General features: G+C 41.2%; 1 protein-coding gene and 1 long non-coding RNA gene across 3 annotated transcripts; one reads left to right on the forward strand and one right to left on the reverse strand.

The window, feature by feature from the left end:
* Window positions 1-21,620: 21,620 nt before the first annotated feature.
* BNIP3L (BCL2 interacting protein 3 like) lies at window positions 21,621-43,907 on the reverse strand. Of its 2 annotated transcripts, none has more exons than XM_040490234.1 (6): window positions 43,717-43,907; window positions 36,326-36,509; window positions 31,704-31,776; window positions 26,574-26,677; window positions 26,293-26,442; window positions 21,621-24,404 (listed from the first exon to the last, which is right to left on the reverse strand). In XM_040490234.1, the coding sequence occupies exons 1-6, from the start codon at window positions 43,814-43,816 to the stop codon at window positions 24,356-24,358; spliced, it is 660 nt and encodes a 219-aa protein (XP_040346168.1). In that variant the 5' UTR covers window positions 43,817-43,907; the 3' UTR covers window positions 21,621-24,355. The 2 variants fall into 2 exon arrangements, with proteins under 2 accessions (XP_040346168.1, XP_040346169.1); XM_040490235.1 differs by lacking the exon at window positions 43,717-43,907 and adding an exon at window positions 37,264-37,360.
* Window positions 43,908-45,657: 1,750 nt separating this feature from the next.
* Window positions 45,658-54,501, forward strand: LOC121039830 (uncharacterized). Its single transcript, XR_005795016.1, has 3 exons — window positions 45,658-45,850; window positions 49,780-49,865; window positions 54,465-54,501. It is a non-coding gene; the product is annotated as an uncharacterized LOC121039830 (long non-coding RNA).
* The last annotated feature ends 6,447 nt before the right edge of the window (window positions 54,502-60,948 follow it).

Here is a 60,948-nt window from a genome sequence, read left to right on the forward strand (position 1 = left end):
TATTCGTTCCATACCTGGAAGCCTGTATCTCCCCCTGCCCTTCGCCCATTTTGCCCATCCCCCTTCCTCCCTTTCCCTCTGGCAACCACCAGTTGGTTCTCTAAGTTTATGGGTCTGTTTCTCCTTTTGTGTGTGTATTTCAAACCTCAACTCTACTTGAGACTAGATCCTTGCTGGGCTCCCCCCTTGCCCCTCTGTGCCTTACAGGGCCTTCCTACCGAGCATCACTTTTAATAGATCACTTTCCCAAGAGTAGCTGTCTCAAGTCCTGCTTCTAGGGACTTGATCCAAGACCGTGTGTTTTTAATAAATAAAAGTAAAATGCCATTGATGAGTAAAACATGGCAAAACACGTATGACAGTATGGGAAATCAACTCCCAGATTCACTTTTTAAAAAGAAACAAGAGGTGCTCCTGGGTGGCTCAGTCGGTTAAGCGGCCGACTTCGGCTCAGGTCGTGATCTTGCGGTTCACGAGTTTGAGCCCCACGTTGGGCTCTGTGCTGACAGCTCGGAGCCTGGAGCCTGCTTCTGATTCTGTGTCTGCCTCTCTCTCTGCCCCTCCCCTGCTTGCTCTCTGTCTCTCTCTTTCAAAAAAAAAATAAAAAAAAATAATAATAATAATAAAATAAACATTAAAAAAAATAAAAATAAATAACTAAAAAGGAAACAAGAGGGGTACCTGGGTGGCTCATTTGGTCAAGCTTCTGACTCTTGATTTTGGCTCAGGTCATGATCTCATCATGGTTCGTGGGATCGAGCCCCAAGTCAGGCTCTGTGTCGACAGCATGGGGTCTGCTTGGGATTCTCTCTCTCCTTCTTCTCTGTCCCTCTTCCATTTGCATGTGTTCTCTCTCTCAAAATAAACATTTTTCAAAGAGAAAAGAAAAAAAGAAAAATCTGCAATGAGTCTGTGGGGGAAGGGAACAAAGACCAGTTTCCTGTTTGCCCTTGGAAGGCAGTAAATGGAGTAGTTTCCTGGGATGGAAACCCCATTTTGCCTGATTCTTTTCCAAGGCATCACGGGGCAGCTGAGAGTTTGCAAGGTCAGGATCACCCATCAATGACTTACCTGACTCACGCCAGTAACTATATCCTCTTTTGAATGTACCTCTTTCAAGGCCACAGTACAAGAGGCAGGAGCCCCCTTTAATGAAACTGCAATAGTGAATGTGGTGCTTTACCTTTTAGAACCCAGACTGATCTGTTTTTGTTTTGTTTTTTTTTTTTAATTTTTTTTTTCAACGTTTATTTATTTTTGGGACAGAGAGAGACAGAGCATGAACGGGGAGGGGCAGAGAGAGAGGGAGACACAGAATCGGAAACAGGCTCCAGGCTCTGAGCCATCAGCCCAGAGCCTGACGCGGGGCTCGAACTCCCGGACCGCGAGATCGTGACCTGGCTGAAGTCGGACGCTTAACCGACTGCACCACCCAGGCGCCCCCAGACTGATCTGTTAAGAGTCCAATTCAAAAAGGCTACAGAGGCCCAAACTAGCCAAACTCCCCCACTGTGGGGTGCCCACAGCGGCCACTCATGTTCCAACTGAGGTGACCTGGTGAAAATCTCTCCTGGGCCCCTGCCCTGCGCTCAGGCACATCCTTCAGATTTTCTAGCATGGTGCTTGTGAACAGCACGGGCTCTGGAACCAACATGCCTGAGTTTGATTCCTGGCTCTGCCCCTTGGTGGCAATGTGGCCATGCCTCAGGGTCCGCATCTGTCAGCTCAGGGGTTCATGTGTTACTGAATGCAGCTGAGAACAGTTGTCTGGCGCATGGTGACGTTTGATACGTGTTAACTCACTATTGTCATAATAAGTCATTGCTCACTCATTTGAGGGCACTTGGGTCTCCTCCGCTAAGTCACTCTATGTATGTGAGCAAAAACATTTAAGCGCTTGAACTCTTAAACACAAGGTTTGGTAGGATGCCCTCTGAAGTCCTTTCTGGACCTAAAATTCTATGAGTCCAGGAACTCCTGATGTCAACTTTGAACTCAGTTCCAGGTCCTGAACTGTCATTGTAACCAGGATGTTTTCCTCGTTTATCCATGAGACTTGCCATGCTGATAATTTTATTTGTCAACTTGACTGGGCCAAGGGTGCCCCGATATTCGGTTAAATGTGATTCTGGGTATGTCTGCATGGGTGCTCCAGGAGGAGATTAACATGTGACTCAGTAGACTGAGTAAAGCAGGTTGCCCTCCCCAGTGTGGGTGCGCTTCATCCAATCTGTTGGAGGCCTGAGTACAGGAAGAAGGGAGAATTTACTGTCTCTGCTTATTTTCAAGCCGGTACATTGGTCTTCTGTACTCCGGTTGGAACTTCACCATCTTATTTACAGTAAGACCAAAATATAATAAGATACAACATAAAATAAATGTATTTGTGTATCACCCCAGTGCCCAGGACACTGCTGTATTAGTTTGATAGGGTTGCCACGGGGAAAAAAAAAGAAAAAGAAAAAGCACAGACTGGGTGACTTAAAGAAGAGAAATTTATTTTTCTCACAGTCTGGGGGCTGGAAGTCCATGATCAAGGTGTCAGCAAGGTTGGTTTCTTCTTCCTTTCCCCTTGCTTGTAGATGGCTTTCCTCTCCTGTGTCTTCACATCGTCTCCCCTCTGTGTGTGTCTGCGTCCTGACCTACTCCTCTTATAAGGACATCAGTCATATTGGATAGCACCCCACTGACCTCATTTTATCTTCATCACCTCTTTAAAGGGTCTATCTAGGGGCGCCTGGGTGGCTCAGTCAGTTAAGCGTCCGACTTCAGCTCAGGTCATGATCTCGCGGTCCGTGAGTTCGAGCCCCTCGTCGGGCTCTGTGCTGACAGCTCAGAGCCTGGAGTCTGTTTCGGATTCTGTGTCTCCCTCTCTCTCTGACCCTCCCCCATTCATGCTGTCTCTCCCTGTCTCAAAAATAAATAAACATTAAAAAAAATTAAAAAAAAATAAAGGGTCTATCTCCACATTCAGTCACTTTCTGAGGTGCTGGGGTTAGGGCTTCAATCCTAACCATGTTCAATTCAATATGAATTTTGGGAAAACATACTGCAGCCCATAGCAACTACATAATATATAGTAGGCACACAACGAGCATGCTGTTGGACAAATGAGAAAGCTACGAGCATATCAAGAGGAAAATAAATGAAGGAAATAAACTGGAAAATCACAAAAGGAAAACTCAAATGGACAGTAAACCCATAAAAATGTCAGTCTCACTGGAATCAAAGAAGCACAAATTAAGACGACACTGAGATACTACCATTGTGCTCATCAAAATGGCCAAAATGAGAAAGAATGGACAATAGCCACTCATAGGACTACAGACATGGGGAAACCAGCCCTTTGCTACCTTTCTGGGGGGAGTGTATTGGAACATACCACGGGCAAGGCAGCTCAGCATCACTTTTCAAAGTATAGCATTCCAGCAGGTGAGCACACAACCTTAAAGAAGTGACCTGAAGGGTAGGTCTTAAGTCAAGTGAAGGAGGAGAGAGGAGAAAATAAGGCAGAGATAACAGTTTGTGTGAAGGCTTGAAAGCTAGAAAGCATAGTGCCTTCAAAGCGGTGGGAAAGTAAGGAGGGGAGGGGCCCCATCATGATGCCCCTCTGAGACCAAGGTCAACATGAATGTCATTTTCCTCCCCAAATCCCACCTGCCTCAACATCTACATTCACCTCTAGTGCATCACCGTGTTTGATTTTGATGGCAACTTATCATTATCTGAATGGCCTTTATTTATGCAATTTACTTAAATATCTGTCCATATATTTGTTTCTTCCTCCACTCAACAAGAAAAAAAGTAGGTCTTTTTACCAATGGCAGTTGTAAGCCACTGAATGGATTTGAGCAGGTGATATGATCAGATTTGCATTTTATTACTATTTTTTGTGAGAGACAGAGGTCGTGAGTGAGAGACAGAGGTGGGGGGCGGGGAGAGAGAGAGAGAAATGGGGTTCATCCAAAGCAGGGCTCGTGGTTTACCTGAAGCGGGGCTCAAGCTCACCCAATGTGGGACTCGAATTCACGAACCATGAGATCATGACCTGAGCCAAAGTCAGATGCTTAATGACTGGGCCACCTAGGCGCCCCAGATTTGCATTTTAGAAAGATTCCCCCTGCCCGCTGTGTGCAAAATCTTCTGATGAGTGGAGGCAGGGAGGCCATCAGGAGGCTGCTTCATAACCTGACCAAAGATTATAGTGACCAAACCAGTGGAGGAAGAGTAGGGAGAGAGAAAGAAGTAGATGGACACTGGAAAAATATCAGAGTCAGCGTCAATAGACTTACAATACATTTGACCTTGGGAGCGGGGGCAGAGAACAAAGTATGGGTGCCATCTAGTTTTGGGCTGGAGGAGTTGAATGGTTGTAATACATTCCAAGGGAGATCAAGGAGGAAGCATCTGAGGGGAAGAGGTCAATTTCCATCTTAAACACACTTGAATTAAAAGTACTATGAGACATCCTCACGGAGAAGTCCCAGGAGGCAACACATATATAGATATTATCTACATAGGCCAAAACTGGAAACCAAAATATAGTTGGGATGAAACTCCCCAAACAGGGTGTTAAGGCTACCTGGGACCTGTTTACCCAGCCTCAACCACTAGGGTCCTAAACAGCACAAATCAAGACGGGTCTCATGTGGCCTGCCAGGACACAGGAGATGTTACAGATGCCAACACCATGGAAGGGAGCACTGTCCCTACATAAGGCTGATTCTGAAAGATTTCACAAAGATCTTATGAAGTCCCAGAATTATAATACAGTATCTTTTATAAAGGGTTAAGACCCCCCGCATCTTCCCTTCCCCAAACGGTAACCACTTACATTCAAATTGGAGGGGTGGGGGGTGGTGTCTGAAAGAAGAGGCAATTTTTTTCTTTGTCGTATGTGTTGAGAAACCTTTTCTCAGCTCGTTGTTTCTCTTTTGACTTTGTGAATGGTTTGCTGTTGTTGTTTGTTGTGGCAGTATAATGGACAGATCACATTTTACTAGGTTCAGGTGTACAACATAATGATTTGATATTTGTATATATTGCAAAATGATCACGCAAGAAATCTAGTTAACAGCCGTCACCACACAAAGTTACAGAACTCTTTTCTCTTATGAGGAGAATGCTTAAGATCGACTCTCAGCAACTTTTGAATATACGATGCAGTGTTACAACTGTGGTCGCCATGAGGTACGTTATGTCCCCATGACTCACTTATTTTTTTAATTGGAAGTTTGTGCCTTACGATTCTTTTCACCCATAGCCCCCGCCCCACCATACAACTCTGACCACCACCAATTTGTTCTCTTTACCTATGAGCTTGCGTTTTTTTGTTGTTGTTGTTTAATTCCACATATAAATGAGATTATATGGTATGTGTCTTTGTCTGTCTCACTTATTTCCCTCAGCACGATGCCTTCATGATCCATCCATGCTGTCACAAATGGCAAAATTGCGTTCTTTTTAATGGTTGAATAATACTCCATTGCATATATACCACCTTTCCTTTGTCCGTTCATCCATCTATGGACACTTAGTTGCTTCCCTATCTTGGCCATTGTAAACAATGCAGCAATTAACATGGGGGTGCATCCATCTTTTCGAAGTAGTGTGTTCACTTTCTTTGGATAAATACTCAGGAATGGAATTACTGGATCATATGGTGGTTCTATTTTTAACTATTTGAGGAATCTCCATACCATCTTCCACAGTGGCTGCATCAATTTACTTCCCACCAACAGGGCACGAGGGTTCCCTTTTCTCCACCGTTTATGGTATGTTTCCTACATAAGTATAAATTCTTTCAGTAACCAAAAATAAGTCATCAAGTATTTTCAATAGGATTTTGGAGGCTAAGCCTGGGGCTCCAGGTAGTCAATAAAATCCCCTTTTTGTTAGTTCTTTATGCGTCAATTCTTAAGATTACTAAAAAACAAAACAAAACAACAGAAAAACGAAATGAGAACTCACAAGGGCAAGATACAACCGGCAGTATCTCAGGCAAAGAACTCCGTTTCTACACAAGCCAGGCTATGGTTCACTGCCCCATTGAATTTAAAAATTCAGTATTGTATTTATTCTAGAGTTAACTGTCGAGGATGCAGGTATTTCTAGGACACTGTGTCCTTTTTTTTTTTTTTTAAACGTTTTATTTATTTTTGATACAGGGAGAGACAGAGCATGAACGGGGGAGGGGCAGAGAGAGAGGGAGACACAGAATCAGAAGCAGGCTCCAGGCTCTGAGCCATCAGCCCAGAGCCCGACGCGGGGCTCGAACTCACGGACCGCGAGATCGTGACCTGAGCCGAAGTCGGACGCCCAACCGACTGAGCCACCCAGGCGCCCCTTTAAATACCTCCCAGGAAAAAAATCTTTCAGGCATCACTCATCAGAACTGTGCAGTTGGTTTAAGTTTTTGGACCATGTGAATGTTGCATTGGATTACGTTTCTCCCACTGAACTGGATACTAGGATGTTCAGATCCAATTTTTTTTGATGCTTCCTTTAACAAAAAGTATATCTTTCCAAAGCATGAGTTTGGAGAATTCACATTTGCTCTGCTTTAAAGTTTTCTTTTATTTTTTTTATTTGCCTTCCTCCAATTTATCTTTTAATTTTACGCTTGTCTTTAATATGGCATATCAAATCCTTATTGAAAGGGGTGGGAAAGATAAGAATGGGGGCAAAAAGAGAAAGGCACACATGCACATACACACACAGAGGTAAGGAGCTAATTCTCCCAATACATGCACTCAGCCATCACATTCATCATTTACGTTAGCAAATTACATTTAACTTCACCATGGGGTTCCTTCATGGACAATTCCCTGAAAACGGTTACATTTTCATTTGCCTTATTTAAAAAGTTTCCCACAGGCTCGGTATCTCTTCAACACGCCTGCTGTGGAAAGTGACTTTTATCTGTATTTCATAGGGCAACATCGATTCTGGAAGAACTCAATTCCGTGCAGAACTCGAGCCTCCTTGGTATTTTCTGCTGGTTTGCCCTAGCTGGCTGTGTTGTGAAGTGTCCGACCGTGTCAGCCTGCTCTCTTACACACGTTCCTTTCCATCCTCACTACGAAGAGACAGGTGCTGAGATTACATGATCACTCACCAACCCGAAGTGTCAGGACCAAAGCAGAGAATTCCCGTCTCCGCTCCCTAGGCTTTTGCCACCACATCACAGTGCATCCTTCTCTCCCAAATCGTTCTGATTCTAGTCTCACTGCTATTTAGCATAAATATACAGTGTATACCTATGTAGTGCTCTATGTCTCTCACCCATGCACACAGACACAACTTTTAACTATGATGCGATGTATAGCTTACTTGGGATACATCATTTCCAGGTCAAAATTAAAAATATGAATCCTGGTCTCCTCACACCCATTGTGATGGCCACTGCAAAAACAAAAACAAAACCCCAAAAAACAAACCAAAAAAAAGCAGGGGGAAAACAGAAAATAACAGGTATTGGCAAGGGTGTGTAGAAATTGGAATACGTCTGCACCATTGGTGGGAATGTAGATTGGTACAGCTGCAATGGAAAATGATATGGAAGTTCCTCAAAAAATTCAAAGTAGAATTACTGTATGATCCAGCAATCCCACTTCTAGATCTATACCCAAAAGAACTGACGGCAAGTTCTCAAAGAAATTTGCACACCTATGTTCATTTCAGCACTAATCACAATATAGCCTAGAGGTGGTAACAAGCTAAGTGTCCATAACCATTTGAATGGATAAAGAAAACGTGCTGTGTGGATAAAGAAGGCATGGTGTATATACACACACAAAATGGACTATTATTCAGTCTTAAAAAAAAAAAGGGGGGGAGCGCCTGGGTGGCTCAGTCGGTTAAGCGTCTGACTTCGTTCGGCTCAGGTCACGATCTCGCGGTATGTGAGTTCGAGCCCCACGTCGGGCTCTGTGCTGACTGCTCAGAGCCTGGAGCCGGTTTCAGATTCTGTGTCTCCCTCTCTCTCTGACCCTCCCCCGTTCATGCTCTGTCTCTCTCTGTCTCAAAAATAAATAAACATTAAAAAAAAAATAAAAAAAAAAAAGGGAAACTGTAATATGCTACAACATGGATGAACCTTGAGGACATTACATTCAGGGAAATAAGCCAGTCACAAAAAGATAATTCCTATATGATTCCACTATTATGAAGTCTCTAGAATAGTCAAATTCATAGAGACAATACAACACATAGAGAAAATACAATAGCAGTTGTAGGAACTGGGGGTGGGGGGAGATGGAGAGACCTTGTTCAATGGGTGTAGAGTTTCAGTTTTGCAAGATGGCAGATCTCTGGAGATCTGTTGCACAACTATGTGCATGTAGTTAAGGCCACTGAGCCGCACACTTAGAAAAGGTAAGAGGACTCAAAATGGATCACAGACCTAAAATGCAAAACTGTAAAACTCACAGAAGATAACATAAGAGAATATCTAGATGACTTTGGGTTTGGTGATGACTTTTTAGATATGACACCAAGGGCATGATCCTTGCAAGGACGGATTAATAAGCTGGACTTCATTAAAATTAAAATTTTCTGCTCCCTGAAAGATAATGTCAACAGAATGAAAAGACGAGCCACAGACCTGAAAAAAAAAAAAAATTTGCAAAAGACACATCTGATAAAGGACGGTTATCTAAAACACACAAAGAACTCTTGAAACTCAACCACAAGAAAACAACTCCATTTAAAAAATGGGCCAGAGGCCTTAACAAACACCTCACTCGGCAAAGAAGACGGCAAGTAAGTATATGCAAAGGTGATCCACATCATATGTCGTCAGAGAAATACACATTTAAAGAACAGGAAGTACTTCTACACAATTATTTAAATGGCTGAAATCCACAACCCTGCCAATCCCAAATGCTGAGAACCATGTGGAGCCGCAGAAACCCTCGCTCACTGCTGGTGGGAATGCACAATGGCGCAGCCACCTGGGGGGCAGTTTGTCAGTTCCACACCAAATGAAACATATTCTTTCCATAGGATCCAGCAGTCACAATGCTCAGTGTTTATCAAAAGGAGCTGGAAACTTACACCCACCCAAAAACCTGCACACAGATGTCTCTGCGATTTTGTTCGTAAATGCCAAAACGTGGAAGCAACCAAGATGTCCTTCAGGAGATGAAGAGAGAAACTGTGGTACATTCGGGCAATGGAATATTATTCAGCGACTTTAAAAATGAATTAGGAAGCCACGAAAAGAAGTGAAGGAAACTTGAATGCGCATTACTCAGTGAAAGCAACCCATCCGAAAAGGCTACATACTATGTGAGTCCAACCAGATCACATTCCGGAAAAGGCAAAACTAGGGGGATGGTAAAAAGGTGGGTGGGTGCCAGGGGTTGGGAGAGGCAGCGGTGAGTGGGAGGAGCACAGAGGATTTTAAGGCAAGGAAGCTGCTCTCTATGATACTGTAATAATGGTTACATGTCTGTATACATTTGTCCAAACCCACAGAAGGTACAACACTGGATGATAACGACGTGGCAGGACAGGTTTATCAGTTGTAACACGTGGCAGGACAGGTTTATCAGTTGTAACAAATGAACCCCTCTGAAGGGGGACGCTGATAATGGGGGAAGTAATGCATAGGTAGGCAGGGGGTATATGGGAGTGCTGTACCTTCTACTCAGTTTTGCCATCAGCCTGAAACTGCTAAAAAATATACTAAAAAAAAAATAATTGAAAAAGTGGTTAAGATGGTAAATTTTATGTTATATGTTTTGCTACAATTAAAGCACAACACTCCTTTGGTCTCTAAGGGACTAATCAACCCACATCACTTTGAGACACTGAAAATTTGACCCTCATGAGAAAAGATACATTTATGTTTGCTGAGGTGCCTGGCTGGCTCACTAAGTCCAGCGTGCTACTCTTAATCTTGGGGTTGTGCGTTTGAGCCCCATGTTGGGGGCTGAGTTTACTTTTAAAACATTAATTAAAGGGGTGCCTGGGTGGCTCAGCCAGTTAAGCATCTGACTTCTTGATTTCAGCTCAGGTCAGGATCTTACGGTTCATGGGTTTGACCTCTGAGCTGGGCTCCAAACTGACAGCACGGAGCCTGCTTGGGATCCTCGCTCTCTCTCTCTCTCTGCCCCTCCCCTGCTTGCATGCACCCGTGCTCACTCTATCTCTTTCAAAATAAACATTAAAAGGGGCGCCTGGGTGGCTCAGTCGGTTGGGCGTCCGACTTCAGCCCAGGTCATGATCTCACACTCTGTGAGTTCGAGCCCCGCATCGGGCTCTGTGCTGACGGCTCAGAACCTGGAGTCTGCTTCTAATTCTGTGTCTCCATCTCTCTCTGTCCCTTCCCTGCTCATGCTCTGTCTCTGTCTCAAAAATAAATAAAAACATTAAGAAAAAAATATTAAAAAAACCAAAATAAACATTAAAAAATTTAAAAAATATGTTTGTGTTTTCAAATGTAATTAATATCAATAAAACCACATAGTGCAGTAAAAACATCCTGATTAATTATATGCTAATTCAAAAAGCTGAAAAGGCCTTTATTCAGTAGCATTATCAGTTTGTCTAGGACATGAAGCTCTGTTAATTTGTCCTGTGCATCTCCCGCCAGTCTTTCTGGAGAAGTGTCTTTCTTCTGTGTAGGAGAAGCGTCTTTCTCTGCCCTCCCCTGTCCTCCTTGACCCGCCGCATCGCTGATGCACACTCCTCACACCGAGCTGAGTTCCGTGAAACTCCTTGCAGACATAGGGAGACCAGACCACAAGGAGACTTCATCTTGGGACTTACGGATCTCAGCAAGTGCACTGAAAGCAGGAGTGCACTTCTCAGCTTGAAGCAGAGCCAGAATCAGGAGTGGGTCAGCTGGACACTGCTGGGGCTTGGGTCCGTGGGAGTATAGAGTCACCGCTGTTAGTGTAAGGAGACCGCAAATTCCTAGTTCCCTTGGCATTCTGTTTCCACAACTGTGCTGAAATCTGCCTGCTGATACCCCCATTCTCTTTATAAGGATCAATTTATACCTAAGTTCCTTTCCCATAATTTTGGAAGGCTCTCATGAGGGACAGGAGATGAATATTTGTAATTGCAACTCCTAAAGCTCTCTTTGCTACTGTGTGTGTGCATGTGTGTGTGCACACGTACACACGTGTATGGGTGCACGTTTCAGGATGAGAGTATCTGGCAGGTAAGCAAGTTGCTCTGGAAGCCACTGTAGGACTTTTGTGCTTCAAAGGCAGAGACCCCCCCTCAGCGATTCCAGCGGACTGTCCGTGAGGTGCAGAGGCCAGCCTTTGGTGGGAAGCGGGAAGTGGCCCAACTCCAGGGAGAGTGGATTCCCTGAGCCCGGAGGGGGAGAGGCTAGTGAGTTTGTGGAGAGGCAGACACCTGAACCCCACTCAAGTTCAACTGAATCCAGCTTCGTATATGGCCAAATCATGGCCAAATTGTGTTTATTTCAGCAAAGCAAGAATGAATTTGCTTTAAACCACTTAATGTAAGTCACCACATTAACCTATGAAAGAAAAAAATATGGGGGCCCTGGGGTGGCTCAGTCGGTTCAGCGCAGGCCATGATCTCATGGTTTGTGGGTTTGAGCCCCAAATTGGGCTCTGCGCTGACAGTGTGGAGCCTGCTTAGGATTCTCTCTTTCCCTCTCTCTCTGCCTTTCTTTCTCTCTCTCACTCTCCAAAATAAATCAACATTTACAAAAATTGAAAGAAAAAAATCTTTTCTCAGCAGATGCAGTAAAGGCATTCAATATAATAAGTCAAGGGGCGCCTGGGTGGCTCAGTCGGTTAAGTGGCCGACTTCGGCTCAGGTCATGATCTCGCGGTCCGTGAGTTCGAGCCCCGCATCGGGCTCTGTGCTGACAGCTCAGAGCCTGGAGCCTGTTTCAGATTCTGTGTCTCCCTCTCTCTGACCCTCCCCTGTTCATGCTCTGTCTCTCCCTGTCTCAAAAATAAATAAAATGTTAAAAAAAAATTAAAAAAAAATATATATAGTAAGTCAAAGCCCATTGGTGGCAAACTTTCTTTTTCTCTTTTTTAAAAAAATAGACATGCATATGTACATAAGTTGACATAAACAGCATCCTGTCCATGAAGCTGTTTGGGGCACATGCACTCCCCTCTCCCTCACCTTTGCCTGAATCAGGTCCCTCACCTCCACACCTCCCCTTCGTCATTTTTCTCCAAAGTCACCCAGGGCCGCACACACTCCATGTACTATGTATGCTCAGAACACCTGCGCCCCGGCAGGCACTATTCATTGGCCTTATTTTTGGAGCAATCAGGGTCTTGGAGACTGAGGTATGAGCGAGAAATCTTGAGGGGGCTTTGTCTTGTCATAAAACTTTCTTTCTTTCAAAAAGAAAACAGAACAAAATCCTGCCCCCTTTCATCCCTCGTCCTCATCTCCAACTTCCCTTTCTACCAGATCCTTTCCATAAGTATTTAAATATGTTCAAATCTGTTCCATCTTAAAAAAAGAAAAATCCTCCCCCAAGCCTTAGCCCCTGTTACCATCCTATCACTTTCTTGTCCTTCGTGGCACATTTTCCAGAAAGGGCTCTTTCTTCCTCTTCTCACTTGGCAAAGCACTCTGGTCTAGCCCTGTCCCCGGCAATCTTCCAGTCTGTGGTTCGCATCAGTGACGAAGCCAGCAACTGCTGTCCAGCCCCTCCTTTAAACCGATCCTGAAGCAGTTGGCGTGGCGGCTGTATAAAACCGCTCTTCTCCCCAGTCCCATGGCCCGGTTTTCCTTCCAGTTTCTTAATCTGCCTCTTTAACCTCCTCTTAGCTTCCCCTCTATCCAAATCTGTCGGTGCTGCAGGCCCTTGGAACTCCTCCTAGACTTCTTTCTTCTCCTCACTCTCTCCCCTGGACTCTATCATCCATGCTATGCCTTCTTTGACTACCATTGTGCTGATTAAGACCAAAATCTGCATCTGCAGTCCAGCTTCTTCCTTGGGGTTCCAGTGATAGACGACACTCCCGTACTAGGCTCTCTGATGAACCCTTGATCCCTCGGGACCACTGGGCTGGTTGTCCTTGGGGACACGGAGCCATCATCCAGTAGCAGCGTCGAAATAACCTTTTCACCGATCATCCTACTGATCTTACTTCCTGGATATTTCTCAAATCTATTTTTTTGCCCCATCTCCACTGTCACAGACTTTGAGTCTGGAATTCTCTCTTGTCCAGCGAGAAAGAAGCCGCAGAATTGAATACGGGAGAGGCTAATGTCCAGGAGACCAGGGCCCTGAGTAAGGGTCCTTGCTCCGTATTTATTAGGATCAGAAGACTTACAAACGTGATGGATGTGCCAAAACAGACAATGAAACAGTGATCATTAACTCGTGTGTGAGAGAAAAGCGGTTTCAAAGATTTTTGGGGTTAGGGGTTTGGGTCAATGCAATACAAAATCCGGCATTGAGCAGATGGCTGTTTGCGGCAGGCACCAGGGGCTGTGTCCGTTTATCTTAACTTGCCTAGGGGATAAGACAGAGCATGCTACCTCAGGATCAACACGGCACTTTTTTTGCTAATTAGCTCCGGGCAATTTCACCCTGCTCCAGTGGTGTTTGGTCCTGTTTACCTGTTTACCTATTCTAGGAGGCTTGGGTCCCGTGGCTTCTAAGCTTTGTTGCACACTGGGGGCGCTTTTCGCCCTTTGGCCACTTTCTGCTCTAAGTCTTGTTAACCCATTGGTGCAATCTCAGGAAATTCCTAAACTTCTTCCCCGCGCTCCACGACAACAAATTTAGTTTTAAACCATGATAACCTCTTCATCCTAACCAGTCATCCCACATGCACTCCTGTTCTTCTCAGATTCATTCTCTAAGCTTGAAAGGGTGGTCTTTTAATAATGCAAATCTATGCCTGTTGGTCCTCTGCTTGAAATCCATCTCTTTCCCAAGCTCTTGGAATGACAGCCACTGTCAGAAGCTTGGCCTCCGAGGTCCCACCTACTGTTTGCTGTCCGCCTCTTTGCCTGACCTGTCTCATCACTGACCTTCTTACAGTTACTCACATGTGTTCTTTTACCTTAATAGCGTATGTTGCTTCCTCTGCCCAGAACTGTCCTTCTCTGCCATTTCCCCCAGTGGCTGCAGCTCGGCATCCAGGGCGTGTTCAAAGGCTACCCCCTCTGCTCCAAGTCCCATTTGTCCAAGTCCCCGGGTGACAGGTTTTCAAAGTGTTCTTTACTTCTCAACACTTGTCATAATAATTTGTGCAATTCCAGGGGCGCCTGGATGGCTCAGTCGGTTGAGCATCCGACTTCGGCTCAGGTCATGATCTCACAGTTTGTGGGCTCGAGCCCCGCATCAGGCTCTGTGCTGACAGCTTGCTCAGAGCCTGCACCCTGTTTCAGATTCTGTGTCTCCTTCTCTCTCTCTCTCTCTGCCCCTCCCCCGCTCATGCTCTGTCTCTCAAAAATGTTAAAAAAAATTTTTTTTTTAAATTGTGCAATTCTTTACCCGTTCACTCTTCCTGCTAGACGGAAAGTTCCACATCTGTGAGGTCTGTTCTGTTCAGTTGTAGATGACATTTGTCTTTCCTTGTGGGGACACTGCACCTGATCTTTCTATGTTGGAACAATCAACCACTTTATAAATCTCGGTGGAAGGGGACAGGCGCGCAAAAGACCATCCACCGCACCACTCGCTCAGTTTCCCAGCCCCTCCTGGGGGTTGGACACAAACACTCCCCCAGTGGGCACATCCTTAGAGGATTTTGGCCCAGGAACTGATAATGTAGACTGAAAGGGGAACTCACTTCTCTCCTTCAGACGGAAGCAGTGGTGTGGTGGCTTATGGGGCAGAAGTGGCTTTTGTGATGGCAGCAGCAGTGGCTACCAAATGAGATCATGGGACTAGAACTTAAAAACACTGCCCCTTGTGCTCAGCGGTTACCACCAGTTCTGTGGGGGTGGCTCTCCAGTCTTCTCAATGCTTCTGTCACTTGTAATCAACACCATGTGCACCAGACTGAGACTACACCAGAATCTACTAGTCGGAGCTAATACAACAGCTATAAATCTGGTGTTCCAGAAGAGTCTCTGGCATGTCGCATGTAGACAATGAATGTTTACTGGTTTTAAAGAATGCCTGAAACAGAAGGGTCATATGTGCCTCTGGGGACTAAGGATCCCTTATTCTTACACAGAATAATTTTTTTTAAGTCCTGTCCTCAGAGGCTTTTATATTTTTCAAAATTAATTTATTTTGAGAAAGACAGAGAGAGGGAGAGAGAGGAGAAGCAGAGAGAGAGGGACAGAGATACTCCCAAACAGGCACAGAGTACGACACAGGGCTCGACCTCACGAACCATGAGATCATGACCTGAGCTGAAACCAAGAGTTGGACGCTTAACCGACTGAGCCACGGAGGGACCCCGAAACAGATTAATTTTTAAAACTCCCATCCTCCTTACATTTAAATGGCAAAGATAACAAATATTAAACCAGCTTGGAAAACACTGCATCGGTTGATATTGAAAATTCCTTAAAGACTGCACCCACAGCATACCGTATGATTTCTTTTCCCGGGGGGAAAAAGGTCACATCCACCAAAGAATAGACTTGGCTCAGTAACCAGGGAGCGTGCATTATGTGAGGGACAGTTCACTCGGAGGCAAGTGTCACCTAGCTATAGACCAAAACCCAAAGGGATTCAGGAGCCGTTCTTTGACAAAGAATGCAGGGCAGAGACCTGGTTCATTCACTGAACCTAGGTTTTCTCTTCTGTGAAACCGGAAGAGCAACTACCACGAATGGACTGTTGTGAGGCTCAAATGAGAGAATGTTAAGGGCTCTGAAGCCCCCGTCTGGCGCTTAGCACTCCCTTGGCGTTTCCGTATTTCCTTCCTCTTCTTCTTCTCCTCCCTCCCCTCCCTTCCCCCCAAACATCGATCTGGTTTATTCAATCATACAGCAAGCACAGCAGCGTTTGAGAAACCAGTGATACTGACGGTCTGTCATGCTATTCTCACCCTGAGTTACATCCCCCCAAACATGGATTCTTTGGCAGGAACATGATAGCATTTATAACAGCGCAGGTGATACGGAGATGAGCTTTCAGAAATGGTTGAATTGTGTAGGAATTTCCTTTTTCGGGTTTACTCCTGATCCTGAACCTAGTGATGCCCAGATGGGGAGCCTGAAGCTCAGAATCCTCCTCTGCACAAGGGCCGCTGGTGCTGCCAAACGTCAACAAAATGTGTCATGGGGACAGCACTGCCCGGTGCCTGATCCCATCCTGTTCCCACATCTGCTGGTACGACCGTTGACAAGTTTCTTTCAAGTGTATTAATTTTTGCAGAAGTCTAATGTTTTGGTTAGAAGCTGTGATTTTTCAGGATATAAATTGGTATTTCAGAATTATTTTGAGAAAACTAAGTCATCCCAGATGCTTGATCTAAAGAGAGCCTGGGGCCCTGGAAAGTGATTTTTCTTTGAAATGGCATCCTGGCTCGGTCATTCATTAATGGTGGGATACGGGCTAATTATTTAACACCTCTGAACCCTGGTTCCTTCCGCAATAAAATTACCTACGGGACTCTATTAACCAACAGCCACCGCGATGCTCAGCAAAAACAAACAAACAAAAAATCCTTAACAGATGGCGTTTTTCTCACAGGCAGCGGAGATAACTTGTAGGAAACTCGCCCCACCTTTCTCTGTAGGCTGAAATTTAGTCCAAACACCTCTGATGTCCAGCCATCTCATTTCAAGCCATTTAATTCAATCCCACCCCATAAACAAGGTTACATGGCAAGAATGAATCAGTCAGTTCCATGTTTAATGTCATGCAAAGCCTGCAGTGCCCCTAATCCCATTATTAAAACAAATGGCCACCCAGAGCTGCTTTCGTATGTGACAATTCTAGTACAAAACACACGGGACACGGAGCTAGGGTGAAGGAAGATTCTCGGTTTAACCAGAATCTTAAGGAGCCAATCAGTATGATCTGTGTCACTTGAAGAGATGTCAGGTTTCCAAGCACTCCATTCTTTTCCTTAAGTGTTTCTGTCTTTGTTTCTTTTTTTTAAATGTCTATTTGTTTTTGAGGGGGTGGGGTAGAGAGGGGCAGAGGGAGAGAGAGAAAGAATCCCAAGCAGGGCTCGATCCCACAACCCACAACCGTGAGATCATGACGGGAGCCAAAATGCTGAGTCAGACGCTTAACCAGCTGAGCCACCCAGGGGGCCCCCTTTCCTTCAGTGCTTCTTAAACATTTTCCTCTTCTGTCTCAAAAATGAACCTTCAAAAATCTGGTGCCATTCTACACAACCTAAGAGTGCAATCCTTCCTGACATCCTGGGTTATTTCAAAATGCTTTATCTTGCTATTCCACTTCAGGTAAATTAAAAGAAAAAAAAAAAACTAGCCCCAAACTAGTTTGTTTGGTTGTGTGTGTGTGTGTGTGTGTGTGTGTGTTGCAAATAAAATTCCGTAATTTTCAATATCGTGAGCAGGCATCATATGACAGGCAGTGGGTCAGTTCTGGGACGGTGGGAGAGGGACCTCACAGTCTATGAGGAAGACAAGCAAGTGGAAACGACTCAGGATTCAGGGCAAATGCCAGATGCTCTGGGAGATTACAGGAGAGGCACCTAAGCCAGCTGGGTGTGGGGGCGTGTGCGATGGTTGTCAAGAAGGTTTCCCAGAGGAAGTGAACCGGGAGCCGAGCCCTGAGAAGTGGAGGATGAGGGGTGGGGGAAGGGACAGCCCTGGCAGAGCCCGAACAGCACTTACAGAGGCCGTGTGCTAGATGAGGGTGAAGACAGGTTCATCAGTGGGGGAGGGCGCGAGGCGCCCCCCCGGGGGCCGGCGGGCGGGGGGCAGAGAAGAGCAGGGCCCGATGAGGGAGGGCCTGGCAGCAGCTTTAGGAACTTTGTCCTGAGGACGACCGGGAAGCATTTAATGGTTTCAAGTGACAGTGATATGATCAGATTCGAAGTTTAGAACAGTTACTGTGGCTGCTGAAAGTACAGAGCGGTAGAGACCTAGAGACCAGCTGGGAAGCTCCCGTAGTGACCCAACAAAGGTAGGCGGTGGCTGGGATTAAGGCAGCGGAAGGTGGGAGGAAGCAGGTGGAGGGGAGATGTTTCGAAGGTGGAATGAACAGGCCTGCTGACGGGATGCACGAGTTGGGGGTGGGCGGCTGGCAAGTGTCTGCTTTGGGCACCTGAAGGGATACTTGTGCTATTCACAGACAGACGACACGAGAAGAGGGGTGCATGGAAGGAAGGAGGGGAAGACCAGTTCGGGACACGGGAAACTCGAAATGGCCGTGTGGAACGGGTAAGTCGGACAGAAGGGTCTGGAGCCCAGCACATACCTGGCTGCATTGTAACTGCGGGCACCACTGCCACATACTTGTGGGTCAGTGATGGACACCCCTTGGCTGTGCAGCAGACTCACTTTTGGAACACTTTAAAAAAAAAAACAAAACATCATTTGTTTCCTTTGATTACATATATCCACAATTTTTCAGTCCTCGCCCTGGGAGGGGGAAGTAGAAGGTAGGACATTGCTTCAATTGGGGGGGGGGGATTCACGGAGGTTGAGGAAATAAAGCTTTCAGTTCTCCTTCCCTGAGCATTTCAAAAAATGATACAAACTGCAGAGGAGGCATATCTTTTACTAAGTGCTAACCAAATAATTTCAATATGATTTGTAGTCCTTCCTTCACCCTAAGTTTCCAACCCCATTCCACTTGGGCAAACTTCAGATTTGCATTTCAAAGTCTAAGAACTGATCAGCAGCTTAACCACCCATTAGCACTTATTCAAAACCCCCTGAAACACACCCAAATGCTCTTTTCAGTTACTCATAAAACTGGCTATCATCTATTAACTTCTGATGAGCTCTGTCTTCTTGGCTGCAGAAATAAAACCTTTTTGAAAACTGTTTTCTCTTGATTTAAATTCATACACTGGCTAATTTCATGACCTTTGTATTTGTATTTCTACCATTCTGAAGAAATAATAAACGAAGCAGAGGACATGGCAATCTTTACAAACTGTTCTCTACACTCTGAATAAAGATTTCACTAAATTTTATAATTGGTCTAAAAAAGCGGTTAATACTTTGAACTTCGACCCCTTGTGAGGCAGAGGTACAATAAATCATTCCAGGGCTACAACACATGGGAAGTTAAAATGTCACAAACGGGGCTTACTACTTACTACTTAAATCTTATTGAAGATTAAATCCTTGTGACTTGGGATCTTCATCACCTAAACCTAGAATTCATAGCTTTTTCCCCCCCTGAATTGTGGTTATCTTGGTCCATTTACCAAGAGGCATAAAAGAGATATTTAGAATAGGCAAACACATTCTTGTTCCACTACCAAATATAAAGTATCAGTTCTAAGATTCCATGTCTATACCTAACTCGGCCATTCTCAACCCTGCTTTTTAGAATGAACTGTCACTTACTAATAGCAATGAGAGAATTAAAAGGTCCCAAGAGATCATTTAGTCCAATTTAAGACCGCTGAAGCTCAAAAGCATTGACTAGGCTGAAAAGGGGGAAGCCTAGTCTGGGTCGATGGGACTGATGCGTTTGGTTATGCTGGAGAATAATGGCAGGGTCAACTATAGGGGTTCAAGAATCCCAGATTCAGTTCTGGTCTCCTTTCAGATCAGGAGATACTGATGGAGAACAGCCCCACCCCCGCTCAGCATCTACACCATGTTTGTCTTTATGGAGAGAACAGAGTCCATCAGACGTGGATTTCCCCAACTTGTCACTCTTTTGCTCCCAACAGACCTCTCCTGACCCTTTCTCACCTGCCTCTCCACTTCCTCTCATGGATGTTCGGGTTTGTAAACTTTCAATGGCTCCAAGAGTCCTTCTCCCCCTTTCCAAGGTTAATCTCCCCTCTGAGTCCTTAATGTAATCCCACTTACTGCCTTCGGGGTCTGGCTCCAGTATTTCTCTCTCCCCCGTGTCTTTAATATTGCACTTTGTGCTCTTTCCTTAGCCTACAAACCTACTCCCACCTCTATACCTGACCTGCAGAGACAATCCTATCAGCTTGTCTCCTCTTAGAAATCTTCCCCTTTCTTCATCTCCAGACTTACCGAGAAAAGCCAGCACCACTTCCTTACTTGGTAGGCTTTCACTTGACCCCATGCGATCTCATCTGAGACCTCTCTTTTGCTCCTACAGAAAATGCTCTTGGAAGGCCCAGCAGTGACTCAACCGCCAAAATCAGAAGATTCTCATCACTTCCTTAACCATGAACTCTTGACAGGATTGGCCCCCTCCTCCCCTTCTGCAGGCCTTCTCCTACCCTACTATTTACATCAGTCACCTTTTTGAGCTTCTCTTCTGCTCAATCTTCAAATGTTGGACTTCACTGCTTTCTCCTTTCCTCATGGTCAAATCTGCAAGTGGTAAGTACATAACACACATATATGTGTGTCTCAGTGTATTTCGTTTCCATTCCAGACCTTTCTCCTGAGTTCTAGTGCTAGGTTAGGTTCCAACCAGGTTCAATGTATTCAAAACTGAGTCCTCTTTCTCCCCTACCCCCTGCCCCCAATTCCTCCGCCTGTCCTCACTTTCTCAGTTAATGGCACCAACAGATATGCAGAGCAAAAAACAAACAACAACAACAAAAAACCAAAAAAATGGTAGGGAAGGAGAGACACATAGGCCTTCTTCCTCTCTAAATCTTCTCACCATGGACTTCAGGTTTCTCTCAGATCTTTGTACGCACCCTGGCCCACCCTTCCCATCCTGGGGGTTACCCAGGGCAGGCCCTATTCCTTACCTAGAGAATCAACTGATCTTCTGGCCTCTGGTACTCCTCTCCTCATGTTTTCATGACCATCCAAAACTTCAGTCTTCAATCATTTCCCTGCATTTAACCCTTCAAAGGTATCCCATGGACTAGACACAGGAGTTCAACTCCCAGAAGAGCATATGAATCTGTTTGGTTCAGCACTAAACTATACTTTGAATTTCCTCCCTACCCATCCCGTTTTCCAGCCACAACGAACTTCCTGTTATTTCTAGAATCGATTTTCTTTAAGTTTGTTTTTATTTATTTTGAGCAAGAGATAGCAAGCAAGGGAGGGGCAGAAAGAGATGGAGAGAGAGAATCCCAAGCAGGCCCCGCACGGTCAATGCAGGGTCTGATGTGGGGCTTGAACTCCTGAAACTGTGAGATCATGACCTGAGCCAAAGCCAAGAGCTGGACGCTTAACCGACTGAGCCACCCAGGTGTCCCTAGGATAGATTTTCACATGTCAGTTTCTGCCATTCCTTTATAGGCATGCTCTTGATTCTCTTTTGCATTGAACACTCACTCATCTTTCAATATATCACCTCTTCTGTGAATAATATCCTGATGCTCTCTGGCAGAACAAAAGTTCTAAATTGCTTTGGTCCCCTTCTACTTCTTATACACATCTCTGATAAATAATTTCATCTGTGTGGTGACGGTCCCCCCAAGAGGAGGGAACTCAGGAGGGCAGGAAGAGCATTCGTCCCTGTGAACTCGGCACCCTAGTATTCAAGGAGCTCAATGGTGGAAAACTTCTGTGCACACAGAAGGCCTCCTCTCTGAACTCCCAGGCAACACACATGACATAAAACGATATGCTGACAGAAGAAGTTTTGTGAGAGCTTTAATGGCACGAAATGTTTATAGCTACAAGTTATACATGTATTGTAAACTGTATATAATGATACAAAGTGCTAACTAAATAGATGAAGAATGCATAATCACTTTGGCTCAGTTAATTCCAATAATTTCAACAACTGGTTCACTTAAAAATTCATCCCACTGGCTAAGTGTTCGGTTTTCACTTTTTACAACAGTAAATACTTTTGCTGCAAAGTAACTTGTTGCACTTTTTAATGTGCAAGTTTGTGCAGTTTTGCTCGTGATTCCACATACGAATATTTTTAGCCAGCTTTCATCAATCAAGAAAAATGAAGCCTGCCTTTTCGTCCCCCAAACTGTCAACAGGCGTAAAGCTTTAAAAACATTATTCTTAAAACATCAACTGTTACGTGTTGAAGTCTCCTTTCTAATCACGCAATCTGTTTCTGTTTGACATAAATCTGGGTGGGAGCATCAACATGTATTCCATATGTTAGGGCTGTCAATAAATACTGCATGACTGTATCTTATGATAAGTTCTACTGTGATCAGGTATTCATGTTTTAAGTAATAGTCCAAAATTTCACAGATAGTTTAAGAAAAAAGAACTAAATTTATGTCCGATGTTGAAGAAAATCATAAACATACCCAAGTTCAACCACACTACTGATAGGATTGCTACTGAGTTTCAAAAGAGGGCAATGTGTTACCTATAAAAAAGTTGCTCTTACTTTTTGTATAATTTTACTTTTCCCTCCCATGATACGGACTGTAATACAAGCTGTATATTACAGCGGTCCAACTCTTTAGTTCTTGCAACTTGATCGGCCTTTCCAGTTTTAGGCAGGCTTTTCAAAATCAGTGGGCCATCAGATTCACTTTCCAAACAAATTCAAATATGAACACTTGAAATAAATAGGTTATAGAAGGCAAATCAAGTGTTACCAGGTTTAAGAATAAGCTAGAAACAAAGTATAATAAAAAGATATCCAAAATTATTCAGACATCAACCGCTCGAAAGAAAACATAAAATAATTCAGAAAACTATTTTGGATATATCATCTTTCTCAAAGATAACCTGCTATATTCTTGAAAAGAAGATAGTCAGAAATTATTCTTTTGTTTAATCTGTAGGTTATTTTCCACTACAACACATCCAGTTTACAAAATCTGATGTGAAAGAGAACAGAGTTAGAGAGTTTCTGCAGACCGGCAAATCTATTCTTGTCACTGCTCTTATCCCAGGCAATCTGATGCACTTGATTTAATGAAGAGATCGCCAGTTTTAAGATTACCAATGGTCCTCTAAATAGTCAATAGTCATGTCTACATCATAAGCAGCAATTTATATATAAAACATATAATAGTATCCTTCAGAGTCATGCCAGGTGTTCCAAAAATCCAAGAAATCTACTTGCAATAACTGGGGGTCCTGATGCTTTCTAACAATTCGGTCCTAAAGCTTCACATCTTAGAAACAAACAAACCCAAATGCACGAACACACACAAGCCGATCACTGTTGCCGAGTGCCCTGGAACTTCAGGAGTTCACAACTGAAGATGGCTACGGGAGGAGAAAACCGCCAGCGCCCGCCCAATCGCAGGGACCACCGTGGGAAGGCTGGACAGGTGAGAGGGAAAGATCCGAAGAAAACAAACGCCATCTTTTCAGAACTGTCAACTGTCCCCACAACCCACGTCTGGTTTTCAAAGGTGTGCGAGTGCTTGGAATCACTCCGAAACAATTACCTTCACAGTTTAAAGGCTTCAGAGTGTAAGTGGTGCTTCCTAGAACAAGAAGCCCGTATTTGTACCACAAATTGGAACTCGTTCCAAAGCCGCCTCTTAGGAAAAAAACAACAACAACAGAAAAGCTTAAAAGTCATGAAAAATTCACATGCAGCTAAAGCTAATAAACATAAAAATACCAAACACACACAAATCCCCAAAGCAATTTCATCTATTTCTAGGTAGGCCTGAGACGTTCCTTATGAGTAACAGAGATTCTACACCATAGAAAAGACAGCATTACAACATCCTAGTATTAAAATATGCTCATGTGCTTTAGTTCTGATTCTACGTCATACCCATCGTTTATGTAGCTGGCCTCCTACAAATTAAAAGGCGCCATTAAGGAGGCTGTTTAGACAAAAAGTGGCTCCAAAGCTTGTTTAAAATAATTTTTTATTGCCCAGGATATTTTTTTGTGTGTGTGTCTTGGTTTTTTTTGTTTGTTTGTTTTCTTTTTTAATAACTATAAATTCAAGCTTAGGGAAGCTTGCCTTTGTCTTGAAAAAAACAAAACAACAAAGCTGTCATATCATTTGCTAACCTGATCTCATTTGAAGAGAGAGATGGTAGTTATCTTGCAAGAGCAAAATGTATACCACGAATGATGCAGGTCTAAGTCTGGTAGCACTAAAAGGAGACGATAGCATTGTTGACAAAATTATAATCTGCTGGTGGCATTTGCGGAAAAGAAGCCCTTGCAAATTTCTAAATAACAGTAAACTCTGTTAGGAAATTCTAAAGTGTCTTACAGGCCAAAAAGGGAATGAGGTTAGTAAAATGCCTCAACAGAGTTTGAATAAAATACTGGATTTGAGAGTTACTGGAACTTGGATATGTAAAAATAGGGTGGTAGGTTGGGTCATGCTTACAATGGTCTCAAGTTCAAATAAACTATTGTGACAATACACCACTTCACAGGTCACACGCTTGTCCAGGGGCTTTTCTTTCCTTCAGTAGGTGCTGGCAGAAGGTGTGCTCAGTCGCTTTCCAATATAGATGCTGAAAGGAAACAGAGTGCGTCACGTTTCATCGGCTTCAACAGGTGTATACCAGCTTTCCACAGGCTGAACTGTACTTAAAAACTAAATGTTTCAATTCTCGTAGAAGGCTAAAAGGTGTCAGTGCACAGTTCCCTACCCTGAAATCACTGCTGACTTACTTCAAACTAGTCAGCAGCCAGCCAAACTGGTTTTATATAATTATGTTTACTCATTAGGCAGGACTGGACAGCACAGGGGCAGCGATCAGACAAAAGTAAAACCAGAGAGAACAGATTCCCCAAAGAACAAAGCACAAACTTCCTTTGAGATGTTCCCTTACAGCGGACAGAGGTCTATTGATATTTGAGATACGACATACGGTAATGAGCCAAATCACAAAGCTGCCAGTGACTTACAGGGGGGTCTTACGAACCATTTAACTCTTCAGGATCAGGCCTAATTGCTTTCCCATGCCAAGCAAGCATTTTACCATTAAGTAACATAAGCGGAAAGGAAGTTAAGGAAAATAGGAATTTAGTCCCACCCCTCCCAGTGTAACAAAACCAACCAACTTTCTCAAATCATTTTTTCTACATTCATCAATAATAACACACTTATTCCAGCAAGAGAGAGAATCTGAAGACTCATGAAAGAAAGAGCCTGCGCAAGGTACAAAAACCAAACTCCCTGAGGGCAAATGAACTACTCTGCAGTCAATACTAAAAGGGAATTAAAAAAATTTTTTTTTGAATGTTTATATTTTTGAAAGAGAGAGAGAGAGGCAGAGCGTGAGCAGGGGAGCAGAGAGAAACGGAGACACAGAATCCAAAGTGGGTTCCAGGCTCTGAGCTGTCAGCACAGAGCCCGATGCGGGGCTCGAACTCACAAACCGCGAGATCATGACCCAAGCCGATGTCGGAAGCTTAACCGACTGGGCCACGCACGTGCCCCTATACTGAAAGGGAATTTAAAGTCCTACCCAGTCTGCCCTCACAGCAACCCCATACGACACTCACACACTTCCTTCCGCACAAACCCCTTCCATTCCGCTGTCTGCCATCACGGTCTTTGCCATCACAAAAACGGATCAAGAACCAAGAAAGACAAGAGGAGTCTATGGGAAAGTCACGTATATGTTTCCATGTTTGTGACTGTAAATACTCTCCCATATGCTGAGCTCCTTAAAGGGAAGATAAGGGATATCTCTTTTGCATATTATATAGAGAAAATGACTCCTTGTACATGCTTGAAGAGAATAACAGACCTTAAAAAAAGAAACTAACAGCTAGTGTTTAACTCCTAAAATCCTCCAAAAAAATAGATTTCCTCAACTGTTCGATCAAAAAAAAAAAAAAAAAAAAAGAATTTAAAAGACTGAAAAATCAATCAATCAGCTACAGGTAAACGTGGGGTCAATTTTAGAAGAGTCAATGAAAATGCTACAGGAAGAAAAATACAGGACCCCCACCAACCTACCAGTTTCACTCAAAGACTATTCAATAAAACGGTGTATTTTCCCATCTGGGGGGAAAAAATGTTCACATCAGCCCCAAATTTATACACTAAAGGTTAGTTTACTTTAAAGCTTAGCTAATCTTGAATAATTTATAAACGACAAAACCCAAAAGGAAAAATCAGACACAGAAGAGCCCACTTAAAAATGATCACTACAGGACTAACACGAACAACTTACTTTCAAATAAGAAAAACAAAACTCCACTATTAAAAATGCTTACCAATGTACCAATAACGTATCGGCTTCAACAGTTCTTTTAAGCTCACCCTATCTGCACTCAAACATTAAAGGGAAACAATACAAACGGTCTCAACCATGTTTCTTACATCTGGAAAAAAAAATAGGAGGGTAAAATAAATGGAAAACACGCTGGGAGTTCACCAGTACTTACCCTAGCCCCAAAGCCAAAACATGAGAGAGGAAGAGAGACGGAATGAACACTTTAAGAAATTCTGCGGAGAAGATACCCCCCTTCTTCATGGCCCCGCTTTTCCGCATGCTTAAGGAAACGGAGCGTTTGGGGTGTCTGAAGTGGAACTCCCTGGGGAAAGAAAGGCAGAGGAAGGGGTCAGAAATGCACTTGCTGAGAACATCTTGGAAATGAGTAGGTCCACCGCACGCTGGTAGTTCACACCTCCCCTGTGTCCAGAGGAGACACGGGCAAGAACTCACTTAGGTGGAATGTTTTCGGGTCTACTGGACCAGTCAGACACCCAGTCTACACTTTTCTTCAAAGCATCAACTTCTTTCTCTCCTTCTGCAACCTCTTCTTCTGACTGTAAAGAAGAATTACAACTTTAAAAAGAAAAACAAAAGAAGACCAATTTTTCCTACCACAAAAGACAAATCTAGACAACAAATACATGAAGATCCTAAGGTTGTGCCTGGGCAATTTTCATGGAAGAAACGTGACAGCTTTCCAAACAGGCTGACAAAATGATCTGAGATCACAGCATTCAAGATCTCAAAAAGAACCTGAGCGGGCCTCACTGCGGTTCTATCTAAGCAGAGGATGTGAACCTCAAAAAAGCGCACTTGGGGCTATCATGCTAGGTACAGTGCAGAAAGCATTAACAACTGTTGAATCTGGTCAATGTTTCTTCACAGGCCCACTGCAACATTCTCTTCACTTTTGTACGCACTTAAAATTTTTCATCATTAAAACTAAAAGACAACATATCCAAATGTATATACAAACCAATTAAAGTGATGAGGGAAGAAATCAGTGGGAGATGTGATGAAGTAAATAATAATATTTATTAATCATTCATCAAAATACAAGCATCATTCTAAGCACTTCACATGCATTAATCTTTACCTTGCAACAACCCTACAAAAACAGGAATTACTGACATTCCATTTTACAGATGAGGAAATGAAGACACAAATTCAGTAACTGCCTAAGGTTCCGTAATCAGTAAGAGGCGGGGCCAGTATTTCAACCTGGACAAACGGTTTTCTACAGCCCCCACTTATAAGCATTAGGTTTTATTTCCTGGAAGGAGATTATATACTTTTTAGACAAATCAGTAAACATTTCTCAAGGTTTATTCAAAAGTACTTACGCCAAAAGTTTCTTGGACCCATTTATTTGCTACTGACTTAGAATTTGACATTTTTCCATCAGATAAATGAGAAAGAAGTCTTTGCTCTTGCTAACTATAACCTATAGTTTCAGGCCAAGAACATGCAAAAGAAGCCACAGGAATTTTTAGGAGATATTCCTAAAAATGAACAGCAATGTTCACTCAGCTTTACAGAATGGATGCTAGGACCTCAAACCAAAGGGTCTCAGAGCGAACTATTTTGATTTGTTACTTTGCTTGAACAGGATTCATTCTTTGACCAAAGCTTCCATTCTTTTCGCAGACAGCAGTGAAATGCAGAACTTAATAGATCAACATGATTCTCTCTGACAGGCTAGTTCTTTTTGAAACAGGTGCCCCAGTAAGGTGGTTTCAGAATAAAATGGGCTACCTGCATCTAGAGACGATCGAACCGAAAGTAAAATCCCTGTGGATTTCTGCTACTCGGGTAGTACCATTCTTATTTAGTTCTGCTGGATTTAGCAAATTCTGCTGAATGACACAATGTAGCCTTTAGGATTAAGCTTTTTCCACTGGGTATTGAGATTACTCAGAATCATGAGTTGGCTCTTTGTGAAATACATCTGAAAACATCCTAAATCAAAAACAATAAACTGTTACAATTTACTTAGAGACCAGTTTGTGTACACACAATATCTGGCTATATGCAACACCGCACAACATTCTGCTTCCAGTTTCCGACTCTGGTCTCACATGTCTCTCCTTAAAACTGCTCGAAGATTTACATTTAAATTTGTGAACAGATCAGTATTTCCTACTTTCCGAGAGAATGAAAGTGTGGTAAGATTTTACGCTCTAATTTTTTCGAAGCTGATGTCATTTTCTCTCAGTTGAGTGAAGCAAAGTTTTTAGACTACTAGTAAAAAACAAATAAACAACAACAAAATACAAATTGCGCAAATCAGTTTAGACTGCTTACCTTAAAAACCAAGAATCTCATGCTATCCTCGTTTACTACCGCCATGTGCTTCCCTTTTATTCATGTTAAATTTGCCAGTTTCAGGTTTTAAATTACCTTCTAATCCTTGGAATTCCGGAATATGGTAAAAATGTACTTAACCTAATTAATACGATTTGTGCTTTTAAACTGAATTATCCTCTCTCTACACCCACGTCTAAAAAAATTCTCATCATTTTAGCCTGTTCTCATGCGGAAGTCCCTTACCTTCAAATCACTTACATTTTCCTTCCCTGGGCCACTCAAGTTCTCTGCATGTGACTATTAAACTTCATACAGTGGGGTCCATGGGCAGATAAACCACAGTTTTACAAGAAGGAGAAGGGAGGACATCTTCAGTCTGCATCATGACTTCAAGAGACCATCTACAGTCAATTTTCTACTATAAAACAAGACTTTTGAGGACTATGGTCATAAAGGTATAGTCTGAATGATCCTTTTCTTAAATGCATTACCCCTTAGGCTTCTTCACAGCATTAACTTAGCAGGCATGTTTTAGTTCATTCTCATGACCTTATGAGCTCTCCTGAAATCAATCCCCTACAAGGACTTATTACAGTAGAAGGAGCAGGCCCAGACAGCCCTGGTTTCAATCCTGGCTCTACTGTGTATTGGCTTTGTGATCTTAGATAAGTAACTTCTCGAAGACAAAGTCTCACTTTCCCTATTTGTTCTCAGGGCTAATATCACCTCTTTCACTGGACTGAGAACATCAAAAGTGGGAAAAACTTTTTTTAGGAATAAATTTAGCACCAAGAATATATCTATCAGTGTCTTTCCTTCCTCCTAGAAAAGGCTGAAAATGCCAAACATTCCTCGTATAGACATGTATAAAAATGTTCAATAAAATCAAGTACCATAACAGTCCTGTGGTAACTGCTTCAAAGTTTGCTAACCCTAAACTTGCTTCTCATTCACAAATATAAAATGTGTCCTCCCAAGCCCTAAAGTTACTCATTTTTAAATGATCGTTTCTTCAATTTTAAAAAAGCAATGAAAAAGGCTTTTTGAAAGCTTAAGTAAATCATACCTACCGATGTCTTATTAAAAGTCTTACTTCAATGTTCCTTTAGGTACCTGTTTCTGAATAGGAACCACACTAGCAATACGACCATAATCCGACACAGAAGCCAAAAGATTTTCATTATCTTTCCTAAATTTCACAAATTCCTTTGGAATTCTAGGATGGATGCAGTCAGCTCTAGAATTCCATTTGAATTCAATTATCAGTGAAGGCTAATTGTACACTGCCACTCCATGAACCAGGAGAGCACCTATCAAAGTGTTTCATTAGGTGGTTAGGGAGCTTATTTGGGGGTGGGGGGGGGAAGTATGTGTGAAGGGGGAGGGAGGTCTAAGATCAAATTAACTTGGAAAACACTTGGTTTAAATAAACAGATTCTTTTTAAAAAAAATTTTTTTTTTAACATTTATTTATTTTTGAGACAGAGAGAAACAGAGCATGAACAGGGGAGGGGCAGAGAGAGAGGGAGACACAGAATCTGAAATAGGCTCCAGGCTCTGAGCTGTCAGCATAGAGCCCGACGCGGGGCTCGAACTCACAGACTGTGAGATCGTGACCTGAGCCGACGCTTAACCGACCGAGCCACCCAGGCGCCCCAATAAACAGATTCTTTTACTGCAGGAGTTGTCAGAGCCTTTAAGGTACTACTATGTGCTGTAAATACTGGGATGGGAGGGGGAGGGAGCACAGGGGCTGTATTATTTCCACTTAACTTGCCTTCAGGATTATTTTATGGAGCTTCCCATTGAGCAACTGTTTCTCGAAACACATTCTGGAAAAGGCTAATCTAGATTTTCAATTTGTCCATACGAAAGACAATATGGATTGAGGATATCTTCCTCAGGAAAGACTACAACAAAGAATTAATTTCACTTCTCTGTCTTGGGATTCCTTAGTCCACTTTGCCATGGAAACTATATATTTTCTTCTTCATTAGTTATAGCACATCCACATGGCAAACTGGACATACGTAAGCCAGCAATTCAACAACTACAGTCAGAACAGCTTCCTACGTGAGAGCCTTGCTACTGTAACCTTCTCTATAAGATAAAGCTCATCATAATATAAATTTGTATTCAATCCACAGATCTGCGAGGTTTCAGGACAGCACAAATAGAATATAGGCAAAGCAGGGAGAAATTGTGCAGCCTTCGGAAACAGAAAATACTGGGTGCATCCAACATACCATGTAAAATGTTTCTAGTGCAAAGGGGTTTAGGACGTTGTAAAGTGATAACCCCACAAAACAAAGTTTCTGTCAGAATCCATTTAAACAAACCTCCATCGAACACTCTGCAAGCACCTAACACAGGAGAGCAAGACAACGGTTCCTGTCCTCACGAATCTGCACTGACCCTTTTCGGTGAAAGTTAAGGGCTGGCTATGAACATTCTAAATCACGAACAACAAGTATTTACTCATCGTAAGTTTTATAATATAAACCCTTGTAAGCTTTCAATACTATATCCGTTGATTTTACTAAAACATCAACTCCTAGTGAACTATTCTTATCTTCTTTAATTTAATGAACCCTGCAAAATTTAGATGAATTCTCTCTCTAGCTGTTGTATTCACTTCAAAAGTCACTGCTTTGATTTCAGATGCGGAAAAAGTTTTCATACCTGGTTCTACAGCTTTCCTTTTCATTCATTTTGTGACCTTACATGAAACTCCTCAGTTTTCCATTTATAAACTCAAGAAACTAGCCCAGAATACAGAATGATACATCATAGATAAGAATTTTCCAATTCTAGGGGTACCTGGCTGGCTCAGTCAGTTGAGCGTCCGACTTCGGCTCGGGTCATGATCTCACGGTGAGTTTGAGCCCCGTGTTGAGCTCTGTGCTGGCAGCTCAGAGCCTGGAGCCTGCTTGGGATTCTGTGTCTCCCTCTCTCTCTGCCCCTCCCCCACTCACACTCTGTCTCTCTCTCTCCTTCAAAAATAAATAGACACTTAAAAAAATTTTAAAAAAAGAATTTTCCAATTCTTTTAGGGTGATAGGACCCCAAATTCTCAGCTGTACAGAAGTACAAGGGCTGTATCATCCTAAGTAAATTATACAACCAGAAACTGAATAACTTAAAACAGCTTCCAAGTACTTTCTAAAGTCTTCTTATTCTTCAATATATTTTAGCAAAACACACTTATCCAGAGGTTCGCATTTTTCCTAATTGTTTACTGTACATCAGAACAACGAACACACGCACACACACCTGAGAGCTATGGTCCCTGCTGGTGTGCATCTCCACATCAAACATAATCTGCCCATCTTCTTGTGGGGAAGGGCTAGAAGAGAAAGAATTTAGCCATTAATTTTAGTTCTCATTTTGCCAAGTAAATTAACCTCCACTGGAAATTAGAAAACTGAAAGTTACAGTAGAATTGGCTTTGAAAAAGCCACAAATCAAAAAGTATTATCTTTTCTGAAATCAAGCACTCTTGTTTCCAAAATGTTCTGGAATTCTGTGGTGGTGATGAATTTCTTTGCAATGATAAATTTCCTTATTTTTACTCTTTTTCCAATAAAGGTACGATGATCTACAAATTCAGAAAGCTGGTTTGGGATTCTTTTGCTCAAAGCTCTTTCCTCATTAAATAATTCATCACTAGCAAGTCTCAACATGTGAAAGCAGTTTTCAGAGCCCAGTTGGTTCCCAGCCTCCTGAGGAGCTTCCTGGGTAGAATCTGAAACCGGCCCCCAAATGGGAGGGCGAGGAGAGCAAAAGAGGCAGGCCACCCCACATCGGTAGGTGACAGCTTTAAAGAGAGAGGGAACTTACAGATGAGGCTTGTCTTGGGGTGACAGTAAGTCGAGCACATCAGATCGCCATCAGCCTGCCAAATCTTAAAAGTTCATACAGAGGCCTTAACTGGGTCTAGTCACATATGCCGTTCAAACAGTCTCAACACCACATTTCTGTCTCAAAGCTGTATTCCTCAGGCAGCTTCTGAGAGCTGGGAAGGTAGGCACATTCCAAGGTCAGGAGAGGGGCTGGGGAGCCTCCAGTTGCCCAAGTCCAGCTTCAGGGTCAATCTGCGGTCACATCTTCTCGAACACCTCCTCTGGCACGCTTTCAAAGGGTCTTCAAGTTTAAAATTGTGTTCGCGATACTATTACAATTTATTTGCCTTTGTCATTCTTATTCTGTCATGTCTGTCATTCTTACTCCGTGTATCGTGAAACTTTCCAAAGGCTACATGATGTGTTTTATGACAACAGACCCAGTGCAAAAGCAGATGAGAATCCAGCTGTTTTCTATTAAAGCCAGATATTGAAGAGATTTGCAAAAATGTAAAACAATGCTACTAATTCTCACTAATTTTTTTGGTTATGAAAAAGTTGCTTTTCATTTTAAAAAGCTACTTATATTGAAATGTGAAGGGTTTATTATTGTTGAATGAGTGTGTATTTTGAAACTTTCTGTTTTAATTTCTAATATAGTTAAATGTTGAAATATATAACCCACATAATCAAAGGACATTTGGGGATCCTAGTAATTTTTAGGGCTGTAAAGGAGTACTGAGACCAAAGAGTTTCAGAACCACTGTTCTACTTGTTTCAGAAATATTTGCTTTGAGATATCTCAGAGTGGATTACTGAAGCTCATATATGAATATGGAACTTTAATGAAAAGTACAAGATAATATTCCCCAAAACAAAAATTTACAAACTTTTCGACTAAACACGTGACTGCAAACTATCTTGATACAATAGATGAACACAACATGCTAAGTTCTATTCTTAGTTTTATCAGCGATTCCTTGTGTAACCACGGCAGGTTGTTGCTTCTCGGCCTTTCGGCTAAGATCAAGTATAACACAACAGGTCACTAGATTTTCCACTATACACCCCGCCCCCACCTCCCAAATCTAAACTGAAGTATGGATGAAAATGCTCAGGCCTGACTTGTTCAAAGGACTAGATATTAACTGTTCAAGATACCAAGAGCACGTGTAGAATGTTAACATATAGAAATGATGGTGAGACACACTCAAAAATAAGTTCACCTGAAATCTGTCAGACTGATTCGGCCTAGGAGCCTCAGACTATTATCATTGACACAAGAGAGTCCTAAATAGGGATGGCAAGAGAGAAAAGCTGATTCTGTACTGCACAAACATTTTAGTGTATTTAGAAAATTTTGGTCTTAAACTAGAAATCTCAGGCTACAGCACAGGAACCAGGTAGGAGGCACAGTTGTCCTCAGTTGACTGTCCTTATGCTCCAACATCATTGAGTTCACAGCCAGAGATCCAGTTAAGGGCGAGCCTTCCGTAGCCCTAAGCAGGTCAACGCAGTAGAATGACACAGTCAAGAACCCTACAGGAGCACTTCTCTCCTTCTTTATCGTTGGCACCAATCCCACTTAGGAAAATACTCAATGTTTCACTGGTCAATGGTTTACTCCTCCTAACAATGTGAAATGCATTAGAGCTTCAATTCTGGCTCATGATAGAATTAGCTGGGGAGCTTTTAAAATATCCTGTCTCTACCCCACCCCTCACAACGGAATGAGAATCTCTAGGGATGGGGTCTGTGCACTGGTATTTTTAAAAGCTCCCTAGGTATGTCTGGTGTGTAGGCTGAGAACTCCCGCAGTAGGGTGAAACGCGATATAAAACACAGGGGGGTTATCTTCTTACAACCGCCACAGTGACAAAAATGTATCTGTGGGATAATTTTTAAATTCCAAGTTCGGTTGGTCCTTGAACAATACAGGGTGCTGAGGCCACCCCACAAAGTTAAAAACCTATGTGTAACTTTTGAGTCCCCCAAAACTTAATCGCTAATAACCTACTTTTGACCAGAAGCCTTACGGATAACATAGTCAACTGACACATATCTTGTATGTTATATGTATTGTCTAGTGTATTTTTACAATAAAGTAAGCTAGAGGAAAAACATGTTAAAGATAATCATAAGGAAGAAAAAACACATTTACAGTATTGGACTGTATCGAAAAGCATTCACATGACTGTGCAGTCCAGACTCACGTTGTTCAAGGGTCACTGTATACATAAATTAGCTTTGAGACTAATATCCAAGAATCCTAGAATTTCTCCATCTATAAGAAACACTTCTCAATGACTTCAAATATAGGGATGCATGGCAATTCAAATGACATGAATTTTAAAGACATTTCTGAATGTTAAAATGTGTTATATAGCAGGGGAGAGTATTACTGAGCTCGAGCTGTAGGCCTTCTCTGAAAGATGACCAGGAACGCAGCGCGTAAAGGCACACAAGCTGAGGGACAGGAAAGTGCTCGAAGGCATGCGCCACGCCTCACTTCACATGTTTAAAGACCTAACTTGAACATGATCGTGAGAAAGTAAATTCATGTCCAATCACAAGTATAACTACAACCACAAGTGAAAGAAGTTGACCAGAAAAGCAAGCAAGGGACTTCTTCTCTGCTCAATGACCACAGCAAGTGAACAGGTTAAGGGACACATTGATGCCAATCATCAAGGGTCATGTACTTGAATGCAGAAAAGCCTTAGAAACAAGCCTAGAACAAGCAGAAAACTTCAGAAACGCAAAACGAGTCCCATAATATAAATGCAGCGTAATAGAAACTTCATTCTGAAAGACAGACGAATGCTGTTGCTACTGGAATCAGTGGCAAGCTGCTCAGCAAAGAGCCATCTGCTCTGCTTCTAACGAGGCTCCTGGGAAGTACAGGGACAAGGCAGAGGCGGGGGTGCGCGGTGGGCCAGAGCCAGCAACCTTGGTGACATCGGTGGATCATAAGACAGGCAGGAACTTCAAACATGACTGAACTCCTGTTTCTCCTTTTAAACTTTTTCTGATATATAAAATGTGCTATATATACATTTTACACAAAGTACAAAAATGTTCAGAAGAAGAAAAATATCCATAATTCCGTCCCTTAGAGATAATCACTTTTATTTTTAGTACCCATTTTTAAGTGTTTCCTTAGCCTTTTCCTCGTGCGTTTGCATTTTCTCCATGGATAATATCAGTTAACTCTTAGTTAACCACATCATCCAGTATCCCGTAATGCTAACGTATGGCCGTCACCGACCAGGAGGTGTTAGGTAGATCACCATGTCATTTAATACCGCGTCCCGCGGGAGTCAATGGCTGGAAATACGCTTACACTGAAAAGCAAACAAACAACTTGGTTTCATTCAACTCAATCACCGTGCCCTTACTCTTTCACCATAAGCAGTTCTTAATCAGTGGAATTACTTTTCCCGAGTTAAATATAGAAATAGGAGGTCTAAAATAAAAGTTCCTCTGAAGAAACAGAATGGCCTCCCAAATTAACTATCTTGATAGCCGGTGGTCAGTGTTTCCACCCTGCAAATTCTGCCATAACTTGCATCAACCTGTAGTTCCTAGGACTCAGAAACACGTACTGGGTGTTACTACACACCAGCACCATGACTATCAAGGGTACCACGGAGATGAAACATGACCCCTGCTCTTTGGAGACTCACAAGCTAGAAGGGGGGACAGACACAGAAGAGGTGACTGGCAGAATGTGATCTCTGAAACAGGGACACAAAGGAAAATGGGAAAAAGTTGGATTCATTCTACAAGTAAACATTTATGCCCTTGACTTTTAAACCGATAAATATCAAAAAAATGATACACTCTGAGTAAAGAAACTGATTTAATCTAGGGGAAAACACTAGGGACTCAACTATTTGTCAATTAGCTCTCTGATTTAAATTCACATGCTGCAATAAATCAGGAGTCACATTTTGTCAAATGAAGACGAAAGCAAATTTATTTCTTCTAATGGGAATTAACCTTGTAACCCGTCTGTTTTCCGAATTCTACCAAATCATGGCTCTCACTTACCTGTCACAGTGAGAACTGGCTCTTGAACTACTCTGTCCTGATTCGTGTTGTGCGTCCAAAAGAATCTTTTCCATGTCTCCATTGTGGATAGAGGATGAGGAAGGTACGTGTTCTAGCCCCCCATTTTTCCCATTGCCATTATCATTGCCATTGCTGCTGTTCATAGGGAGTTCCACCCAGGAACCTGTTGGACGAGTCAGATAGCTTAAGTTAACCACAGCAGAACCAAACTCTGTCATGTGCACACAGATGCGAATGTGGTGAATTCCGATAAGAATTCGGTCTTGCCTTAAAGCAAACGTAGAAGTACTCTGAAGACAATAAATAAGGAGCAACAGAAGTCTAAAAATGTGTATAGTTCTTGTTCCTGAAGTAGCTCATGCGATCAACCAATTTAGAAGAAGCTGGAACTCTAACCACTAGTATCTTAGAAAATGTGTTTTTCGGCCAATTTTCTCTCTAGTTAAAGCTTAGTTTATATACAATAAGCACTCCTCTGAAAACTCTGAGATTGCTTTCCAAAAAATAAATGGCTACTTTATTACAAGACAGCCTACTTATCTTCAATATTTTAGTTATAGATGTATTTAATGTAACACATATTTTTCCCCAAAGTCTACTTCAGCTATTTAGTTGTGCCCTCCCCACAGATAAAATAAACACATGGCTTAGAAACTTCATGAAAGTCATCTAAATAAGTCACCAACTGTCTTAATTAGTATAAACAATTGAGAAGCTCCCAGAGAATTTAACTCCAATCGTAAGTTTCAATTTGTGTACACATGTGTAAAATAAATGAACGCATCCAGCTCTTAATTAAATCAGGTGGTAACACTAAGAATTCTGAAAAAGCTCTTGTCTCCATGCCACCGATTAGTTTCTTCCTTTCCTCTGTACCTCACCCCTTTCTATTCCCTTTCTCTATGTACTAACCGTACCTTGTGGACTTGACTTTTCTTCTCTCCCACGAGCTCCTACTTTCTAGGGTTTCATTAAGCCGTGTTGGTTTTAGGGGAGAAACTACTGTGCATCTGCACAGGAGACACTGAGGTTTTCTCCGGCCAACAGTCAAAGGGGGTGGAGCCACGGGAAAAGGGACGTGTCCTCGGTAATCTGGACAGCTCTTGAAAATATTTACTGGCTCCATGAGTTTGCGGACACATTAAGATGCTTTAATTTTAATAAGAATTGGCAGCAGTAGCCAACAGGCCAACTTCACAACAAAAAGAGATAGTGATGGATTTGCTTCATACTTTGCATATTTTTTTATTTATTTATTTTTTATTTTTAAAATTTATTTTACTTATTTTTGAGACGGAGAGAGACAGAGCATGAACGGGGGAGGAGCAGAGAGAGGGAGACACAGAATCCGAAACAGGCTCCAGGCTCTGAGCTGTCAGCACACAGCCCGGCGCGGGGCTCGAACTCACGAACCGCGAGATCCTGACCTGAACTAAAGTCGGACGCTTAACCGACTGAGCCACCCAGGTGCCCCACATATTTTGTTTTACAAAATATAATGAAGCAGGCTGGTAGGGCCATCTCTCCAAACTCCCAGCATAAGTGTTAAGCGTTCTGTGGCTGAACAGTCTTCCATCAGTAAATCACAAGTAATCACCAAAACAGGCTCAAACCCTCAAATGAACTATTAATGAAGTGAGGACTATTCTAGATCCAAAGTGAACACATCATCCTTCTATGAAGGAACAGCTCAAAGGCGACCTGCCTGGGAATCAGACTCCACCGCCTGCTCTCTGCCCATATTTCTCAGCTTCAGTATTCTCATTTGTAAAACAGATATAAAAGCACAGACCCTACCTCAGAGCTGCTCTAAGGATTAACTAGAGGAACACGGGTGAAGTGCCTAATAAGTGGGAGATATTCAGCTATCTGGTAGATAAACGAGTTTGTCCTTGTCCAGTACTTAGAACCGCGTTTGCTGAATAAAAATGAAGTTACCCTTTCCTCCCTTTCCCTCCACGGCAGTCCCAGTGGGGGTCACAGCCCAATAACCACAACCAAATCTTTGGGACTCTACTGCCAAACAACACGGTTGCAGGACGTCCCCGTGACCTCATTCTATACAGAAACAAAAATGGACAGACTAGGTAGAGTTCAAAATGGATTAACAAATTCGACTAACAAAGCTAAGACAGACTGAACACTAAAGGTAATTTAACTAAATCCTTGGAGTGCCTCTGGAGTGTAGAAGAAACATGCCAAAAGCATCCCTAAATTTAGAGCTCTGCAAAGTATTTTAACTGGAGAGACAGAAAAAGAAAGAGGTATGTGATAAGTTTTTTTCCTACTCCTATTGTTTTCTACAATTTCAAACTTACTTTAAACCAACAGAATCAGTTCTTGTACAGAAGCCTAATGTATAAACAACACAAACAAAAGACCTGAGCTGCTCTGGTAGAAGAAGTAAGGAACCAGGCGTTCCCGATGGATCTCTGTGGAAGCCAGTCTTCCCTAAAATACAATTAATGTTCACTTCAAGTAGCTGATCAAAGAGAAAACCAGCTGTAACAATATCAGGTTTTCCACACCTCACCTTTTTGAAGGACTTCCAAACCAATATCTAGGTTCTACTTCCAGCATTAAAAATATGTAAGCAATCATAATCTACGAACTTGAGAAGACACACCTGGAAAAGCTTGGTAAAGTGATTTCTGTAACTGGCTTCACACCCAGCATAACTGAAGGCATTTCCACTTAAGGCAGACAAAAATTTTGGGCATATATTAATATCCGTGGTTAAGAGCACAGACTGAATCTAACACTTAACAGCTGTTACACCCCAAACAGGTTACTTAATCCCTTACTAGTTTTCTCACCTGTAAAATGGGGATAAAAATTACATCTACCTCAGATGGGTGCACGAAGACAACATGAATAAAGTACTGAGAAAAATAAGGAAAATCACTAGTGAATGGTATGTGTTAGCTATTATTGTAATTATACTCTGTATCTTTTAAGAAACATTTCTTAATGCAAAAATGTGTTTCTTGAAAATAAACATACATAAAGTAAAAATACCTTTCTTCCCAATCTCCTATTCCTACTCCCAAATAAAACCACTTTTAAAAAGTTCATAATGTAAACTTCCAGAGCTTTTTCGATAGTTGTGTTTTTTGCTTTTGTCTTTACAAAAAAATTGAATCATACTATACATATTTTTCTGTAAAAAGTGTTTTTTACCTAACACTTTGTAGATATCTTTCACCATCAATGCATATTACCTTACCTCATTCTTTTAAACAACTGCTTTGCATCTCATAAAGATATACCATACTTTAGCCATTATCCAATGTCGATGGTTAATGATAACCAAAATTGTTTCTAATATGATGTTATTACAATCAGGTATTCATTAGAGTGTAATTTGACAATATGCATTAAGACACCTAAAAAGGTAGACTTTCCCTAACTCAACAATTCTCCAGACATATCATCTATGGAAATAAACTGTACTGCAGAAACACCTATGCATACAGATATTAAAAGGCTACCTACCAGCTTTATTTTTTGAGTAAAATGGGAAAAAAGTAAACCTGTCTTTCTCAATAGACGGACTACACATGCTTTTCATTACCTCGTTCATTCTTGATTTATAGCTTCAGAATTTCTTGATGTTCTAACTCTACCAATCCTCATAAAGTCCCTTTTTACTTGGAAAGGAAACAAGATATGAGGATTGTGCTGTCCAAGCAATACAAAGTAAAAAAAAATCTCAGTGAATTCTCTTCCTAAAAATCAAGCTTTAAAAAAAAAAAAAAAAAAAAAAAAAACCTGGCAGGCTCTCTCTGTTATATTAAGTCTACTTACAAACTGAAAAGTGTTCTTATGCCAGACTGTACATATACACCATACATGAGATATTTTCTCAAATCTTTGAGAATTGCTAAGAGATTCAGAATTGCTAAGAGATTCATGCTTCTATATTTTCTAAATTTTTTTTTTCCAACATTTATTTATTTTTGGGACAGAGAGAGACAGAGCATGAACGGGGGAGGGGCAGAGAGAGAGGGAGACACAGAATCGGAAACAGGCTCCAGGCTCTGAGCCATCAGCCCAGAGCCCGACGCGGGGCTCGAACTCACGGACCGCGAGATCGTGACCTGGCCGAAGTCGGACGCTCAACCGACTGCGCCACCCAGGCGCCCCTATATTTTCTAATCTAGTACATCATGAAGGCTGGTTCAGTAATTGTGATTATATTCATGACTGTATGCTGTATATACTCTTTCTAGTTTTATAATTACTAGTTCAATCCTCTTGCAAGAAGGGGAGTGGGAGAGCTGCAGGGCACAGGAAGGGAGAGAAGGAGGAAGAGTATTTCTCATCCCCCCCCCCCAACTTTCCAAGGTCCCATGTGTAACTTTCATCCTAACCAGCAGAGATACATTTCATCATGTCTTATGTTCTTTCCTCCAAGCCTTTATTTTATTTCAAGCACTTGATGCTGGAATGCAGACCAAGAACAGTCACTGATATTCTTCTAAAAAAAAAAAAATCATTTTGCACGAAGGAGTACTTACACACCAGTTACTAATATTTTCAAGAACAGTATCATGAAGCAGTGAAGTTTCACATGCCATAGACTCAAAAGCTCTCTGGCCATACTGGGGAAACAAGTACATCATGGCTGAAGATGTTCAAAAAGAAAAAAAAAACAAAAAAGGCTGTACTTCCTACATTAAACAACAAGAATTATTATATAACATAAATGTCCTACACAAATATTAAGTAACTTGACAGTTTTCTTAAGACTACAACTGAGACTGGAAACTGGAAAAACATCATTTTAACTTTGCCAGTATTCTGTATATTTGTCCATTAATTTGTAAGGAAGGTGAACTGTTCCCCTACAATGGTAAACTAAAAAAAAAAAAAAAAAAAAAGAGAAAGCTTTCATTACTTCAAATATTTCAATAATTTGCTGTTAAAACTCTGTTTTGATTCCTGAACTTAAGATAAAAATCACAAACCACAGATAATCTGTACAACGAGTTCATCTTCTGTGTTTCACAGTGGTGCAACTTTACCCAACAAAGAACTTCAACTTATCAACAATTTGGGTGGTATTAGATATCTGAATAAGTTGTTTTGCCCAGTGCCCAAAAATCATTTGAAGGAATCAGGAAAGCCTATTGTTTGGTTTGAATAATGTTCAAATTGAAAAATGTTCAAATTGAAAAATGTTCAAATAATGTTCAAAAAATAATTGTTTGGTTTGAATATTGTTTGGTTGTATAATGAACTGAAAAAACAAACAGAATAAAAGGCAAGAGGGGAGTCATTAAATATGGCACTACCTAAAAGCTCTTCAGTAACTTTTCAAAGCTCACCCTACCCCAAATAAAATACTTGCTATCTAGCAGATTTCCCAAAGCACCATTTGGATATCACACACAGACTGAATGTTCTACTTCTGTTAAGAGCTAATACGAACGCAGCAGCAACAGACTGTCCCAAAACATCAAATACCGCATAGGGTCTTCCAGACACAGAGATAAACCATCACATACAACTCAACCCCCTTTGTTGTTTTTGCTAGCTGGTCAAAGGAAAACTAAAATTTCTTTTTTTCTGTGAAATCATGCATGCATACTAACCAACTGGCCAAGTCGTGAGCGCTGCAGGATAAGAGGGAGTACGATGAAGAAAGAGTACACCAAAAAGAGCTAGCTGGCTAGGCAGGTCACTTCTGCTCATACGGCAGGATAACATACTGAGAGAATAGTAAACACACATAACCAGGGCATTCTGGGCCACTGACGTGTCCTGAAAGGAGCACTAGATCATTTGAAAGTAGAAATCTCAGCTCTAAGTCCTAGCCTGCTGTGAACTTGGACAACACACTTTTACTCTCACCCTGCTCCTTTACCAGTAAACAGAGGCAGTTACCTCTAAAGTCTTCCTATTCTGAAATCCGATGCTTCTAAGAGTATGCTAAAAACAAGTTAAGTAGTGTTTAAAATGCACACTAACACATGAAACGAATAACGTTTAAAGACACATAAATTAATCCTTACTGTGGGAAATAATATATAATCTTACAGTCCAGAACATAAGACACTTATAAGTTTTAAAAACTCAACCTTTCAGAAATTCATCCATCAAAAGATGGAACGGGAGCAATAAGCAATGAAAACACCTTAAAATAAGAAAATCCTATCCCCATCTTGCGGGGACAGGAATTCTTTTCCCTAAAATAATTTTCAGGCCATGTTGGAACACCTCCCTCTTATGAAAGAGATTGCAATGCCTTGAAGTGTCATTTAAGCATCCAAATGATTTTTAAATGATTTCATCAGGCCATATGCTAACTGTCCCAACTACCTCTTTTATGAGATCAATTGTGGAAAGAAAGGTTAGGCAAGAACCTTTCCAAGACTCTGAGCTTTAAAGACAGCTAGGAACAATCTTAGGACAAGATGTCTGAGCACCGCAATGTCTGGATAAGCAACTGTAGTTGGTCATAACTCAATACTGCACATGGACTTCCAAGCGCCCGACTGCATCAGTGTGGTTTTAAGCCCGTTTCTAAACATTTATTGCCCCAGACTCCCAAGATTTATGCAATCTTGGGTGGTTTAAAGAGGCTGGTCACAAGAGGTTTTCAGGGCACACAACTCCATCGTTTCAAAAACAAAACAAAAAACTCACTTGGGCCAACTCTAAAAGAAAAAAAAAAAAATCTCAGAAAAAAAAAAAGTAGCATGGCCTCCTCACACCCCCCACTCCCCAACACGCGCGATACAAGTAACCACTAAATTGCCAAATAATTTTCCTGGCCAGCCTGTGGTAACAAAGGAAGGGAACCAAGGGGCTCACATTCCAAGCCTTGGGGGAAGGCCGACCCAGAGAGGGGAGGTCCGCCGGGCCAGGCCCGAGCCCCGCTGCACACCTGACCTCCCACGCGTCTGCCGGCCGCCCCCTCCCCTCGGCCCGCCGCCCGCGTCCATCCCCCGGCGTCCCCGCTGCACGTCCCCATCCCTGCCCACGTCCCCTCCGCCGCCCGCTCCGCCCACCCCGCCCTCACCGCGCCCCAAGGCCCGCCCCCCGCGCCCCGATTGGCTCCGCTCGGGGGCCCACCACAGGTGGGATCGGCTCGCCCCCCTTCTCCTCCCACCCATCGGCCCTCCCCAACTGCGAACCCAAGCAGCTCCCCACCCAAGACCCCAGGAGGGAGGGGAGACAGGGCTAGAGGAAGACAGGAGCAACTCGCCCTGACAGGTGACGGGAGCTGTCAGTCACCCGCACATCCTCAGCCGGGGCCAATGGGCTGCCTTCTCCTCCCGCCCTCCGCGCGGAGCTGGCGGCCGCGGCCAGAGCAGCTCCTCCTCCCCCATCCTCTTCACCGAGCCCGCCGGCCCAGCACTCACTGTTGAGGCCGGCTGTCGGGGCCAACGGCTGTTCACCCTCTTCGCAGTTGTTGTTGTTGTTGTGGGGGGGCGGCGGCTGTTCTACTAAATGAGACGACATGGTCGGGCGGCTGGAAGACCCGCGGCCGAAGCAGGACCGTCTCTGGTTCTCGGGCAGCAACACAACAAGCCGAGTCCCCCGCCCCCTTTTCTGCGCCTGCGCAGCCCCTCCCCCGTCCCTGACGTCAGGGCCCGCTAGGGCCACGTGATGACAACACAACAAGCGAAGGGGCGGGGAGGGGGCGTTCCTAGGCGAGCTCCGGATCTGGAGACGCGGGAGTCACGCTGACTCGCGCCCCTGGAATGAATTCTTGCGTGTCATGTGTACTGGCCTGATGGAGTGACTGATGCGGCTGGAACCGAGATAGAGGTTAGAGAGAAATGTGTAATGAGGAAGTGTGAGGTGCTCATGTGCTGGCACCCAAATCTCCCACACCTACAGGATCAATATTGTTTTAGCCAGTCCCCCGAACATTTCAGTATAAAGGCTCACTTCTGTAATAAGTATCATGGTGACACAAAGGAAGCAAAAACCCAGGTGCCTCCCTGTCTTAAAACCTAAAACAAAGTTGGCGATATATTAACACTCTAAATAGGGAACAATGTAAGGCACGCCAGAGTTTTAGTTGTTACAGATTTTTTTAAAAATTTAAATTTCAAATGTACTATTCCATCATTGTAAAAAGTGGAAAATTCCAGGAAGACATACCGAAGAAAATAACCACCCAGATTCCATCACTGAACCTATTTCTGGGACTGGACATGGGAAGCCATGTTCCTTCTGCTTGGGTGGCGCTAAACTTCTTTAGATTACTAAACACTCCACCTATTTCATATATCCATGTCTTTGCCTTTCCTTGGTCTGTGTGGCATATATTTCTCTCAGGCTGTCATCTTTTAACTTTGTGTCACTCTGCAAATGTTCAAAATTTTCATGCAATCAAATCTATTACTTTCATATGGTTTGGATGCCATATTTGACACCAAGATTTTAAATCCATTCCTTATAATTGTTTCTAATTTTCTTATAGCCTTACTTTTTTATATTGAGACCCTTAATCTATATGAAATTTATTTTTGATTTGTTGTACATTAATTAACTTCAGTTCTTTCCAACTGAGTAGTCAATTGAGTCAATGATATTTATTAATTTTTAAGTCCTCCTTTCCACACTGATTTGAAACTGTACCTTTTTTATTATTACTATCTGAGAGAGAGAGAGAGAGAGAGGGAGGAAGGAAGGGTGATTGAGCAGGGGAGAGAGGCAGAGGGAGATAGAAAAGAGAGAGAGACAGAGACAGAGAGAGAGAATCTTAAGAAGGCTCCATGCTTAGCACTGAGCCTCACGCAGGGCTCTATCCCACGACCCTGGGATCATAACCTGAGCAGAAATCAAGAGTTGAATGCCCAACGGACTGAGCAACCCGGTCTGTGAAACCGTACCTTTCTCATGTTCTAAATTTCCTCAAAAACATGCATCTGTTTAAGGCCTCTCTACAATAGCTCCATTAGCTAAAAATAAGAGAAGTTTGTCCCCTCTGTGGTCTTTTTAAAACTTCATGACTGTTTAATAACTCTTTAGATGAACTTAAAAGTTGACTATCCAGGATCGACCATGTATTAGTAGTTATTGAAGCTAGGTGATGGATACATTAAACTATTATTCCAGTTTTCAATATATTTGACAAATTCCACACTAAAAATGTTTTTTAAGGATTTGTCAAATTGCATTGCAAATTCTTTTAAGATTTTGGTCATAAATGTATTCAATTAAAAGATTAATTGGGAAGATAGTTGACATATTTACAAAACTGCCTTCCCATTCAGGACTATTGTCAATCATTAAAAGAAAAAGGTAAGCGAATAGCCAGAAAAATTGAGTTTATTCAGGAATAGCAGAGGAGTTGCAAACGACGGTGAACCACAGGCAGGTCTGAAGAAGAAAGAAGAAAGCGTACTTTAAGAGGAAAGGAAGAGGTTGGAAGGGGTTGTCTTGAGCCAAAGTTCATTAAGGAGAGCAAGAGTTTGAGGTTGTGGCAACTTCTCATTGGCTGAGTAGTTGCCAAGCAAGAGGAAAATCTTCCTTCCTGCTGGGGTATGTAAAGTGAGCTTCGTCCTACTGAAGTATGTAGGGTAGGCTGCCAAGAGTGGTACCTGTGAACACCCTCTTCATTGATTCCCTTCTCCATTTTGAATTAGGTTTCCTTTATTCATTTTCACATTTCCCTCTTTTGACCAAGATCTTTCCTTGAGACAATTGCTGCTCAAGCATTTGGTTACTTATTTACTTAATTAAACATTTTTGTCTATCAGTGTCACTTAGTGCCAGGAAGGACTTTTCCTTGGAGTCGTGTCCCATGTTGCAGGGAGAGCAGGTGGTGATAAAAACCATAGAAACCACATCTGAACAAGAAAGAAGGTAGAAGAAGGGGCTGTCAGGCATTTCCCCCTCTTAAGGTCGTATCTTGTCTAGATTTTAAGCTTTGAAATCATCTCAAAATGTTGAGCTAACATCATTCCATTTGATGCATCACCTCTGGAGAGATTTGACAAACAACAAGTTTAAAAATAATTATGCAAAACAGAATTAAAAGTAGCATGACAAATCCAATTTGTATAATGGTTCGAAACCATGACCTAAATTTGAAGGTAGCCAACTGAACAAACCAAAGGACCAGGGAAGTCAGGTGAAATTTGTTGTAACCAGTGCAGTTGTTCCCTGATCTTGTGTAATTGAGTTTCTACCTCTCTAGAGGCATTTATAAGGTGCAACAGATGGTGTCTGCCATTGCGCAAATGCCTCCTTGTTCAGCAAGTAATCAAGGGCGAAGCAATTAGCCAATGATTCAAATGATCATTGTTGGCCTGCTACTGCTTTGGTGTGGAATTGGCTAGCTCTTCTAATGTTAGGGAGAGATTTCTGATCAGGTGCTCATTGGGATTCACCGCAACCCAAAGAAGAAAAGCTTTCCCTATGGAGTCGTGAATGCCTCTTGAAGTTCCCATTCAAGGCAGCCATGGTGGTTCAATGGCTGAACCAATGGAAGGCTTTTGGTTTGTTATGCATGTCAACAAGGATGGTTAAATGTCCCAATAAGCATTGGCGTCCAGTTCACCAGCTATCTAAACATTCATATACCCGTGAAAATGCTATTCACTGCAGACAAAAATGAAACCAGATGGAGCACAGAGGACTTCAGCTAAGACCTGGTTGTTGATAGATTCATTAGCTGGAATTTCCTGATTGAACTTTTCAAGCCAGGGGTCAGGGGAATTAGGATGACATTCTGTGAGGTACCATCCCATTCTAAAGTGGTGTTTCCTAGAAGCCTTGCAAAGAGGAGTTAGTCCATCTGTATTTCCTTTGGATACAGGGAATAGATCACATTTAAGCAAGGAAAAGACACGGGTTGGGAGGAAGCAAAGGTTGTATGATTGGCAAAGGTGGAGGTGTCTATTTGAGCTAATGTGGTCATTACTGGGGAAAGGTTGAAACAAAGTAGGGGAACACCTGGCCGTAGTATCCTAACCCCACAGGTAACATCCAAAGGCTTGTGCGTGTACTCAGGAATGACATTTGAGACTAAGGAGAAATCGGTTACTTGTAAAAGCAAGGGGTCTCTGACATCGTGAATAGATTGGAGTTTCTGGTGACAGATCCAACAGTCAGAAAGATTTGCCCCTTTTGAAATAGATTGGGAAGTGTGGATAAGAGCATTGCCTTTCCAAGGAGGAGAGAAGGAAAGTAAGGTGAGAATAGCAAGAAAAAGTAAACAGGCCTAGTCCTATCATTTTGGGAAAGCTGTCTGGCTCAGCTGCCATTTGCTTAAATTCCTGGTAAAGTCCCTTCCAGGCAGCCTGATTGGAGGGAATCTTTCTGAAGGCTTCTTTCCTAGAAGATGAAATCTCCAGGCTGCAGATTATGAGGTCTAATGGCTTTGTCTCCTGGGAGCTCACTGTGGAAAGATTGTTGTACTAAGTATGATCACTCTTTAAGGATTTTATTGGACCTTGGCAAAACTGAAGTATATTCCCTTTTATCAGCTGTGGATCAAAAAAAGCAGGAACTAGTTAAGTGCATTGGGCATCCTGTGATTATCTCAAAAAAGGGAGTTTACCGGTTTCAAAAGGGGCGGATCTGAGATTCAGAAAAACCAATGACAGTGCTTTTGTCCAGGGAATTTGAAGGGTTTCTACACATTTTGCTAATTGAGTCTTAATGATGAGTTAGTAATTCAACTAGTTTTGAAAATTGAGGGTGGTAGGCACCGTGAACATGTTGTAAAACTGGCCAAACAGCGCAAATTTGTTGAAGCACCTGACCGGTAAAGTGGGTTCCCCGATCACTAGGAAGTTCAAAGGTGGGGGGGAAGAGGGGTTCCCCTAGTAGGAATGATCCTTTCTAATAGGATCTTAGCCACGGAGGTAGCAGTGGCCTGTTTACAAGGAGAACAGATTCTTATTGAACTTCTGCAAATAACTATACTGCCATGAGAAAAAGTACTCAAGTGTCTGAATTCTGGAGGGATCAGTTAGGAAGAAAAAAAATCATTTCATCTTTGTTCACAAAGATTTTACATAATTGTTGTAAGTCATAGATCGCTTAAGAGAAAACGTTTTCTTCAACCTAGTTATATGATCCTAAAGCTTTCAGAGACCTGTATTCTACAGTACTTGTCAGAGTCCTTTTCATGAATTTCTCCTTAGATGAAATACATTTGCAAAAGCATCAGAGTAAAACAATAACTGGGTACAAATGACAAAAGACTTAAAAATGCCCGTTATTGAAGATCTGATGAACAGTTCATCACAATGGAGTTGACAAGAAAACTTGCTTATTTCTGTGACATATATTTTTAAATTATGACTGATAATATGTCAGGACATATCAGAATTTTAAGGATTTCATATAAACTTTGGAGCACATAATTACATATACATATACAAATATAAGGTAAATAAGGTTTAGTATTACTTCTTATTTGACAAGCTTCTCATGTAATTTAACATATTAAATAAGCCTAATCAGTTTAACATTTCCCTTTTTTGTAGGGAGAGAAAACAAATCCTTTGAGATGTTCTAGGAACCCTCTGGAAACACACAAGATAGTTCAAGGTCAAAAACATTTCAACCAGAGTTTTGGGAAGTTTGTCAAAAATATAAAAAGACTTTAACACTTGACCACATAGGACCACAGAAAATTATGAAACAAGACATAATTATCCATTTGACCAAAGTGACAAAAATATTTTAAAGGCAAACACAGAAGGTTACCTAGTTGCAAAAAGCCTTAGCTCCTTTTAATAGAAAAGACTCTTTCCCTAGGTAATCAAAGAACTGATAAAGATAAAACACAGATTCTTTGTTTCCTAGGGAGATTACATTGAAGGTACAGAAACTTTGTTTATAATTTCTTATTAATAGCAAAAAAAATAATCTAAGAAAACTTTGTCCTTTTAATGGAAAAGACAAATTTTAATTCTGTACCCGTATACTTTTGATACTAAAATTCTTTCTCTTTTTTTAAACTTAAATAAATCCATTTCAGTCTTAACCATGCAAAAAATTTCTTTCTGAAAACTAAGAAGTAAGCAATAATGGACTGACAAATTTATAAATACATTTCATGTATTTATACATTTCATGTATTTCATTTATAAATACAGTTCTGGAAGCATATGCTCTTTTAACTAGTATACTCTTTCAACGTGGCACAAGACATCATTACTTACAGACCCAAATTTACCTTTAGTTTCTCTGAAATGGAAAATCAATAGTAGAGAAACCTATGTTCAGTAATTAATGCTTTAGTATTTTATCTTGTTTGGAAAATGATCCAGATACTCAATGAAGTTCCATCATTTAATTTAACTTAGCAAAGTTCTAAAAGTTTCAAGTTACCAAAAATATTTGGGGAAGGTATTTTTTAAGCACGCATACCATAAAACAGAATTACTGCAACTTAAAAAATTATTTTTCCATTTCATCTATCTAAATCCTTTGTTCCCCCAAATTATGTTTAGATTACTCACAAAAGCTTAACGAGACATTAGACAAGATCAGCCATCATTTCCAGGGAATCTTCCTGCTGACAAACTTTGCAATTGAGGTAAGATGAACTTATTTGACTTCATAAACCCAAGTAGAATTACAGTTGTTTATTTGCATTATATTTAATGTTGATGACTCTGAAGAGTTAATTTTGGCAATACCATCCAGAGGTAGAAAAATATCAAAAATTTTTTTTAATATGAAATTTATTGTCAAATTGGTTTCCATACAACACCCAGTGCTCATCCCAACAGGTGTCCTCCTCAATGCCCCTCACCCACCCTCCCCTCCCTCCCACCCCCCATCAACGCTCAGTTTATTCTCAGTTTTTAAGAGTCTCTTATGGTTTGGCTCTCTCCATCTCTAACTTTTTTTTCCCTCTTCCTCTCCCCCATGGTCTTCTGTTAAGTTTCTCTGGATCCACATAAGAATGAAAACATATGGTATCTGTCTTTCTCTGCCTGACTTATTTCACTTAGCATAATACCCTCCAGGTCCATCCACGTTGCTGCAAATGGCCAGATTTCATTCTTTCTCATTGCCAAGTGGTATTCCATTGTATATATAAACCACAACTTCTTTATCCATTCATCAGTTGACGGACATTTAGGCTCTTTCCATAATTTGGCTACTGTTGAAAGTGCTGCTATAAACATTGGGGTACATGTGACCCTATACATCAGCACTCCTGTATCCGTTGGGTAAATTCCTAGCAGTGCTATTGCTGGGTCATAGGGTAGAAGACATGCTTGTTTTTATGAAACCGACAAACTTAAACCAGCTTTTAGTTTATCTCAGACCATGTGAACTCAAAAAACATTTGGGTTAGTCTACTTCATTTATATAAGTACTTATTGTTTTGAAGCCAATAAAAAGGAGTCATTTACAAATTAATTTTGGCAATACCATCCAGAGGTAGGAAAATATCACATATCTATAATATACATACATAGACATGCATAATATATAGGCAGACACGGAAATCTTATAACTTCTGTTTTAAAATTTTTAGTTATATCTCAGGTACAAAACTCAAAAGAATAGTTGGATCCAAATTATGTTTCTGGCAGATGGCCTAAGTTAAGTTTACCTCCTTAGATGGCCAATGTTTTTTACTAAAGATTTTGCATTTGTATGCTACAAGGTTCCTGTTAGAGCTGTTTTTGGAGTCATTTTGTCTTTTAGGACCTTCTCTACCGATCTAGGAATGCATTTCATTGTTGCCGAAATATGTAGGATCTTCTCTTTTCATGGATCACCTTAAATGGTGGATTTATCTACAAGAAAGTTTCCCCAGAATGGCCATTAAAATTCCAAAGCGGGGCGCCTGGGTGGCTCAGTCGGTTGCGTGTCCAACTTCGGCTCAGGTCCTGATCTCCCGGTTCGTGAGTTCAAGCCCTGCATTGGGCTCTGTGCTGACAGCTCAGAGCCTGGAGCGTGCTTCTGATTCTGTGTCTCCCCTCTATCTCTGCTCCTCCCCTGCTCATGCTCTGTCTCTTTCTGTCTCAAAAATAAATAAAACATTAAAAAATAATAATAAAATAAAATAAAATTCCAAAGTATCCAAAACTTTACCCATTTTTCAGAAAGGCACAAGAACCTGGTCCAAGGATTAGGTGGAGCCTATCTTGCCTTTGGATTCTCTAAAATATACCACAAGGGGCCCTGTTTTCCAACAGCTGTTTTACAACACCAGGAATTATGTGTTTTCCCACCCCTTTTGAATAGGATGGGTGACTTGCTAAGAAACTTCAACAAATAGAAACAGAAACAGAAGGGAATAAACAGAAATAGAGACCAAGTATGCACAGTAAACTTGGAGAGCTCAGAACGCAACCAGAACAACAACAAAAACAGAGGTATCTGGGTGGCTCAGTTGGTTATGCATCCAATTCTCGGTTTCAGCTCAGGTCATGATCTTACAGTTCTTGAGATCAAATCCCCACATCAGGCTCCATGCTGACAGCACAGAGCCTGCTTGGGTTTCTCTCTCCCTCGCCCCTCGCTCCCTGCCCCTTCTCTCACCTCTCAAGATAAATAAACCGAAGAAGAAGAAGAAGAAGAAGAAGAAGAAGAAGGAGGAGGAGGAGGAGGAGAGGAGGAGGAGGAGGAGGAGGAGGAGGAGGAGGAGGAGGAAGACAGAAATTTAGAAAACAAAAAGAAAATCAGCAGGAAGGGTGGTACTTTCATGAAAAGAGGTCCCAAATAAAGTCCAAAAGCTTGACCAAAAGGAGAGAGCTTGAATCCAAGAGGAGACTTAACCAAACCCAAAGGGAAGAAGACTGCACCTTGTGAAGAACACAAGGGGCTCAGGTGGGTCCTGTGGGTAGTTCTCAAGGGTTTATCTCCTTTGGATCCCATTGGTAACACCAAGAAATGTCATCCATTAAAAGAAGAAGGTGAGCAGTTGAACCAACAAAATCAACCTTATTTGGGAATAGGGGAAGAATTGAGGAGGAGCAAATCTTGGGGATCCCTAGGCAAGTCCAAAGAACAAGGGAGGAGATCATCCTTTTATAGAGGAAAGGAGAAAGTTTGGAGGGGTTGCTTTGAACAAAAATATATCAGAGGAGAGCAAGAGTTTAGGGTTGTGCCGATTTCTCATTGGCTGGGTTGTTGCTGGGTGAGGAGAAAATCTTCTGGTGTATGTAAAGTCAGCTATGACCAGTGGCACAGACATGAGAACCCTTCCTTCATTGCTTCGTGACTCCACTTTGAATTAGGTTTTCTTTATTCAGTTTCACACTATAATATCCCTCCTTATTCTATTTATTATTATTATTATTATTATTATTATTATTATTTTGTAAAAGTGCTTCTTCAAAAAAGTCTTGAACATTTCTTAGTCTTTTCTGAGTTTGGGCATAATCACTTTATACAAAATTAATTAGAAAGTTTCTTTTTCAAAAAAAAAAAAGAAAGTTTCCTTTTCTACGGTCTTAAGTAGATAAAACTGAAATTACCTTTCTTTAAGGGGTTGGTACAATTCCACTAAGGGAAGAAACATCCAGTGTCTTTAGGGAGGTTAGCTTTGTTGCCATAGGATGTTCCCTTTATATCTTATTTTGTGTTAAATGTCCTCAATTTTTTCTTGATTATATTACCTAATAGTTTATCTATTTTATTGACTTTTAAATCTCATTTCTTCCTACCCAATTGTATTATTCTTAAATCCTTCTTTTAACGGCTTAATTGAGATATAATTCACATACTCTACAATTAATCCCTTTAAAGTTCACAATTCAGTGTTTTTATTATATTCACAGGGTCATGTAACCATCACCACAATCTAATTTTGGACTTTTGTCATCCTATACTCATTAGCCACCCCTCTTCATCTTTTCCTAACTTGTTACGTTTGATACTTATTTTATTCTTTTTTCTGAACTTGGGTATTTAAGACTTTTTCCAGATCAGAGTATGTTTTTGCATTGTTTCTCGTTTGGAGATTATTTTTTAGGTTTTCTTTGAAATCTACTATATAGTTTCCTTTAGAGAATGTTCCACGAGTATTTAAAAAGGAGGTATAGTTTCTGTGTTCATAATATCAGGGTTAATGGATCTATTGGAACCACCTTAATAGTAATGTCATTTAAGGGGGCGCCTGGGTGGCTCCATCCGTTGAGCATCCAACTTCGGCTCAGGTCATGATCTCGTGGTTTGTGAGTTCGAGCCCTGCATCGGGCTCTGTGCTGACAGCTCAGAACCTGGAGCCTGCTTCAGATTCTGTGTCTCCCTGTCTCTCGGCCCCTCGCCTGCTCATGCTTTGTCTCTCTCTGTCTCTCAATAATAAATAAATGTTTTAAAAAAATTAAAAAAAATAGTAATGTCACCTAAGTTTTTCTATTTTCCCCCTCTTTATGTGTCATGGGTTTCAAGAGGTCAGTTAACATTTCCCACCCCAAACTATGATTTTATTTCTTCTGTCTCCTTCTTTTATAGTTGATACTTCATTATTTGATTCACAGATATTCATGGTTGTCTCTTTATCATAATGAAGTGGTCATCACTTTGTCCTCAGTTCAAATTATCCTGATACTGACATCACGATCCTGGTTTTTGTTGTGATAGTGGTTTTTGTTTAGTTGTAACATCATAGTGTACCTTTACTTGCCCTTTTAATTTTCCACCTCTCTGACTTACATTCTATTAGGTCAGAGGATTACAGCAAAAACTAGTCTTTTCTTTAGGATATAATCAGATTTTTTTTTCTTTTACTACAATAGTTTAACACATTTATTTTTTAAAGTTTATTTATTTATTTTGAGAGAGAGGCGGTAGGGGGCAGAGAGAGATGGAGAGAGAGAGAATCCTAAGTGGGCTCCATGCTGTCAGCATAGAGCCCAACGCAGGACTCAATCCCATGAATTGTGAGATCATGATCTGAGTCCAAACCAGTGGCTTAGATGACTGAGCCACCCCGGCACCCTGTTTAACACATTTATATACATTAATAATATATATGTATTTGCATTTAATATTGTTATTATATATCATGCTTTCTGTTTGATATCTCAAAATATCTTTCACCATAGTGCTCTTTGTTTTATAATATATTTCATTTTATAATTTAGGAATTTTATTTTTGTTCAGTTAGTTACTCTTATAACTATACTTTTGTATAATTTCTTTAGTCCTCCATTTCTTCTTTCTTCAGTTTCTTCCAAAGAGGGAGACACAGAATCCGGAATAGGCTCCATGCTCTGAGCTGTCAGCACAGAGCCCGACGCGGGGCTCAAACTCACGAACTGTGAAAATTGACCTGAGCTGAAGCCAGACGCTTAACCGACTGAGCCACCCAGGAGCCCCAGTCATATTCTCTTCATATTTATCTTTGTAGTTTTAGATATAGTTAAACATCTATCACTTCATTTGTCAACTTAATCTGATAAATTTTGATGAGTAAAAATAAGGTTGCATACCTTCCCTATCTTTTACTTTTCTCCCTTTTCTCCGCCACAACAAACATATGTTAATTACTCATTTCAGTATAGAGTTAATACATCGTAGTATATATTTGTATGTATCCAATAGCTATTACTGTAATCATATTGCATAATGAACCACCCCAAACTCACTGGCTTACAGAAGAAACATTTATTCTCTGTCATGTATTTGAAGGATAATTAATATAGACTCAGTTTAGGTGGATTTGGTTTCAAGGTGAAAGTTGGTCCTGCTCTGTAATCTTCCTTGGACCATGGGTTGGCCAGATCATATTCCCCTCATGATGACGGAAGAAATTCAAGAATAATGAGCAGAAGCAACTCCAAACTATCATTCCTTGCACATTCCATTGGCCAAAGCAAGTCAGAGAACCAGCTGCAAAGTCACACTGGGAAGGGAATGGATTCTAGGAGACTACAAAAATATGTTAGCATAATTCCCATATTTATTTTAGTCTCAATTCTATAGTTACAGTTTCATTGCTCATTATAGATCCTATTGCCACAATTTATGCAGTTATCTCTGGCTTGCTGAAGTTTTCTCCCTGAGAATAGTGTCCCCTAAGAATGCATATTCTAAAAGGTTGGCCTGTTGTCCGTGAATTTTTTTTCTTGAAACAACTTTTTTTTTATTGCACAACAGTTGAAACACAACGAAGCACATGTTTGTAAGTACACAATTTGATATCTTTGGACTTATGTTTACACTGTGAAACCATCACCACAGTCAAGAGAGTGGCTATATCCATCATCCTCAACACTTTTCCTAGTGCCCCCCTTTTTTTAAAATTTATTTTTATTAAAAAAAATTTTTTTTAACATTTATTCATTTTCGAGAGACAGAGTGTGAGCGGGGAGGGCACAGAGAGAGAGGGAGACACAGAATCCGAAGCAGGCTCCAGGCTCCAAGCTGTCAGCACAGAGCCCCACGCGGGGCTCGAACCCACAGACCGCGAGATCATGACCTGAGCCGAAGTTGGACACTAAACTGACTGAGCCACCCAGGCGCCCCTCTAGTGCCCCTTTTAATCTGTGCCTCCTTCCCTTCCCCTCCTTTCACTCCCAAGTGACCAATGATCTGCTTTCTGTCACTATAATTTTCATTGTCCAGAGTTTTTATATAAATGAAATCATATATGATGTACTTTTTTGGCTGGCTTCTTTCAATATACTTATCTTGGGATTCATTTATGTAGTTGTGTATATTAATGGTTTGTTGCTTTGTATTGCTAAATAGCATTCCTTTGAATGGATATACGCAATTTGTTTCTCCATTCATGCATTGAAGGCACATTTAGGTTGTTTCCAATTTGGGGCTATTACAAATATGGCCACTATGAACATTTATGTACAATTCCTTGTACGGACATATAGTTCCTTTTCTCTTGGGGAAATACCTAGGAGGTAAATGAATGGATCATATGGTAGGAGTATGTTTAATATCTTGAGAAACTGCTAAAATATTTTCAAGAGTAGTTTTATAGTTCCGCAAGCAGCATTTGACAGTTCTGTTTGCTCAATAACCTTGTTAACACCTGGTATTGTGTTAATTTTAATTTAACTTTAGTTATTCTCATAAGGGTGTAATGTTTCATGGTGGATTTGATTTGCATTTCTCTAATGATAAAGCCATTGAACAACTTTTCATATGCTTGTTATCCATATATCTTATTTGATGAAGTGTCTGTTCAAATCATTTGCCCCCTTTTAAAATTGAGTTGTTTTCTTATTTTTGAGTTATGAGAGTTCTTTATATGTTCACAATACAAATATTTTTTCAGGCCTATGATTTGTAAAGATTCCCACTCCCCCTCCCCCCGCCCCCATTACATACACTTGTCTGGTGTTTCTCTTAACAGTCTTTTTTTTTTTTTTTTTTAATTTTTAAATGTTTATTTATTTTTGAGAGAGACAGACAGAGTGCGAGCAGGGGAGGGGCAGAGAAAGAGGGAGACACAGAATCCGAAGCAGGCTCCAGGCTGTGAGATGTCAGCACAGAGTCCGATGCGGGACTTTAACCCAAGAACCATGAGATCATGACCTGAGCCAAAGTCATACACTTAACTGACTGAACCACCAGGCACCCCAACACTGTCTTTTGAGGAACAGAAGTTTTCAGTTTTGATAACATCTAGTTAACCAATTTGTTCTTTTATGTATTGTGCTTCTGATGTCATATCTCCCAATTCAAGGTAACAAAGATTTTCTAGTATGTTTTCTTCTAGGATTTTGATACAATTACAGTGAACATGTAGATTGCCTTGGGTAGCATTTTGACAGTAGTCTTCCAATCATGAACATGGGTTGTCTTTTCATTTATTTAATTATCCTTTCATCGCTTTCAGCAATGTTTTCTATTTCTCACCTCCTTGTGTACAGATTTCTCACCTCCTTGATTAAATTTGTACCTATTTTATTCTTTTGTGTGCAATTGTAAATGAATTATTTTGTAAATTTTCTTTTCAGGTTATTTATTGTTTATATATAATAAGACAGTGGATTTTTGTATGTTGGTCTTGTACCCTGCAAACTTGACTGAATTCATTTATTAGCTCTAGTAATTTTCCTTTAATTCTTTGAGATTTCCTGCGTATAAAATCATATCATGTGACAGTGAGATAGTTTTATGCCTTCCTTTCTAAGTGAATGCCTTTCCTTTTTTTCTTGCCTAATTGCTCTAGTCAGAACCTCCAGTACAATGTTGAATAGCTTTGGTGGAAGTAGGACTCCTTGTTTTGTGACTGATCTTAATGTTAAGAATTTTTGTATCTACATTCATAAAGGATACTGGTCTATAGTTTTTTTGTGGTGTCTTTGTCAGCCTTTGGAGTTGGGGTAATACTTGCTTCATAGAATGAGGTAGGAAGTCTTCCTTCTTCTACTTTTTGGAAGAGTTTGAGAAGGATTATTATTAATTTTTCTTTAAATGTTTGGGAGAATTGGGTACCTGGGTGGCTCAGTCGATTAAGCGTCCAACTTCAGCTCAGGTCATGAGCTCACGGTTTGTGAGTTTGAGCCATGCATCAGGCTCTTGGCTGTCAGCACAGAGCCCGCTTCAGATCCTCTGTTCCCATCGCTCTTCCCACCCTCCCCCCCCCACCCCACCGCTCTCTCTTTCTCTGAAAAATAAATGAAAATTAAAAAAAAAATCAATAAATGTTTGAAAGAATTCACCAGTGAGGCTTCTGGTCCTGGGTTTTTCATGTCTAGAGGTTTACAATTCTCTGTACTTGCTATAGGCCTACCTGGATTTTCTATTTCTTCTTGAGTGAGTTTTGGTAATTTGTGTCTTTCTGGGAATGTGTCCATTTTCATGTAGGTCTTATAATCTGTTGGCATATAATTGTTCTTAGTATTCTTTTACTATTCTTTTTATTTCTGTAAAGCCAGTAGTAATATCCCTACTTTTATTTCTGATTTTAGTTATTTGCTTTTCCCCCCTTAGTTTAGCTAAAGGTTTCTCAATTCTGTTGATCTTTTCAAAGAACCAACTTTTGGTTTCATTCATTCTCTCTGTGATTTTACTAGTTGTCTATCACATTTCTCTCTAATCATTATTATTTTTCTCTTCTGCTAGCTTTTGGTTTAGTTTGGTCTTCTTTTTCCAATTCCTTAAGTCATAAAGTTAAGCTATGGGCTTGCAGTCTTTCTTCTTAAAAAATTTTTTTTAATGTTTATTTATTTTTGAGACAGAGAGTGAGCAGGGGAGGGGCAGAGAGAGAGGGAGACACAGAATCTGAAGCAGGCTTCAGGCTCTTAGCTGTCAGCACAGAGCCCTACACGGGGCTTGAACTCCTAGACTGTGAGATCATGACCTGACCCAAAGTCAGACGCCTAACCAACTGAGCCACCCAGGGGACCTTTTCTTCTTTTTTAATGTAGAGATTTACAGTAGTAAATTTTCCCCTGAGCACTGCTTTTGCTGCATCCCATAAAAATGTTATCCTACTGTCCTCTTGTCTCCATGGTTTTTGATCAGAAATCAACTTTTGTCTAGATTTATATTCTCTTTCTGTTTGGCTTTTGACAATTTGAATATAAGGTGTTGCAATGTGGATTTCTTTGGCTTTATCATTTTGGAGTTCATTGACTTCTTTGGCGGGTACATTTGTTCCTTTTATCAAATTTGGAAAATTTTTGGCCATTATTTCTTCAGATATTCTCTAGGACTCCCATTATCCACAAGATGGTATTTTACGCCCTGTTCATTTTTCTTATTCTTTTTTCAATAGACTTTATACCAGATTTGGGTTCACAGCAATATCTAGCAGGGACAGAGATTTCCCATGTAACCCTGTGCTCACAGATGCATAGCCTTGCCCATTATCAGCCTTCCCCACCGGAGTGGTACCTTTGCTACAATTGAGGAACCTATACTGACACATCATTAGCACCAAAGCCCATAGCTTACATTAGGAATGAGTCTTTGTGTACATTCTATGGGTTTTGGCAAATGTAAAGTGACATGTATCCATCATTATGGTATCATATGGAGTATTTTTACTGTCCTAAAAAACCTCTGCGTTCTTCTTATTCAGCCGGCTCACCCCTAACCCCTGACATCACCACTGATTTTTTTTTTATGTTTCTATAGTTTTGCCTTTCCTGAAATGTCATATAATTGGAATCAAACAGTATGTAGCCCTTCAGATTGTTTTTTTTTTTTTCACTTAGTAATATGGACTTAGTAATATGGAGGGTTCTTCCACGTCATTTCATGGCTTCAAAACTCTTTGTTTTTTTTAAATCACTGAATAATATTTCAATGTGTGGATGCACTACAGTTTATTTATCAGTTCACCTACCAAAGGACCTCTTAGTTGCTTCCAAGTTTTGGCAGTTATGAATAAAGCTGCTATAAACATCTGTGTGGATTTTGTGTGGGCATAAGTTTTCAACTCCTTTGATTAAACGCCAAGAAGTGCAATTGCTAGATCATATGCCAAAAGTATTTAGTTTTGTGAGAAACTGCCAAACTTCCCGTGCAAAGTGGCTGTACCATCTGCATGGACATTTCCGGTTGATGAGTTCCACATCATTGCTATCATTTGTCAGCGTTTGAGATTTTGGCCATTCTAATACGTATGTGGTGGTATCTCGTTGTTTTAATTTGCATTTCCCTGATGACATATGATATGGCGCATCTTTTCCTATGCTTCTTTGCCATCCGTGTATCTCTTTTGGTGAGGTATCTGTTAAGGTCTTTAGCTAATTTTTAAAAAACCAGATTGCAAGGTTAAAAAAATTTTTTTTCTTTTAATTAAAAAAAACAAGAAAGGGGCGCCTGGGTGGCTCAGTTGGTTGAGCGTCCGACTTTGGCTCAGGTCATGATCTCTCGGTCTGTGAGTTCGAGCCCCGCATTGGGCTCTGTGCTGAGAGCTCAGAGCCTGGAGCCCGTTTCAGATTCTGTGTCTCCCTCTCTCTGACCCTCCCCGTTCATGCTCTGTCTTTCTCTGTCTCAAAAAAATGAAGGTTAAAAATTTTTTTTAAAAAATCGGATTGCTTATTTTCTTACTTGAGGTTTAAAAAGTTCTTTTTTATATTTGGCCAAACTGCCCTTTATTAGATATGCCTTTTGAAATATCTTTTCCCCAGTCTGTGGATTGTCTTTTCATTTCCTTGACAATGTACTTCAAAGAACAGGATTTTTTTTTTTTTTTTTTTTTTTTTTTTTTAAATACAGTTTAAAAAATAATTTTTTTTTTTTTTTTTTTTTTTTTTTTTTAATGAAGTCCAGCTTAGCAGCTAATTCTTTCATGGGTTGAGCCTTTGGTGTTGTAGCTAAGAAGTCATTGCCAAATGCAAGGCATTTATATTTTTTCCTATGTCATTTTCTAGTTTTACAATGTTGTGTTTTAGATTTAGGTCCATGATCCAATTTGAGTTAACTCTTGTGGAGGATATAAAGTCTGTGTCTACAATCAGTTTTCTCCACGTGGACATCCAGTTGTTCTGGAACCATTTGTTGGAAGGACTATCTTTTCTCCATTGGATTGCCTTTGTTCCTTGTCAAAGGTTAGTTAACCATACTTATATGTGTCTATTTCTAGGCTTACTATTCTGTTCCATTGATCTATCTATTCTCTCACCAATTCCACAGTCTTGATTATTTTTGATTTTCAGTAATCTTGAAGTTGGCCGGTGACAGTCTTCCAGTTTTGGTCTCATGCTCAATGTTGTGTTGGCTCTTCTGGG

This window comes from Herpailurus yagouaroundi, unplaced genomic scaffold (assembly GCF_014898765.1).
Source record: "Herpailurus yagouaroundi ecotype Mexico unplaced genomic scaffold, PumYag 181, whole genome shotgun sequence".
Taxonomy (NCBI): Eukaryota; Metazoa; Chordata; class Mammalia; order Carnivora; family Felidae; genus Herpailurus; species Herpailurus yagouaroundi.

Excerpts from the sequence above, each read along its gene's own strand:
- BNIP3L (XM_040490234.1), bottom strand. The coding sequence starts at position 43,816 with ATGTCGTCTCATTTAGTAGAACAGCCGCCGCCCCCCCACAACAACAAC. Across the intron at positions 31,777-36,325 it reads GCCAGTTCTCACTGTGACAG|CCCTTCCCCACAAGAAGATG; the intron begins GTAAGTGAGAGC and ends TTTCTCTTCTAG. Across the intron at positions 26,678-31,703 it reads GCAGGGACCATAGCTCTCAG|TCAGAAGAAGAGGTTGCAGA; the intron begins GTGTGTGTGCGT and ends TCTTCTTTACAG.